The 72089-nt window shown below is 44.0% G+C and overlaps 14 non-coding genes and 4 pseudogenes across 14 annotated transcripts; all 18 read right to left on the bottom strand.

Annotated features, from left to right (window-relative positions):
• Positions 1-1188: 1188 nt before the first annotated feature.
• On the bottom strand, positions 1189-1372 carry LOC142260937 (U2 spliceosomal RNA). Its single transcript, XR_012728779.1, has one exon. It is a non-coding gene; the product is annotated as a U2 spliceosomal RNA (small nuclear RNA).
• A 6668-nt stretch (positions 1373-8040) lies between these two features.
• On the bottom strand, positions 8041-8233 carry LOC142260928 (U2 spliceosomal RNA). The gene has a single exon (XR_012728774.1). It is a non-coding gene; the product is annotated as a U2 spliceosomal RNA (small nuclear RNA).
• A 1582-nt stretch (positions 8234-9815) lies between these two features.
• Positions 9816-10006, bottom strand: LOC142260948 (U2 spliceosomal RNA). The gene has a single exon (XR_012728787.1). It is a non-coding gene; the product is annotated as a U2 spliceosomal RNA (small nuclear RNA).
• Positions 10007-11592: 1586 nt separating this feature from the next.
• On the bottom strand, positions 11593-11778 carry LOC142260959 (U2 spliceosomal RNA). The gene has a single exon (XR_012728794.1). It is a non-coding gene; the product is annotated as a U2 spliceosomal RNA (small nuclear RNA).
• A 1587-nt stretch (positions 11779-13365) lies between these two features.
• Positions 13366-13558, bottom strand: LOC142260841 (U2 spliceosomal RNA). Its single transcript, XR_012728710.1, has one exon. It is a non-coding gene; the product is annotated as a U2 spliceosomal RNA (small nuclear RNA).
• A 2211-nt stretch (positions 13559-15769) lies between these two features.
• Positions 15770-15958, bottom strand: LOC142260938 (U2 spliceosomal RNA). Its single transcript, XR_012728780.1, has one exon. It is a non-coding gene; the product is annotated as a U2 spliceosomal RNA (small nuclear RNA).
• Positions 15959-17545: 1587 nt separating this feature from the next.
• Positions 17546-17742, bottom strand: LOC142260968 (U2 spliceosomal RNA). The gene has a single exon (XR_012728801.1). It is a non-coding gene; the product is annotated as a U2 spliceosomal RNA (small nuclear RNA).
• A 1573-nt stretch (positions 17743-19315) lies between these two features.
• Positions 19316-19503, bottom strand: LOC142260961 (U2 spliceosomal RNA). The gene has a single exon (XR_012728796.1). It is a non-coding gene; the product is annotated as a U2 spliceosomal RNA (small nuclear RNA).
• Positions 19504-21094: 1591 nt separating this feature from the next.
• LOC142260834 (U2 spliceosomal RNA) lies at positions 21095-21285 on the bottom strand. Its single transcript, XR_012728704.1, has one exon. It is a non-coding gene; the product is annotated as a U2 spliceosomal RNA (small nuclear RNA).
• Positions 21286-22690: 1405 nt separating this feature from the next.
• On the bottom strand, positions 22691-22878 carry LOC142260960 (U2 spliceosomal RNA). Its single transcript, XR_012728795.1, has one exon. It is a non-coding gene; the product is annotated as a U2 spliceosomal RNA (small nuclear RNA).
• A 1594-nt stretch (positions 22879-24472) lies between these two features.
• Positions 24473-24663, bottom strand: LOC142260833 (U2 spliceosomal RNA). The gene has a single exon (XR_012728703.1). It is a non-coding gene; the product is annotated as a U2 spliceosomal RNA (small nuclear RNA).
• Positions 24664-26070: 1407 nt separating this feature from the next.
• On the bottom strand, positions 26071-26272 carry LOC142260929 (U2 spliceosomal RNA; annotated as a pseudogene).
• A 6541-nt stretch (positions 26273-32813) lies between these two features.
• LOC142260963 (U2 spliceosomal RNA) lies at positions 32814-33009 on the bottom strand. The gene has a single exon (XR_012728798.1). It is a non-coding gene; the product is annotated as a U2 spliceosomal RNA (small nuclear RNA).
• Positions 33010-34595: 1586 nt separating this feature from the next.
• LOC142260945 (U2 spliceosomal RNA) lies at positions 34596-34805 on the bottom strand (annotated as a pseudogene).
• A 6543-nt stretch (positions 34806-41348) lies between these two features.
• On the bottom strand, positions 41349-41539 carry LOC142260946 (U2 spliceosomal RNA). The gene has a single exon (XR_012728785.1). It is a non-coding gene; the product is annotated as a U2 spliceosomal RNA (small nuclear RNA).
• Positions 41540-43124: 1585 nt separating this feature from the next.
• Positions 43125-43331, bottom strand: LOC142260895 (U2 spliceosomal RNA; annotated as a pseudogene).
• Positions 43332-49874: 6543 nt separating this feature from the next.
• On the bottom strand, positions 49875-50066 carry LOC142260965 (U2 spliceosomal RNA). The gene has a single exon (XR_012728799.1). It is a non-coding gene; the product is annotated as a U2 spliceosomal RNA (small nuclear RNA).
• Positions 50067-51651: 1585 nt separating this feature from the next.
• LOC142260935 (U2 spliceosomal RNA) lies at positions 51652-51859 on the bottom strand (annotated as a pseudogene).
• Positions 51860-72089: the final 20230 nt, after the last annotated feature.

Below are 72089 nucleotides of genomic sequence, written 5' to 3'. Positions count from 1 at the left end.
GTACAAGCAACTCCCCTCCCCCTTGCAGTCTTTCCAATTCATGATACAAAAAGACGGACAGGACAGGTCGCCTGACTTCCCGTCACTGCCACCCTTTGCCATCCTTACCCGTAGAACGCCCTTTCATCATCCCCAAACCCTAATCTTTTCCCTTCCCAGCCCCAAACCCTGCCCTCTGTACCCATCTCACCACCCGCATCCCTTCTCCTATCATCCCCCTACCACCCGAGAAAAAAAAAAAAAAAAAAGCTTGCCCCCTCCTTCCACTAGCCCACCTCCCACCCAAAGAGAAACTTTTGCTGCGCAGCTAGCTTTCTAGGCAGCAGCGCTATTGTGATGTCAGCGGGGGGCATTGTGACAAGCCGCCAGTGTTCCGTCTCTTCATGTTGTGCACTGTTCAAACGGAAAATACATCAACAGGCAGACTACAGAAAAGCTTACTAACAAAGGTTAGAGAGGGGCTTTCTCAGAGGGCTTTTTACAGTTTGTCTATTCCCAATTAGCCGTTTAAGTATACTTAATGAAAGTACTAATTCTTTCATAGGCCGCCCATTCTTAATATTTGACGTTCCTTATATTGCAGTATCAGGCTTTGCAGCAGGTTGCAAAACATTCATCACCCATGACCGTCCCCAATTGGGCTCAGAAGCTAAATGTCTATCATGACCTCTCTTTTAGAATGTCCAAGAGCAAGCAAACTCTTCCTCCAGGAGGGTGAACCAACAGACCACTAAAGACATCATCATTGCTCAAAGAAAAGCCCAAAAAACAATGCATGATAGGAATAAACAGGAAACTTTATTTGGAGTGTAGGCGGAGAGATAGCACCAGATGCCAATTGTAGATCTTCTCACACCTGTGGTCACTGCAGCAGCAGCAGCAGCAATAGAATCCACTTTGTCCAAAAGGGATCTATTCCATTCAATTGCACATGATCTAGATTAGCCTGAGAACAAGATACTGCACGGGACATAGCAGAGTTGGTCAAGTTGAGTAGTGATGAGTTTGCTATTTGGATGAATAAAGCAAGTAAAAAGTGTGAAAGATAAAAAACAAAAGGAGTTTGAAGTGTGAAAAGTGAATGGGCCAAATTGAGGTGCATATGAAGTTGTATGCTTTCTTTCAATTCATTAATCGGGCTAATATGAATCAGGTGAATTGAGTTCTGCTTTTGGAAACTGGGTTAAGAAGGGGTGCACCGGTCCTGGAGGTACTGCAATACCAGGTCAATGCGTGGAGTGGACAGAGCAAGCTCTTTTTCCATCTCCCTGTTCTAAAAATCCATTTAATATATGGTCCCCAGATAGGGGACGTATCAGATATTAAACTGATAAGAACAGATCACGTTTCAAACAAGCTTTATTGAACAAATAGATAAGAAAACATCACAAAAACCATAAACTCTTTTCACATAGTAAACACATCAGAAATTCATTAAAAGACAATTCATAAGAAACAGTACATTAAAAGGACATGTAAAAACAAGGAATAAAACCAATCATAAAAACATGTATGAATTCCACATTTGGAGACACCATAGTTTCTTGGCTTCCTCCGCACCTAATATTTTACAATCTCTTAAGTAATAGGTGTACATGTCACACAACGCGATTCCTATGCAATCTTTTACAGAAATAAAATCATGATTAAAAAGCAGGATGTTTCTACATTTCCATAAAGCGTCTTTAAAGCAATTCATCATCAACCAGGCCACTTGCGCTTGGGCCATGGTTGGACATTTAATAAAACCATATAAAATCACATCACAATTAAAATCCTCTATCCCACTGACCCACTTCAGGTGGGTGCCAACAGCCTGCCATAGCTCCTGCGCGTATGGGCAGTGCCAGAACAGGTGGAACACAGTCTCTTCCCTCGCACATCTGTCTCTCGGGCATCTTGCACTAGCCACCAAGCCTCTGTGGTGCTGGAACGCTCTGGTGGGGAGGCATTGGTGAGCGATTGACCAGGCAAGATCCTTTTGCGCATTGCTCAGGGCTGGACACGAGACATTGTTCCACACCAACTGGCACCTAGAGGAAGAGAAGTTGGAGACATCCTCCATTACCTCATGACCCTTGCAGGCTGCCGTTAACTTTTTCTGGTTAGACAACACCTCCCGGTCTACGTGGGTCAGGTCATATTCAGTGATAATGGTGTTCAGAATCTCATAATGCTTTGGGGGACATAATAAAACAGGACGGTTAACCGACAAATCCACCTGCAATCTCTTAAAAACATACCCCGTACAATACCTTAAAAAACAAGCAAAAGCCCCAGCATTATTCAAACTTTTGTAACAAAACACAAAAATTTTTATTAATAAAAACAACTTTAGGTCAAGGAGTCCCTTGCCACCATTCCTTTTACTCTTACATACAGTGATTCTCCTTAATTTTTCCATTTTGGAGTTCCACAGAAAATAAAAGATGGGTTTCATTAGTCTTTTAAAGTATAGAGAATTTGGAGGAAACACCATCGCTGCGTACAAAATGATGGGGAGCAGGATCATTTTTATGATTAGAATCTTCCCCTCCATAGTGAGTTTTCTTAGCTGCCATAATGATATTTTTTGACTCAATCTTGTGAGAACCAGGTCCCAGTTCTTACACCCATCATTTTGCTCATCAAAGTGGATCCCCAAAATTTTAATCCCATCATTTTGGACCGGTATCTTTGGTGGCTCGGGCTCCCATTGACCTACAATAAAACAATCACATTTTTCTTTATTTAATTTAAAACCGGATCCAGCACTAAAAATTTCAGTGTCCAGCATTGCTCTGTTTATGGCAGCGGAGCTGGTACAATATACAGACACATCATCCATGTATGCTAACGCTTTTACCTGGGCGCCCCCACCTCCGGGAACAGGGATCCCCCTAACCACCTTGTCCTCACGTAAACGGCACAAGAGTGGTTCTATAGCACAAACAAACAGTAAGGGGGACATGGGGCAACCCTGTTTTACCCCGGATCGGAGGGCAACCTCTTTTGTTAAAAAACCATTTATTAAAATCTGCGCATACGTGTCATTGTATACAAGCTTAATTTTATCAATAAAACCAACAGGAAACCCCATCTTTTCTAAAACACTAAAAAGATAAAAGTGTGATACCCTGTCAAAAGCTTTTTTAAAATCAAGGGATAAAATGGCGATAGGCTGCTTGCGATCTTTCTGGTACCAGATCAGGTCCCGTATAAGGTTAAGATGCTCCCAGATGGACCGTCCGGGGATACCGCAGACCTGATCTGGATGGATCACACTTTTAATAACACTTTTAATACGACTACTTAAAACTTTTGCCAATATCTTATAATCAGTATTTAAAAGAGAGATAGGCCTCCAGTTTTCTAAGTTTGCCTTATCTCCTTTTTTAAAGATCAGGGTAATCACACATTTCTTCCAAGAATAGGGTATAAAATTGTCTTTAAAAACCTCATGAAAAACTCCCATAAGATCATCTTTAATAACATCCCAGAAAACATGATAAAACTCTATGGGGAGACCGTCTGACCCTGGAGCTTTACCTTTTTGAAAATCTTTTAGGGCTCCCTCCACCTCCCCCATGTTTATTTCCTCAGACAGGAGGTCCTGGTCCTTGGTGGATAAAAAAAAGGGATAAAAAATTCAAATTATCATTAAAACAAGACTGATCAATGTGTTTGAGGTTAAAAAGGTTGCTAAAAAAGTTAGAAGCCTCCTCTAGCATTCCCTTTGATGATGTCTGACCTCCCAACTCCCGTATAAAATTCTTCCTCTCCCCCACTTTTTTAAAAAAAAATCTGGAGCATGTCTCATCTTCTTCCAAATGTTTTACCCGAGAATTAAATATTATCTCTTTTCCTTTTTGGTCAAGAAAGTTCTGGATCTCAATTTTTAACTTGGCAATGTCCTCCTCCGCCCCAGGGACTCCCCACCCTTTTAACTTATGGAGAGTCTCCAATCTAACATTGAGATCCCTGAAACACCTTCTCTTTTCCCGGGCCCGCCTCCTACCCACTGTGACAAAGAAATTCCGTATGCGACATTTAACTCCATCCCACCAATTAGACATGGATTGCTCTGGACATTTCTTACTCCTCCATATTTTATATTTACCAATAAATGCAGCCCGGGTTTCTTCATCCTGTAATAACAATGTATTTAGTTTCCAGGAGCGTTTACCCACTGTCTCCTCATCTGCATATTCCAAATCTGCATATATGAGGGCGTGGTCTGAAAAAATATTCGTCATGAGCCCGGCTGATTTAGGGGTAAAGGAATCTGAGGAGGAAAGAATAAAATCAATACGGGAAGAGACAGTACCATTACTCCATGTGTACCCTGGGTCAGACGGGTGGATATTTCTCCAGGCATCCTGCAATCTAAAATCAGATAAAATATGCTTGACTTGACATGAGGTTTTGTCTGGTTTTCTAGTATTGTCACCACCTCCTCTCCCCTCTCCCAACATCACACAGTTAAAATCCCCCCCACCACCACAGGGGATGGACCTGTTAAAAACAACTGCATGTCATTAAAAAGGGAGGAGCGTTCATTTTTTTCAGGGGGAGCATAAATATTAATAAAACGACAAGTAAAACCATTAAAAACTGCATGAGTTAACAAAGCACGGCCTGGAGAAATTTCTGTGACAGATAAAATCTTAACATCTTTGTTTTTAAATAAAATCCCCACTCCAGCAGCCTTATTCATGTTAGACCCCGACCAGACAGAGGGCCCTAAGGTCCAGTCTTTTTTAATGTCAGAGTATGTAAGGTCATGGCCAATGGCGCATTCCTGTAAGAAAAAAATATCAAAATTCAAGGTCATTAGCCATGCAAACAGGGCCACTCTTCTGATCGGGCTTTTTAAGCTCCTCACATTCAGTGAGGCTATTTTGATGTCCGCCATTAAATGTTTATGTTGAGACCAGAACTTTCAGAGTCCGAGAGATGGGAACAGTCATATACAGATGGAACAGTGTTCATACTACCGGTATCATCGGAGTCAGAGTCCACATATTCTGGGTCCACATTTGACCCTATCGGGCTGTTGGCTGGAATGGAGACATGAGGACCCATCCGCCTCTTTTTCATTTCCTGGTCCCGCTCATTTCGGCCTCTTTTAGCGCTGGTGCTCAGGTCCATCTGGTCCCCCTGCCCAAGGGGTACTATGTCCAAAGTGTCCTGGTCATCCGAAGGTGGTCCCTGCACATCAGGGTGGACATCTGGCTGGACGTCTTGGATAACGTCACAGGGAACATCAGGCTTGTCCTCATGGTGGTCATCAGGGGGGATATCCGTCTGGGCACCAGATTGGTCTGCAATAACGCTGTCATCCCTCTCCGTCACGGTCCCGGACTGGGCCTCCAGCATGGATTCAGGAACTACCGAGCAGCCAGGCTGACTCGGTCTTCCCCCAGAACCGCTCCGGGGGGATCCCAACTCCCCACCAGGTGTAACCTGGCTACCTGCAGGAGTGGGTGATGACTCAGCATTACAGGGGGGAGCTGAGTCAGTAGCGCTTACCACAACCGGGTCGGGTCTCCTTCGACCAATAAGCACATCTGCAAAGCTAGCGACCAGGGACCCCGTCTTGGCCATACCCGCATGGGAAGGCACTCCTGCGGAGCTTGCCGCAGGTGTCTGGGGACCCCCGGACCGCCTAGGCCGTAACGGACAGCTACTAAATAGATGGGTACACAGACCGCATCCGCTGCAGATCTTATCACTTGTGCAATCTTTAGAGGTATGACCCCATTGACCACAGTTATGGCACTCACTGACTTTCTCGTTCTTGCACTCATGCTGCAAGTGACCAAGACCGCCACACTTCCGACATCTGCGGGGTTGCCCATTGTAGAATAGGTATCCAATGTTTTTTCCCAGCACTACCGTGGAGGGGGGGTGTACATGGCCCTCTGAACTCTCTGGGTCTGGGTTAAAGCGCACCAAAAACCGACGTTTGCCATTCCAAATCTCATTGATGGTGTGCACGTTCCCCACAAAGCGGACAGAGGTACAGAAACGCCTAAGATACAACCCAATGTCGTGCTCACTGACATACGGGTTGTACATGTACACCACCACAGGGATCTCGCCTTCACTATACAGGTAAGTGAAAACCACCCCCTCCAATAGCTGGTTATGGGTGGCACCCTTCACTCGCCCTTGGAAAGTGCTACAGGCAGTCTTGGTCCTCAACGTCAGGATGTACGTGCACTGCCCCCTCTCCTGCAGACAGTACACATCCTCTTTCCTTACACCCAAGAGGTCTCGCAACAAACGGTTGTAGAACGCCTCTCCATTTCCACAACCAAAGTGGTCTTTTGGAACCTCGATTTTCACCGAGTTTACAAGCTGGCCGGAGCCAGAAGTAAATTGCTGAATACACGGCATTGTACCAGCAATAGCTTGACAAAAAGCCTACCGTTTCTCACGGGCTCGGCCTTTCGCCGGGGGATCACCGCTCGTTGCCCGAGGACTAATCCGGCTCCCTAATAGCAGCAGGGGGGTGAAGTCCCACCGTGAGGTGAAACGATCCCCCCAGGCCAAGGAGCCGGGTACCTCGAGCACCTTCCAGCCAAAACCAGGCACAAAACCGTGAAGCTCTGCACCTGATCTTAGCCAAAAGGCCGAGAAGCGATAACCAGAATTGGTTTGGGCCTCGAGTGGCACCCTGGCCTATGCCAGACACATCTTAGGGAGAGAGAGTGAGGGGAGACAAACCCACGCCTACAGAAGACATTTTGTCACCCAAGCCAACGCTTGAAAAGGCTGCTTTGCAGAGCAAAAACAAGAAGAATGGTGCGTTTTGCAGCCGCCGCCCACTGCAATGAATCTGAATAACTCCTCCTTTTGGGTACAAGCAACTCCCCTCCCCCTTGCAGTCTTTCCAATTCATGATACAAAAAGACGGACAGGACAGGTCGCCTGACTTCCCGTCACTGCCACCCTTTGCCATCCTTACCCGTAGAACGCCCTTTCATCATCCCCAAACCCTAATCTTTTCCCTTCCCTTCCCAGCCCCAAACCCTGCCCTCTGTACCCATCTCACCACCCGCATCCCTTCTCCTATCATCCCCCTACCACCCGAGAAAAAAAAAAAAAAAAAGCTTGCCCCCTCCTTCCACTAGCCCACCTCCCACCCAAAGAGAAACTTCTGCTGCGCAGCTAGCTTTCTAGGCAGCAGCGCTATTGTGATGTCAGCGGGGGGCATTGTGACAAGCCGCCAGTGTTCCGTCTCTTCATGTTGTGCACTGTTCAAACGGAAAATACATCAACAGGCAGACTACAGAAAAGCTTACTAACAAAGGTTAGAGAGGGGCTTTCTCAGAGGGTTTTTTACAGTTTGTCTATTCCCAATTAGCCGTTTAAGTATACTTAATGAAAGTACTAATTCTTTCATAGGCCGCCCATTCTTAATATTTGACGTTCCTTATATTGCAGTATCAGGCTTTGCAGCAGGTTGCAAAACATTCATCACCCATGACCGTCCCCAATTGGGCTCAGAAGCTAAATGTCTATCATGACCTCTCTTTTAGAATGTCCAAGAGCAAGCAAACTCTTCCTCCAGGAGGGTGAGCCAACAGACCACTAAAGACATCATCATTGCTCAAAGAAAAGCCCAAAAAACAATGCATGATATGAATAAACAGGAAACTTTATTTGGAGTGTAGGCGGAGAGATAGCACCAGATGCCAATTGTAGATCTTCTCACACCTGTGGTCACTGCAGCAGCAGCAGCAGCAGCAATAGAATCCACTTTGTCCAAAAGGGATCTATTCCATTCAATTGCACATGATCTAGATTAGCCTGAGAACAAGATACTGCACGGGACATAGCAGAGTTGGTCAAGTTGAGTAGTGATGAGTTTGCTATTTGGATGAATAAAGCAAGTAAAAAGTGTGAAAGATAAAAAACAAAAGGAGTTTGAAGTGTGAAAAGTGAATGGGCCAAATTGAGGTGCATATGAAGTTGTATGCTTTCTTTCAATTCATTAAATCGGGCTAATATGAATCAGGTGAATTGAGTTCTGCTTTTGGAAACTGGGTTAAGAAGGGGTGCACCGGTCCTGGAGGTAGTGCAATACCAGGTCAATGCGTGGAGTGGACAGAGCAAGCTCTTTTTCCATCTCCCTGTTCTAAAAATCCATTTAATATATGGTCCCCAGATAGGGGACATATCAGATATTAAACTGATAAGAACAGATTTTTTTTTTTTTTTTTTGAAGGATGAGTTTGAAAATAATAAAGTGACCGCCTCTCGTTGCCCAGGTAACTGTCCGTCACAAGAGGGCTATGACATCCTACGATGCACACTCCCCCAAGGCCAGCAGTTGTGCAATACCCTGGCACCTTTCAGCACCAACCAAGGTAGTACCCTCCCAAACTACACTTGATCTTAGCCAAAAGGCCGAGAAGCGATAACCAGAATTGGTTTGGGCCTCGAGTGGCACCCTGGCCTATGCCAGACACATCTTAGGGAGAGAGAGTGAGGGGAGACAAACCCACGCCTACAGAAGACATTTTGTCACCCAAGCTAACCCTTGAAAAGGCTGCTTTGCAGAGCAAAAACAAGAAGAATGGTGCGTTTTGCAGCCGCCGCCCACTGCAATGAATCTGAATAACTCCTCCTTTTGGGTACAAGCAACTCCCCTCCCCCTTGCAGTCTTTCCAATTCATGATACAAAAAGACGGACAGGACAGGTCGCCTGACTTCCCGTCACTGCCACCCTTTGCCATCCTTACCCGTAGAACGCCCTTTCATTATCCCCACACCCTAATCTTTTCCCTTCCCTTCCCAGCCCCAAACCCTGCCCTCTGTACCCATCTCACCACCCGCATCCCTTCTCCTATCATCCCCCTACCACCCGAGAAAAAAAAAAAAAAAAAGCTTGCCCCCTCCTTCCTTTAGCCCACCTCCCACCCAAAGAGAAACTTCTGCTGCGCAGCTAGCTTTCTAGGCAGCAGCGCTATTGTGATGTCAGCGGGGGGCATTGTGACAAGCCGCCAGTGTTCCGTCTCTTCATGTTGTGCACTGTTCAAACGGAAAATACATCAACAGGCAGACTACAGAAAAGCTTACTAACAAAGGTTAGAGAGGGGCTTTCTCAGAGGGCTTTTTACAGTTTGTCTATTCCCAATTAGCCATTTAAGTATACTTAATGAAAGTACTAATTCTTTCATAGGCCGCCCATTCTTAATATTTGACGTTCCTTATATTGCAGTATCAGGCTTTGCAGCAGGTTGCAAAACATTCATCACCCATGACCGTCCCCAATTGGGCTCAGAAGCTAAATGTCTATCATGACCTCTCTTTTAGAATGTCCAAGAGCAGGCAAACTCTTCCTCCAGGAGGGTGAGCCAACAGACCACTAAAGACATCATCATTGCTCAAAGAAAAGCCCAAAAAACAATGCATGATAGGAATAAACAGGAAACTTTATTTGGAGTGGAAGCGGAGAGATAGCACCAGATGCCAATTGTAGATCTTCTCACACCTGTGGTCACTGCAGCAGCAGCAGCAGCAGCAATAGAATCCACTTTGTCCAAAAGGGATCTATTCCATTCAATTGCACATGATCTAGATTAGCCTGAGAACAAGATACTGCACGGGACATAGCAGAGTTGGTCAAGTTGAGTAGTGATGAGTTTGCTATTTGGATGAATAAAGCAAGTAAAAAGTGTGAAAGATAAAAAACAAAAGGAGTTTGAAGTGTGAAAAGTGAATGGGCCAAATTGAGGTGCATATGAAGTTGTATGCTTTCAATTCATTAATCGGGCTAATATGAATCAGGTGAATTGAGTTCTGCTTTTGGAAACTGGGTTAAGAAGGGGTGCACCGGTCCTGGAGGTACTGCAATACCAGGTCAATGCGTGGAGTGGACAGAGCAAGCTCTTTTTCCATCTCCCTGTTCTAAAAATCCATTTAATATATGGTCCCCAGATAGGGGACGTATCAGATATTAAACTGATAAGAACAGATTTTTTTTTTTTTTTTGAAGGATGAGTTTGAAAATAATAAAGTGACCGCCTCTCGGTGCCCAGGTAACTGTCCGTCACAAGAGGGCTATGACATCCTACGATGCACACTCCCCCAAGGCCAGCAGTTGTGCAATACCCTGGCACCTTTCAGCACCAACCAAGGTAGTACCCTCCCAAACTACACTTGATCTTAGCCAAAAGGCCGAGAAGCGATAACCAGAATTGGTTTGGGCCTCGAGTGGCACCCTGGCCTATGCCAGACACATCTTAGGGAGAGAGAGTGAGGGGAGACAAACCCACGCCTACAGAAGACATTTTGTCACCCAAGCCAACCCTTGAAAAGGCTGCTTTGCAGAGCAAAAACAAGAAGAATGGTGCGTTTTGCAGCCGCCGCCCACTGCAATGAATCTGAATAACTCCTCCTTTTGGGTACAAGCAACTCCCCTCCCCCTTGCAGTCTTTCCAATTCATGATACAAAAAGACGGACAGGACAGGTCGCCTGACTTCCCGTCACTGCCACCCTTTGCCATCCTTACCCGTAGAACGCCCTTTCATCATCCCCAAACCCTAATCTTTTCCCTTCCCTTCCCAGCCCCAAACCCTGCCCTCTGTACCCATCTCACCACCCGCATCCCTTCTCCTATCATCCCCCTACCACCCGAGAAAAAAAAAAAAAAAAAGCTTGCCCCCTCCTTCCACTAGCCCACCTCCCACCCAAAGAGAAACTTCTGCTGCGCAGCTAGCTTTCTAGGCAGCAGCGCTATTGTGATGTCAGCGGGGGGCATTGTGACAAGCCGCCAGTGTTCCGTCTCTTCATGTTGTGCACTGTTCAAACGGAAAATACATCAACAGGCAGACTACAGAAAAGCTTACTAACAAAGGTTAGAGAGGGGCTTTCTCAGAGGGCTTTTTACAGTTTGTCTATTCCCAATTAGCCGTTTAAGTATACTTAATGAAAGTACTAATTCTTTCATAGGCCGCCCATTCTTAATATTTGACGTTCCTTATATTGCAGTATCAGGCTTTGCAGCAGGTTGCAAAACATTCATCACCCATGACCGTCCCCAATTGGGCTCAGAAGCTAAATGTCTATCATGACCTCTCTTTTAGAATGTCCAAGAGCAAGCAAACTCTTCCTCCAGGAGGGTGAGCCAACAGACCACTAAAGACATCATCATTGCTCAAAGAAAAGTCCAAAAAACAATGCATGATAGGAATAAACAGGAAACTTTATTTGGAGTGTAGGCGGAGAGATAGCACCAGATGCCAATTGTAGATCTTCTCACACCTGTGGTCACTGCAGCAGCAGCAGCCGCAGCAATAGAATCCACTTTGTCCAAAAGGGATCTATTCCATTCAATTGCACATGATCTAGATTAGCCTGAGAACAAGATACTGCACGGGACATAGCAGAGTTGGTCAAGTTGAGTAGTGATGAGTTTGCTATTTGGATGAATAAAGCAAGTAAAAAGTGTGAAAGATAAAAAACAAAAGGAGTTTGAAGTGTGAAAAGTGAATGGGCCAAATTGAGGTGCATATGAAGTTGTATGCTTTCTTTCAATTCATTAATCGGGCTAATATGAATCAGGTGAATTGAGTTCTGCTTTTGGAAACTGGGTTAAGAAGGGGTGCACCGGTCCTGGAGGTACTGCAATACCAGGTCAATGCGTGGAGTGGACAGAGCAAGCTCTTTTTCCATCTCCCTGTTCTAAAAATCCATTTAATATATGGTCCCCAGATAGGGGACGTATCAGATATTAAACTGATAAGAACAGATTTTTTTTTTTTGAAGGATGAGTTTGAAAATAACAAAGTGACCGCCTCTCGTTGCCCAGGTAACTGTCCGTCACAAGAGGGCTATGACATCCTACGATGCACACTCCCCCAAGGCCAGCAGTTGTGCAATACCCTGGCACCTTTCAGCACCAACCAAGGTAGTACCCTCCCAAACTACACTTGATCTTAGCCAAAAGGCCGAGAAGCGATAACCAGAATTGGTTTGGGCCTCGAGTGGCACCCTGGCCTATGCCAGACACATCTTAGGGAGAGAGAGTGAGGGGAGACAAACCCACGCCTACAGAAGACATTTTGTCACCCAAGCCAACCCTTGAAAAGGCTGCTTTGCAGAGCAAAAACAAGAAGAATGGTGCGTTTTGCAGCCGCCGCCCACTGCAATGAATCTGAATAACTCCTCCTTTTGGGTACAAGCAACTCCCCTCCCCCTTGCCGTCTTTCCAATTCATGATACAAAAAGACGGACAGGACAGGTCGCCTGACTTCCCGTCACTGCCACCCTTTGCCATCCTTACCCGTAGAACGCCCTTTCATCATCCCCAAACCCTAATCTTTTCCCTTCCCTTCCCAGCCCCAAACCCTGCCCTCTGTACCCATCTCACCACCCGCATCCCTTCTCCTATCATCCCCCTACCACCCGAGAAAAAAAAAAAAAAAAAGCTTGCCCCCTCCTTCCACTAGCCCACCTCCCACCCAAAGAGAAACTTCTGCTGCGCAGCTAGCTTTCTAGGCAGCAGCGCTATTGTGATGTCAGCGGGGGGCATTGTGACAAGCCGCCAGTGTTCCGTCTCTTCATGTTGTGCACTGTTCAAACGGAAAATACATCAACAGGCAGACTACAGAAAAGCTTACTAACAAAGGTTAGAGAGGGGCTTTCTCAGAGGGCTTTTTACAGTTTGTCTATTCCCAATTAGCCGTTTAAGTATACTTAATGAAAGTACTAATTCTTTCATAGGCCGCCCATTCTTAATATTTGACGTTCCTTATATTGCAGTATCAGGCTTTGCAGCAGGTTGCAAAACATTCATCACCCATGACCGTCCCCAATTGGGCTCAGAAGCTAAATGTCTATCATGACCTCTCTTTTAGAATGTCCAAGAGCAAGCAAACTCTTCCTCCAGGAGGGTGAGCCAACAGACCACTAAAGACATCATCATTGCTCAAAGAAAAGTCCAAAAAACAATGCATGATAGGAATAAACAGGAAACTTTATTTGGAGTGTAGGCGGAGAGATAGCACCAGATGCCAATTGTAGATCTTCTCACACCTGTGGTCACTGCAGCAGCAGCAGCAGCAGCAATAGAATCCACTTTGTCCAAAAGGGATCTATTCCATTCAATTGCACATGATCTAGATTAGCCAGAGAACAAGATACTGCACGGGACATAGCAGAGTTGGTCAAGTTGAGTAGTGATGAGTTTGCTATTTGGATGAATAAAGCAAGTAAAAAGTGTGAAAGATAAAAAACAAAAGGAGTTTGAAGTGTGAAAAGTGAATGGGCCAAATTGAGGTGCATATGAAGTTGTATGCTTTCTTTCAATTCATTAATCGGGCTAATATGAATCAGGTGAATTGAGTTCTGCTTTTGGAAACTGGGTTAAGAAGGGGTGCACCGGTCCTGGAGGTACTGCAATACCAGGTCAATGCGTGGAGTGGACAGAGCAAGCTCTTTTTCCATCTCCCTGTTCTAAAAATCCATTTAATATATGGTCCCCAGATAGGGGACGTATCAGATATTAAACTGATAAGAACAGATTTTTGATTTAATGAAGCTATCCAAAGCACCACAAAAAATGCATGACCGAAGTCACACCAAAAACAGTGCAAAGGCTAGGATTCGTGTGGACCCCACCGTGAGGAGAGGGTCCCCAAAAATCAACCCCGTCCCTCCGAGCCAGAAGGCCACAGCAAGGGTCAGGGATCTTCGGTGCTCCCCCAAGCCGAAGCCTGGTTGAGCCTTGTCGTTGCTCCCAGCGTCCACCCAGGCATCTTACCCAAGTGGAGTAGAGAGCTACTAGTTGTTGGTTTCGCAGCCGAAACTGCCCGGACCGTCAACCGGTGTTGGTTTCTCAGCCCAAGGCTAACCGGACCTCCAACCGGGTGTTGGTTTCTCAGCCGAAGCTGACCCAGACCTCCAACCGGGTGTTGGTTTCTCAGCCGAAGCTGACCCGGACCTCCAACCGGGTGTTAGTTTCTTAGCCCAAAGCTGACCAGACCTCCGACCGGGATTATAAAAATTTCCCTTCCTAGCCAGAAGGCCGGGATAGGGTAATATGCTCAAAAAGTATGAAAAGGCAAGGTACGGTGTGCTACAGAGCCCAAGGCTTGCCGGGGTCCCAAGCCAGCAAGCTCAGACTCACTCCAGGGTCGTCAGTCCTGGGGCACGTTGTACCATAGCCCCCCACCCTTACTCAGTCTAATAGCCTCGATCCTGGTAGGGCCATGTTTTCCACTAGATGAATATACTATCCACCCAGAGTACTAGCAAGCGCAACCTTCCAGTGTGCATTGTATCATTGTACTAAGGTGGCCTGGAGCTTAAACCACCTCTTCGAACAACACTACACTTGATCTTAGCCAAAAGGCCGAGAAGCGATAACCAGAATTGGTTTGGGCCTCGAGTGGCACCCTGGCCTATGCCAGACACATCTTAGGGAGAGAGAGTGAGGGGAGACAAACCCACGCCTACAGAAGACATTTTGTCACCCAAGCCAACCCTTGAAAAGGCTGCTTTGCAGAGCAAAAACAAGAAGAATGGTGCGTTTTGCAGCCGCCGCCCACTGCAATGAATCTGAATAACTCCTCCTTTTGGGTACAAGCAACTCCCCTCCCCCTTGCAGTCTTTCCAATTCATGATACAAAAAGACGGACAGGACAGGTCGCCTGACTTCCCGTCACTGCCACCCTTTGCCATCCTTACCCGTAGAACGCCCTTTCATCATCCCCAAACCCTAATCTTTTCCCTTCCCTTCCCAGCCCCAAACCCTGCCCTCTGTACCCATCTCACCACCCGCATCCCTTCTCCTATCATCCCCCTACCACCCGAGGAAAAAAAAAAAAAAAGCTTGCCCCCTCCTTCCACTAGCCCACCTCCCACCCAAAGAGAAACTTCTGCTGCGCAGCTAGCTTTCTAGGCAGCAGCGCTATTGTGATGTCAGCGGGGGGCATTGTGACAAGCCGCCAGTGTTCCGTCTCTTCATGTTGTGCACTGTTCAAACGGAAAATACATCAACAGGCAGACTACAGAAAAGCTTACTAACAAAGGTTAGAGAGGGGCTTTCTCAGAGGGCTTTTTACAGTTTGTCTATTCCCAATTAGCCGTTTAAGTATACTTAATGAAAGTACTAATTCTTTCATAGGCCGCCCATTCTTAATATTTGACGTTCCTTATATTGCAGTATCAGGCTTTGCAGCAGGTTGCAAAACATTCATCACCCATGACCGTCCCCAATTGGGCTCAGAAGCTAAATGTCTATCATGACCTCTCTTTTAGAATGTCCAAGAGCAAGCAAACTCTTCCTCCAGGAGGGTGAGCCAACAGACCACTAAAGACATCATCATTGCTCAAAGAAAAGCCCAAAAAACAATGCATGATAGGAATAAACAGGAAACTTTATTTGGAGTGTAGGCGGAGAGATAGCACCAGATGCCAATTGTAGATCTTCTCACACCTGTGGTCACTGCAGCAGCAGCAGCAGCAGCAATAGAATCCACTTTGTCCAAAAGGGATCTATTCCATTCAATTGCACATGATCTAGATTAGCCTGAGAACAAGATACTGCACGGGACATAGCAGAGTTGGTCAAGTTGAGTAGTGATGAGTTTGCTATTTGGATGAATAAAGCAAGTAAAAAGTGTGAAAGATAAAAAACAAAAGGAGTTTGAAGTGTGAAAAGTGAATGGGCCAAATTGAGGTGCATATGAAGTTGTATGCTTTCTTTCAATTCATTAATCGGGCTAATATGAATCAGGTGAATTGAGTTCTGCTTTTGGAAACTGGGTTAAGAAGGGGTGCACCGGTCCTGGAGGTACTGCAATACCAGGTCAATGCGTGGAGTGGACAGAGCAAGCTCTTTTTCCATCTCCCTGTTCTAAAAATCCATTTAATATATGGTCCCCAGATAGGGGACGTATCAGATATTAAACTGATAAGAACAGATTTTTTTTTTTTTGAAGGATGAGTTTGAAAATAAAAAAGTGACCGCCTCTCGTTGCCCAGGTAACCGTCCGTCACAAGAGGGCTATGACATCCTACGATGCACACTCCCCCAAGGCCAGCAGTTGTGCAATACCCAGGCACCTTCCAGCACCAACCAAGGTAGTACCCTCCCAAACTACACTTGATCTTAGCCAAAAGGCCGAGAAGCGATAACCAGAATTGGTTTGGGCCTCGAGTGGCACCCTGGCCTATGCCAGACACATCTTAGGGAGAGAGAGTGAGGGGAGACAAACCCACGCTTACAGAAGACATTTTGTCACCCAAGCCAACTCTTTAAAAAAGGCTGCTTTGCAGAGCAAAAACAAGAAGAATGGTGCGTTTTGCAGCCGCCGCCCACTGCAATGAATCTGAATAACTCCTCCTTTTGGGTACAAGCAACTCCCCTCCCCCTTGCAGTCTTTCCAATTCATGATACAAAAAGACGGACAGGACAGGTCGCCTGACTTCCCGTCACTGCCACCCTTTGCCATCCTTACCCATAGAACGCCCTTTCATCATCCCCAAACCCTAATCTTTTCCCTTCCCTTCCCAGCCCCAAACCCTGCCCTCTGTACCCATCTCACCACCCGCATCCCTTCTCCTATCATCCCCCTACCACCCGAGAAAAAAAAAAAAAAAAAGCTTGCCCCCTCCTTCCACTAGCCCACCTCCCACCCAAAGAGAAACTTCTGCTGCGCAGCTAGCTTTCTAGGCAGCAGCGCTATTGTGATGTCAGCGGGGGGCATTGTGACAAGCCGCCAGTGTTCCGTCTCTTCATGTTGTGCACTGTTCAAACGGAAAATACATCAACAGGCAGACTACAGAAAAGCTTACTAACAAAGGTTAGAGAGGGGCTTTCTCAGAGGGCTTTTTACAGTTTGTCTATTCCCAATTAGCCGTTTAAGTATACTTAATGAAAGTACTAATTCTTTCATAGGCCGCCCATTCTTAATATTTGACGTTCCTTATATTGCAGTATCAGGCTTTGCAGCAGGTTGCAAAACATTCATCACCCATGACCGTCCCCAATTGGGCTCAGAAGCTAAATGTCTATCATGACTTCTCTTTTAGAATGTCCAAGAGCAAGCAAACTCTTCCTCCAGGAGGGTGAGCCAACAGACCACTAAAGACATCATCATTGCTCAAAGAAAAGCCCAAAAAACAATGCATGATAGGAATAAACAGGAAACTTTATTTGGAGTGTAGGCGGAGAGATAGCACCAGATGCCAATTGTAGATCTTCTCACACCTGTGGTCACTGCAGCAGCAGCAGCAGCAGCAATAGAATCCACTTTGTCCAAAAGGGATCTATTCCATTCAATTGCACATGATCTAGATTAGCCTGAGAACAAGATACTGCACGGGACATAGCAGAGTTGGTCAAGTTGAGTAGTGATGAGTTTGCTATTTGGATGAATAAAGCAAGTAAAAAGTGTGAAAGATAAAAAACAAAAGGAGTTTGAAGTGTGAAAAGTGAATGGGCCAAATTGAGGTGCATATGAAGTTGTATGCTTTCTTTCAATTCATTAATCGGGCTAATATGAATCAGGTGAATTGAGTTCTGCTTTTGGAAACTGGGTTAAGAAGGGGTGCACCGGTCCTGGAGGTACTGCAATACCAGGTCAATGCGTGGATTGGACAGAGCAAGCTCTTTTTCCATCTCCCTGTTCTAAAAATCCATTTAATATATGGTCCCCAGATAGGGGACGTATCAGATATTAAACTGATAAGAACAGATTTTTTTTTTTTTTGAAGGATGAGTTTGAAAATAAAAAAGTGACCGCCTCTCGTTGCCCAGGTAACCGTCCGTCACAAGAGGGCTATGACATCCTACGATGCACACTCCCCCAAGGCCAGCAGTTGTGCAATACCCAGGCACCTTCCAGCACCAACCAAGGTAGTACCCTCCCAAACTACACTTGATCTTAGCCAAAAGGCCGAGAAGCGATAACCAGAATTGGTTTGGGCCTCGAGTGGCACCCTGGCCTATGCCAGACACATCTTAGGGAGAGAGAGTGAGGGGAGACAAACCCACGCCTACAGAAGACATTTTGTCACCCAAGCCAACCCTTGAAAAGGCTGCTTTGCAGAGCAAAAACAAGAAGAATGGTGCGTTTTGCAGCCGCCGCCCACTGCAATGAATCTGAATAACTCCTCCTTTTGGGTACAAGCAACTCCCCTCCCCCTTGCAGTCTTTCCAATTCATGATACAAAAAGACGGACAGGACAGGTCGCCTGACTTCCCGTCACTGCCACCCTTTGCCATCCTTACCCGTAGAACGCCCTTTCATCATCCCCAAACCCTAATCTTTTCCCTTCCCAGCCCCAAACCCTGCCCTCTGTACCCATCTCACCACCCGCATCCCTTCTCCTATCATCCCCCTACCACCCGAGAAAAAAAAAAAAAAAAAGCTTGCCCCCTCCTTCCACTAGCCCACCTCCCACCCAAAGAGAAACTTCTGCTGCGCAGCTAGCTTTCTAGGCAGCAGCGCTATTGTGATGTCAGCGGGGGGCATTGTGACAAGCCGCCAGTGTTCCGTCTCTTCATGTTGTGCACTGTTCAAACGGAAAATACATCAACAGGCAGACTACAGAAAAGCTTACTAACAAAGGTTAGAGAGGGGCTTTCTCAGAGGGCTTTTTACAGTTTGTCTATTCCCAATTAGCCGTTTAAGTATACTTAATGAAAGTACTAATTCTTTCATAGGCCGCCCATTCTTAATATTTGACGTTCCTTATATTGCAGTATCAGGCTTTGCAGCAGGTTGCAAAACATTCATCACCCATGACCGTCCCCAATTGGGCTCAGAAGCTAAATGTCTATCATGACTTCTCTTTTAGAATGTCCAAGAGCAAGCAAACTCTTCCTCCAGGAGGGTGAGCCAACAGACCACTAAAGACATCATCATTGCTCAAAGAAAAGCCCAAAAAACAATGCATGATAGGAATAAACAGGAAACTTTATTTGGAGTGTAGGCGGAGAGATAGCACCAGATGCCAATTGTAGATCTTCTCACACCTGTGGTCACTGCAGCAGCAGCAGCAGCAGCAATAGAATCCACTTTGTCCAAAAGGGATCTATTCCATTCAATTGCACATGATCTAGATTAGCCTGAGAACAAGATACTGCACGGGACATAGCAGAGTTGGTCAAGTTGAGTAGTGATGAGTTTGCTATTTGGATGAATAAAGCAAGTAAAAAGTGTGAAAGATAAAAAACAAAAGGAGTTTGAAGTGTGAAAAGTGAATGGGCCAAATTGAGGTGCATATGAAGTTGTATGCTTTCTTTCAATTCATTAATCGGGCTAATATGAATCAGGTGAATTGAGTTCTGCTTTTGGAAACTGGGTTAAGAAGGGGTGCACCGGTCCTGGAGGTACTGCAATACCAGGTCAATGCGTGGAGTGGACAGAGCAAGCTCTTTTTCCATCTCCCTGTTCTAAAAATCCATTTAATATATGGTCCCCAGATAGGGGACGTATCAGATATTAAACTGATAAGAACAGATTTTTTTTTTTTTTGAAGGATGAGTTTGAAAATAAAAAAGTGACCGCCTCTCGTTGCCCAGGTAACCGTCCGTCACAAGAGGGCTATGACATCCTACGATGCACACTCCCCCAAGGCCAGCAGTTGTGCAATACCCAGGCACCTTCCAGCACCAACCAAGGTAGTACCCTCCCAAACTACACTTGATCTTAGCCAAAAGGCCGAGAAGCGATAACCAGAATTGGTTTGGGCCTCGAGTGGCACCCTGGCCTATGCCAGACACATCTTAGGGAGAGAGAGTGAGGGGAGACAAACCCACGCCTACAGAAGACATTTTGTCACCCAAGCCAACTCTTTAAAAAAGGCTGCTTTGCAGAGCAAAAACAAGAAGAATGGTGCGTTTTGCAGCCGCCGCCCACTGCAATGAATCTGAATAACTCCTCCTTTTGGGTACAAGCAACTCCCCTCCCCCTTGCAGTCTTTCCAATTCATGATACAAAAAGACGGACAGGACAGGTCGCCTGACTTCCCGTCACTGCCACCCTTTGCCATCCTTACCCATAGAACGCCCTTTCATCATCCCCAAACCCTAATCTTTTCCCTTCCCTTCCCAGCCCCAAACCCTGCCCTCTGTACCCATCTCACCACCCGCATCCCTTCTCCTATCATCCCCCTACCACCCGAGAAAAAAAAAAAAAAAAGCTTGCCCCCTCCTTCCACTAGCCCACCTCCCACCCAAAGAGAAACTTCTGCTGCGCAGCTAGCTTTCTAGGCAGCAGCGCTATTGTGATGTCAGCGGGGGGCATTGTGACAAGCCGCCAGTGTTCCGTCTCTTCATGTTGTGCACTGTTCAAACGGAAAATACATCAACAGGCAGACTACAGAAAAGCTTACTAACAAAGGTTAGAGAGGGGCTTTCTCAGAGGGCTTTTTACAGTTTGTCTATTCCCAATTAGCCGTTTAAGTATACTTAATGAAAGTACTAATTCTTTCATAGGCCGCCCATTCTTAATATTTGACGTTCCTTATATTGCAGTATCAGGCTTTGCAGCAGGTTGCAAAACATTCATCACCCATGACCGTCCCCAATTGGGCTCAGAAGCTAAATGTCTATCATGACTTCTCTTTTAGAATGTCCAAGAGCAAGCAAACTCTTCCTCCAGGAGGGTGAGCCAACAGACCACTAAAGACATCATCATTGCTCAAAGAAAAGCCCAAAAAACAATGCATGATAGGAATAAACAGGAAACTTTATTTGGAGTGTAGGCGGAGAGATAGCACCAGATGCCAATTGTAGATCTTCTCACACCTGTGGTCACTGCAGCAGCAGCAGCAGCAGCAGCAATAGAATCCACTTTGTCCAAAAGGGATCTATTCCATTCAATTGCACATGATCTAGATTAGCCTGAGAACAAGATACTGCACGGGACATAGCAGAGTTGGTCAAGTTGAGTAGTGATGAGTTTGCTATTTGGATGAATAAAGCAAGTAAAAAGTGTGAAAGATAAAAAACAAAAGGAGTTTGAAGTGTGAAAAGTGAATGGGCCAAATTGAGGTGCTTATGAAGTTGTATGCTTTCTTTCAATTCATTAATCGGGCTAATATGAATCAGGTGAATTGAGTTCTGCTTTTGGAAACTGGGTTAAGAAGGGGTGCACCGGTCCTGGAGGTACTGCAATACCAGGTCAATGCGTGGAGTGGACAGAGCAAGCTCTTTTTCCATCTCCCTGTTCTAAAAATCCATTTAATATATGGTCCCCAGATAGGGGACGTATCAGATATTAAACTGATAAGAACAGATACTACACTTGATCTTAGCCAAAAGGCTGAGAAGCGATAACCAGAATTGGTTTGGGCCTCGAGTGGCACCCTGGCCTATGCCAGACACATCTTAGGGAGAGAGAGTGAGGGGAGACAAACCCACGCCTACAGAAGACATTTTGTCACCCAAGCCAACCCTTGAAAAGGCTGCTTTGCAGAGCAAAAACAAGAAGAATGGTGCGTTTTGCAGCCGCCGCCCACTGCAATGAATCTGAATAACGCCTCCTTTTGGGTACAAGCAACTCCCCTCCCCCTTGCAGTCTTTCCAATTCATGATACAAAAAGACGGACAGGACAGGTCGCCTGACTACCCGTCACTGCCACCCTTTGCCATCCTTACCCGTAGAACGCCCTTTCATCATCCCCAAACCCTAATCTTTTCCCTTCCCAGCCCCAAACCCTGCCCTCTGTACCCATCTCACCACCCGCATCCCTTCTCCTATCATCCCCCTACCACCCGAGAAAAAAAAAAAAAAAAAGCTTGCCCCCTCCTTCCACTAGCCCACCTCCCACCCAAAGAGAAACTTCTGCTGCGCAGCTAGCTTTCTAGGCAGCAGCGCTATTGTGATGTCAGCGGGGGGCATTGTGACAAGCCGCCAGTGTTCCGTCTCTTCATGTTGTGCACTGTTCAAACGGAAAATACATCAACAGGCAGACTACAGAAAAGCTTACTAACAAAGGTTAGAGAGGGGCTTTCTCAGAGGGCTTTTTACAGTTTGTCTATTCCCAATTAGCCGTTTAAGTATACTTAATGAAAGTACTAATTCTTTCATAGGCCGCCCATTCTTAATATTTGACGTTCCTTATATTGCAGTATCAGGCTTTGCAGCAGGTTGCAAAACATTCATCACCCATGACCGTCCCCAATTGGGCTCAGAAGCTAAATGTCTATCATGACTTCTCTTTTAGAATGTCCAAGAGCAAGCAAACTCTTCCTCCAGGAGGGTGAGCCAACAGACCACTAAAGACATCATCATTGCTCAAAGAAAAGCCCAAAAAACAATGCATGATAGGAATAAACAGGAAACTTTATTTGGAGTGTAGGCGGAGAGATAGCACCAGATGCCAATTGTAGATCTTCTCACACCTGTGGTCACTGCAGCAGCAGCAGCAGCAGCAATAGAATCCACTTTGTCCAAAAGGGATCTATTCCATTCAATTGCACATGATCTAGATTAGCCTGAGAACAAGATACTGCACGGGACATAGCAGAGTTGGTCAAGTTGAGTAGTGATGAGTTTGCTATTTGGATGAATAAAGCAAGTAAAAAGTGTGAAAGATAAAAAACAAAAGGAGTTTGAAGTGTGAAAAGTGAATGGGCCAAATTGAGGTGCATATGAAGTTGTATGCTTTCTTTCAATTCATTAATCGGGCTAATATGAATCAGGTGAATTGAGTTCTGCTTTTGGAAACTGGGTTAAGAAGGGGTGCACCGGTCCTGGAGGTACTGCAATACCAGGTCAATGCGTGGAGTGGACAGAGCAAGCTCTTTTTCCATCTCCCTGTTCTAAAAATCCATTTAATATATGGTCCCCAGATAGGGGACGTATCAGATATTAAACTGATAAGAACAGATTTTTTTTTTTTTTGAAGGATGAGTTTGAAAATAAAAAAGTGACCGCCTCTCGTTGCCCAGGTAACCGTCCGTCACAAGAGGGCTATGACATCCTACGATGCACACTCCCCCAAGGCCAGCAGTTGTGCAATACCCAGGCACCTTCCAGCACCAACCAAGGTAGTACCCTCCCAAACTACACTTGATCTTAGCCAAAAGGCCGAGAAGCGATAACCAGAATTGGTTTGGGCCTCGAGTGGCACCCTGGCCTATGCCAGACACATCTTAGGGAGAGAGAGTGAGGGGAGACAAACCCACGCCTACAGAAGACATTTTGTCACCCAAGCCAACTCTTTAAAAAAGGCTGCTTTGCAGAGCAAAAACAAGAAGAATGGTGCGTTTTGCAGCCGCCGCCCACTGCAATGAATCTGAATAACTCCTCCTTTTGGGTACAAGCAACTCCCCTCCCCCTTGCAGTCTTTCCAATTCATGATACAAAAAGACGGACAGGACAGGTCGCCTGACTTCCCGTCACTGCCACCCTTTGCCATCCTTACCCATAGAACGCCCTTTCATCATCCCCAAACCCTAATCTTTTCCCTTCCCTTCCCAGCCCCAAACCCTGCCCTCTGTACCCATCTCACCACCCGCATCCCTTCTCCTATCATCCCCCTACCACCCGAGAAAAAAAAAAAAAAAAGCTTGCCCCCTCCTTCCACTAGCCCACCTCCCACCCAAAGAGAAACTTCTGCTGCGCAGCTAGCTTTCTAGGCAGCAGCGCTATTGTGATGTCAGCGGGGGGCATTGTGACAAGCCGCCAGTGTTCCGTCTCTTCATGTTGTGCACTGTTCAAACGGAAAATACATCAACAGGCAGACTACAGAAAAGCTTACTAACAAAGGTTAGAGAGGGGCTTTCTCAGAGGGCTTTTTACAGTTTGTCTATTCCCAATTAGCCGTTTAAGTATACTTAATGAAAGTACTAATTCTTTCATAGGCCGCCCATTCTTAATATTTGACGTTCCTTATATTGCAGTATCAGGCTTTGCAGCAGGTTGCAAAACATTCATCACCCATGACCGTCCCCAATTGGGCTCAGAAGCTAAATGTCTATCATGACTTCTCTTTTAGAATGTCCAAGAGCAAGCAAACTCTTCCTCCAGGAGGGTGAGCCAACAGACCACTAAAGACATCATCATTGCTCAAAGAAAAGCCCAAAAAACAATGCATGATAGGAATAAACAGGAAACTTTATTTGGAGTGTAGGCGGAGAGATAGCACCAGATGCCAATTGTAGATCTTCTCACACCTGTGGTCACTGCAGCAGCAGCAGCAGCAGCAGCAGCAATAGAATCCACTTTGTCCAAAAGGGATCTATTCCATTCAATTGCACATGATCTAGATTAGCCTGAGAACAAGATACTGCACGGGACATAGCAGAGTTGGTCAAGTTGAGTAGTGATGAGTTTGCTATTTGGATGAATAAAGCAAGTAAAAAGTGTGAAAGATAAAAAACAAAAGGAGTTTGAAGTGTGAAAAGTGAATGGGCCAAATTGAGGTGCTTATGAAGTTGTATGCTTTCTTTCAATTCATTAATCGGGCTAATATGAATCAGGTGAATTGAGTTCTGCTTTTGGAAACTGGGTTAAGAAGGGGTGCACCGGTCCTGGAGGTACTGCAATACCAGGTCAATGCGTGGAGTGGACAGAGCAAGCTCTTTTTCCATCTCCCTGTTCTAAAAATCCATTTAATATATGGTCCCCAGATAGGGGACGTATCAGATATTAAACTGATAAGAACAGATACTACACTTGATCTTAGCCAAAAGGCTGAGAAGCGATAACCAGAATTGGTTTGGGCCTCGAGTGGCACCCTGGCCTATGCCAGACACATCTTAGGGAGAGAGAGTGAGGGGAGACAAACCCACGCCTACAGAAGACATTTTGTCACCCAAGCCAACCCTTGAAAAGGCTGCTTTGCAGAGCAAAAACAAGAAGAATGGTGCGTTTTGCAGCCGCCGCCCACTGCAATGAATCTGAATAACGCCTCCTTTTGGGTACAAGCAACTCCCCTCCCCCTTGCAGTCTTTCCAATTCATGATACAAAAAGACGGACAGGACAGGTCGCCTGACTACCCGTCACTGCCACCCTTTGCCATCCTTACCCGTAGAACGCCCTTTCATCATCCCCAAACCCTAATCTTTTCCCTTCCCAGCCCCAAACCCTGCCCTCTGTACCCATCTCACCACCCGCATCCCTTCTCCTATCATCCCCCTACCACCCGAGAAAAAAAAAAAAAAAAAGCTTGCCCCCTCCTTCCACTAGCCCACCTCCCACCCAAAGAGAAACTTCTGCTGCGCAGCTAGCTTTCTAGGCAGCAGCGCTATTGTGATGTCAGCGGGGGGCATTGTGACAAGCCGCCAGTGTTCCGTCTCTTCATGTTGTGCACTGTTCAAACGGAAAATACATAAACAGGCAGACTACAGAAAAGCTTACTAACAAAGGTTAGAGAGGGGCTTTCTCAGAGGGCTTTTTACAGTTTGTCTATTCCCAATTAGCCGTTTAAGTATACTTAATGAAAGTACTAATTCTTTCATAGGCCGCCCATTCTTAATATTTGACGTTCCTTATATTGCAGTATCAGGCTTTGCAGCAGGTTGCAAAACATTCATCACCCATGACCGTCCCCAATTGGGCTCAGAAGCTAAATGTCTATCATGACCTCTCTTTTAGAATGTCCAAAGCAAGCAAACTCTTCCTCCAGGAGGGTGAGCCAACAGACCACTAAAGACATCATCATTGCTCAAAGAAAAGCCCAAAAAACAATGCATGATAGGAATAAACAGGAAACTTTATTTGGAGTGTAGGCGGAGAGATAGCACCAGATGCCAATTGTAGATCTTCTCACACCTGTGGTCACTGCAGCAGCAGCAGCAGCAGCAGCAATAGAATCCACTTTGTCCAAAAGGGATCTATTCCATTCAATTGCACATGATCTAGATTAGCCTGAGAACAAGATACTGCACGGGACATAGCAGAGTTGGTCAAGTTGAGTAGTGATGAGTTTGCTATTTGGATGAATAAAGCAAGTAAAAAGTGTGAAAGATAAAAAACAAAAGGAGTTTGAAGTGTGAAAAGTGAATGGGCCAAATTGAGGTGCATATGAAGTTGTATGCTTTCTTTCAATTCATTAATCGGGCTAATATGAATCAGGTGAATTGAGTTCTGCTTTTGGAAACTGGGTTAAGAAGGGGTGCACCGGTCCTGGAGGTACTGCAATACCAGGTCAATGCGTGGAGTGGACAGAGCAAGCTCTTTTTCCATCTCCCTGTTCTAAAAATCCATTTAATATATGGTCCCCAGATAGGGGACGTATCAGATATTAAACTGATAAGAACAGATTTTTTTTTTTTTTTTTTAAAACCATTCAGGTTAGTTAAAAACAACAATATCAAGTTTACAACTTTGCTGTTTATCCAAACTCATCACAATGGTTATATTCTTTTTTTAATTTTCTAAAAAGTATTGCAGTACATATCCAAAGAAGGTATCACAAAAAAAACCCAGAAAATACTGAAAAACAGAGAATTCACCTCTTATTGATACTTCACCAAATAATGCCACTTTAAAACCTTCCATATGCCTTCAGCGTCCAATCCACCACCACCTCTACTCTTATCCCATTGGTAAATAACATAAAGTCTGGAAAGAATTAATCTTACACAGTCGTTAATAGGAACCACCTTCCTTTTAAAAAGTCCCAAATTTCTGACATCCCATAAGCTTTCCATCACACAAGCCATGATAAGCCACAAAATCCTCTCTTTAACACTCCCACACGCACCAATGCCAAACATAGCCACCCTCCAATTAATATGGTTCACACCAGCCAGCCCCTTACACAGGCCTCCTACACATTTCCACACACTATAGGCATAATCACAGTCCCACATGACATGTCTCACGGTCTCACGTGCACCACATCCCTCCCGTGGGCACACATCCGTTCTAATCAGGTCCCTTCTCTTCTGCACATCTCTCACAGGTAATATATCATGCAATGCCAACCACACAACATCCCTCTGCTTATTAGACATACCCGGTGTACTCAGTTTCTTCCATGCATCTGACACATCATTCCCTCTCAAATCATTAATATTACATTCTACCTCATTCGCTCTCATCCTTTTCATCACTCTCTTCGCTGCTCTGAACTCACTCATAGGTACAGCCAGCAAATCATTTTTTCTAATAAACCTCTCAATTATGTCGTACCAGACTGGGCACTGGAACGACACAGGCACACACGCATCCCTTTTTACCCAACACAAGCCATACAGCATCCAGCCCGCCATATACCTCACCATGTAGGCCCCTTTATTGTTCTTTCCCATTAGGATTACTACCGTCTTAATATAATGAAGACTAAGAAAGATTTCAATATTTGGAAAGTTTAAACCCCCATAATGACAGGCCTTGTATAAATGCTCTCGTTTCAATTTTTCCATTTTGCTTCCCCAAAAAAAGGTAAAAATCAGTTTCTCTACTCTCTTTATCTTTTTATATGGGGATGGGAAGACCCCAGAGATATAAAGGAGAATCGGCAGCACCACGGCCTTAATTATCAAAACTTTACCATTCAATGTCAGATCCCGCATTCTCCAGAAATTCAGTTTCCTCTCAATCCGCAATCCACATTCTTCCCAACTCTCCGTACCTCTCAGATCATCATTAAACAACACACCCAGCACTTTGATTGGACCATCCACACTTGTCACTCCGTCCATCTTAACACTACTATCACCAAAACACTTAAAACAACATTTATTCCAGTTGACTTTAAAAGCAGACGCGCCACAGAAGAAATCCAACAACAGCTTTACTCTAGTCATAGACGCAATACTCTCACTCACTATCACTACATCATCCATATAGCCAAGCACCTTCACATTCTTACCGCCACTACCAGGTATTAACATCCCTCTTATCATTTTCTCACGCCTGATCATACATAACAAAGGCTCAATCACACTGACAAATAAAACAGGGGACATTGGACACCCCTGACGGACACCTGACTTGATCTGTACTTTCCCACTCAAACATCCATTCACTAAGAATTCACTTGTCACACCACCATACAGACATCTCACACCATCCAAGAACTTCTTAGGAAAACCCATACTATTCAAGACCTCAAACATAAAAACATGCGACACCCTATCAAACGCTTTCTCAAAATCAAGAGCCAACAACATGCACTTCTGCTTTCTAGTCTTACAGTCACCAATAACATCCCTCAACAACAAGTTATCACTGATGCTCCTTCCAGGCACAGCACACACTTGATCATCCTTTACAACCTTCCCAAGCACTTCACGCATACGATTAGCTAATAGTTTACTGAAAACCTTATAATCAGAATTCAGAAGCGTAATAGGCCTCCAATTCCCCAATTTACTCTTTTCCCCCTTCTTATGGATAAGTACCACTACCCCTTCTTTCATAGAGTCACACAGCATACCAGTTTCCCACATATACTGACATATCTCCGTCAGATCCGTGCCCATACACTCCCATGCTTTCACATATAGTTCAATTGGCAAGCCATCCTTTCCAGGAGTTTTATTCTTTTGTGCACTAAACACAACCTTTCTCACTTCATCCAGAACCACCTCATCACACAGATCCTCACACTCATCTTTGCCTAGTCTACACTCCATGCTAGCCAACACTTCAGTCATTAGACCAGAATCAATCCACTTGTCTCCATACAGTCTGCTGTAAAAGGCTTTCACCTCGTCAATCACACTTTCACCAGTCACAGGAACATCATTCTCATCCACAATCACATCCATATCTACTTTCTTCCCATTCATTTTTTTAAAGAAATATCTGGTACATTTCTCATTCTTATCCAAATGTTCAACTTTCGTCCTATAGATAATTTCCTTACCCTTTTTCTCAATCAGACATTTCAACTCATTTTTTGCCTCCACCAACGAATCACTTACATCAATCCCAGACCTACTACACTTTTGTAACCAATCAATCCGAGTATTCACATCTTTAAATTTATTACGATACATGGTAGCTTTTTTGTAGCCCCATTTCCTAAAAAAAGTTTTAATCTCCCCTTTAACCCAATCCCACCACTCTAACACACTTGCAAACCTGTTTTTGTAGTACCTCCATCTTCGGTACTCTTCTTTAAACTCTTTCATCACTTTTGCATCGTCTAGCAATCTCACATTTAACTTCCATACACCACCCCTCTTTACAAGTCCACCATCACCTCTGAACACACCCTTCAAACATTCGTGGTCCGAAAAAGGAACCGCACATTGTTCAAACCTTACACACTCAATATTTTTAGAAAAAAACATACGGTCAATCCGTGATTCTACACCTCCTCTGTCCGCCTTGTACGTAGGTGGTGGTGGATTGCCCAGCTTTACAACAGCTGCATCTGAGAAAGAAAAATCAGAAATGATATGTAACAGCTTTTTCCCGGTTACATCCATATTACCTTCCGTCGTACAATTAAAATCCCCAACAAAAATAGTAGGCATTTTTCCTGGCAAAAATAAACCAACTTTCTCTAACAGAGCTAAACGATCTTCTTTTCTTGTAGGACAATATACATTAACAATCCTAACCCGCCACCCTCTATAGTTAATAACTGCAATGATACATCTCCCCACCTCCACTACTGTATAACTATCAAAAGAAAAGTCCTTGTTACCCAACAGAATCCCCACACAATCATTTTTATTTACAGACGAACCAGACCAAATGTGTTGTCCATGAGGCCAATCTTGATCCGTAGGAGCATCAAACAGTCCGCACTCCTGCAAACAAAAGATATCTGCACCTATTTTAGAAATATATTTAAGGATAGTAGCTCTTCTTCCTCTGGATTTAATTTGTCTCACATTCAAGGATAGGACATTACATGTAGTTTTGGGAGCCATGTTTTTACCAGTTTAACCAGGTAACCGTAAGCTGGCCATCTTCGCCTCAACCTTCTCCGTCTGGAGGCTGGCAGGGAGACACAAAGCAGTGAGTGTCTGCAACCTCCCCAAAAAAATCATCAACTCCAGGTGAAAAACTAATGTCAGGGTAGACCCGATCACTCAAAGGGCTTGCACTTGCAGTACTGACAGTGCTCCACCCCTTGTCTGCAAGCTTTAATTTCTTAGCAGCCATAAACTCCCCCTCCTCCGATGACCTGACTGCAGCTGAAGCAGAAAAATCCCCCTGCCCAGCTGGACTAACATCTTTGCTCACCAGAGACTTTGTTGTACCCCATGACAGGGCAGGGGACTTGCCCAAATCCTCCTCGATTTCCCCCTCGCCACAGGCAGCAGAGTGACAAGGGAGATCAGCTTCCAGCTCGGAGACCTCCATTCCTTGATCAGGTGGACATGGAGAGACTGCAGGAGCTTTATCCAAATCCTGAGCAGTAGTAACAGGGAGAAGAACAGGGTCATTAGCAGAAACAGCAACAGGGTGACTAGCAGCTGGTGCAGCCTTAACAGGAGCTACAGGGACCTCTGCGACCACCTGAGCGTATAGCCTGGTCTTAGTGCGGCTCCTGCAGTCCCGATAGGCATGCCCGACTTCTCCACAAGCATTGCAAACAATGGGGTTGCTGCAATCCCTAGCCATGTGCCCCACCTGGTTACATTTCCTACAGGTTGCTTCATAAGGACACATCCTGAGTGTGACCAAAAACATTACATTTCCGGCAAAAAAAAGGGGCATCTGGATAAAACAGGTAACCAGAGTCTTTCCCAATATGAAAAGTAGAGGGAGGGTGGCGGAGACCCCCAGGGCCCTGAGGGTCCACCCCAAAACGCACAAAATATTTATGCTTGCCTGTCCAGAGTCCCTCCTTGTTGGTAATTTTGTGTGAGTACTGAACATAGCTGCAATGCTTCATCAGGAAGTCTGTGATTTCTGCCACATTAACAAAAGGGTTGTGCATAAACACCACTAAAGGAACATCGCCCTTAGAATAAAGCAGGGTAAAGTTAAGTCCACTCAGCAAAGAGTTAGTAGTATTCATTAACAAGGACCGATAAAGATTCTGGCAAGCGCCAATATGGGAAAGGACAAGCACATACCGTCCACTGCGTCTGAACTCCTGAAGCCAAACGATCTCATTCTTCTTCACATCCAGGATGTCATATAGAACTTTGTTCACCAAGTATTCCAGATGGAAATGCTGCAACTTTTCCTCTGCGACATCAATACGGAAACCAAAACGGACCCGGGTATCCCCGGTCCCAGCAAAACGGACTGTGACGCCCATCTCCAAAACACCTCCTGGATCACCAAGGGTTAACAGCCTCGCTCACTACCCCCAATAGCAGCATGTAGCCATTTAAGCTACAAAGCCAAGGGTAGCAATTGAGGACCTCCTGCTAAGACAAACGATCCTAGCAAAAAGGCGTCGCCTTCTCGTTTCCCGCTCACTACCCCCAATAGCAGCATGTAGCCATTTAAGCTACAAGGCCAAGGGTAGCAATTGGGAACCTTCTGGTAAGATACTTGATCTTAGCCAAAAGGCCGAGAAGCGATAACCATAATTGGTTTTTGCCTCGAGTGGCACCCTGGCCTATGCCAGACACATCTTAGGGAGAGAGAGTGAGGGGAGACAAACCCACGCCTACAGAAGACATTTTGTCACCCAAGCCAACCCTTGAAAAGGCTGCTTTGCAGAGCAAAAACAAGAAGAATGGTGCGTTTTGCAGCCGCCGCCCACTGCAATGAATCTGAATAACTCCTCCTTTTGGGTACAAGCAACTCCCCTCCCCCTTGCAGTCTTTCCAATTCATGATACAAAAAGACGGACAGGACAGGTCGCCTGACTTCCCGTCACTGCCACCCTTTGCCATCCTTACCCGTAGAACGCCCTTTCATCATCCCCAAACCCTAATCTTTTCCCTTCCCTTCCCAGCCCCAAACCCTGCCCTCTGTACCCATCTCACCACCCGCATCCCTTCTCCTATCATCCCCCTACCACCCGAGAAAAAAAAAAAAGCTTGCCCCCTCCTTCCACTAGCCCACCTCCCACCCAAAGAGAAACTTCTGCTGCGCAGCTAGCTTTCTAGGCAGCAGCGCTATTGTGATGTCAGCGGGGGGCATTGTGACAAGCCGCCAGTGTTCCGTCTCTTCATGTTGTGCACTGTTCAAACGGAAAATACATCAACAGGCAGACTACAGAAAAGCTTACTAACAAAGGTTAGAGAGGGGCTTTCTCAGAGGGCTTTTTACAGTTTGTCTATTCCCAATTAGCCGTTTAAGTATACTTAATGAAAGTACTAATTCTTTCATAGGCCGCCCATTCTTAATATTTGACGTTCCTTATATTGCAGTATCAGGCTTTGCAGCAGGTTGCAAAACATTCATCACCCATGACCGTCCCCAATTGGGCTCAGAAGCTAAATGTCTATCATGACCTCTCTTTTAGAATGTCCAAGAGCAAGCAAACTCTTCCTCCAGGAGGGTGAGCCAACAGACCACTAAAGACATCATCATTGCTCAAAGAAAAGCCCAAAAAACAATGCATGATAGGAATAAACAGGAAACTTTATTTGGAGTGTAGGCGGAGAGATAGCCCCAGATGCCAATTGTAGATCTTCTCACACCTGTGGTCACTGCAGCAGCAGCAGCAGCAGCAATAGAATCCACTTTGTCCAAAAGGGATCTATTCCATTCAATTGCACATGATCTAGATTAGCCTGAGAACAAGATACTGCACGGGACATAGCAGAGTTGGTCAAGTTGAGTAGTGATGAGTTTGCTATTTGGATGAATAAAGCAAGTAAAAAGTGTGAAAGATAAAAAACAAAAGGAGTTTGAAGTGTGAAAAGTGAATGGGCCAAATTGAGGTGCATATGAAGTTGTATGCTTTCTTTCAATTCATTAATCGGGCTAATATGAATCAGGTGAATTGAGTTCTGCTTTTGGAAACTGGGTTAAGAAGGGGTGCACCGGTCCTGGAGATACTGCAATACCAGGTCAATGCGTGGAGTGGACAGAGCAAGCTCTTTTTCCATCTCCCTGTTCTAAAAATCCATTTAATATATGGTCCCCAGATAGGGGACGTATCAGATATTAAACTGATAAGAACAGATTTTTTTTTTTTTTTTTTTTTGAAGGATGAGTTTGAAAATAATAAAGTGACCGCCTGTCGTTGCCCAGGTAACTGTCCGTCACAAGAGGGCTATGACATCCTACGATGCACACTCCCCCAAGGCCAGCAGTTGTGCAATACCCTGGCACCTTTCAGCACCAACCAAGGTAGTACCCTCCCAAACTACACTTGATCTTAGCCAAAAGGCCGAGAAGCGATAACCAGAATTGGTTTGGGCCTCGAGTGGCACCCTGGCCTATGCCAGACACATCTTAGGGAGAGAGAGTGAGGGGAGACAAACCCACGCCTACAGAAGACATTTTGTCACCCAAGCCAACCCTTGAAAAGGCTGCTTTGCAGAGCAAAAACAAGAAGAATGGTGCGTTTTGCAGCCGCCGCCCACTGCAATGAATCTGAATAACTCCTCCTTTTGGGTACAAGCAACTCCCCTCCCCCTTGCAGTCTTTCCAATTCATGATACAAAAAGACGGACAGGACAGGTCGCCTGACTTCCCGTCACTGCCACCCTTTTCCATCCTTACCCGTAGAACGCCCTTTCATCATCCCCAAACCCTAATCTTTTCCCTTCCCTTCCCAGCCCCAAACCCTGCCCTCTGTACCCATCTCACCACCCGCATCCCTTCTCCTATCATCCCCCTACCACCCGAGAAAAAAAAAAAAAAAAAGCTTGCCCCCTCCTTCCACTAGCCCACCTCCCACCCAAAGAGAAACTTCTGCTGCGCAGCTAGCTTTCTAGGCAGCAGCGCTATTGTGATGTCAGCGGGGGGCATTGTGACAAGCCGCCAGTGTTCCGTCTCTTCATGTTGTGCACTGTTCAAACGGAAAATACATCAACAGGCAGACTACAGAAAAGCTTACTAACAAAGGTTAGAGAGGGGCTTTCTCAGAGGGCTTTTTACAGTTTGTCTATTCCCAATTAGCCGTTTAAGTATACTTAATGAAAGTACTAATTCTTTCATAGGCCGCCCATTCTTAATATTTGACGTTCCTTATATTGCAGTATCAGGCTTTGCAGCAGGTTGCAAAACATTCATCACCCATGACCGTCCCCAATTGGGCTCAGAAGCTAAATGTCTATCATGACCTCTCTTTTAGAATGTCCAAGAGCAAGCAAACTCTTCCTCCAGGAGGGTGAGCCAACAGACCACTAAAGACATCATCATTGCTCAAAGAAAAGCCCAAAAAACAATGCATGATAGGAATAAACAGGAAACTTTATTAGGAGTGTAGGCGGAGAGATAGCACCAGATGCCAATTGTAGATCTTCTCACACCTGTGGTCACTGCAGCAGCAGCAGCAGCAGCAATAGAATCCACTTTGTCCAAAAGGGATCTATTCCATTCAATTGCACATGATCTAGATTAGCCTGAGAACAAGATACTGCACGGGACATAGCAGAGTTGGTCAAGTTGAGTAGTGATGAGTTTGCTATTTGGATGAATAAAGCAAGTAAAAAGTGTGAAAGATAAAAAGCAAAAGGAGTTTGAAGTGTGAAAAGTGAATGGGCCAAATTGAGGTGCATATGAAGTTGTATGCTTTCTTTCAATTCATTAATCGGGCTAATATGAATCAGGTGAATTGAGTTCTGCTTTTGGAAACTGGGTTAAGAAGGGGTGCACCGGTCCTGGAGGTACTGCAATACCAGGTCAATGCGTGGAGTGGACAGAGCAAGCTCTTTTTCCATCTCCCTGTTCTAAAAATCCATTTAATATATGGTCCCCAGATAGGGGACGTATCAGATATTAAACTGATAAGAACAGATTTTTTTTTTTTTTTTTTTTTTTTTTAAAACCATTCAGGTTAGTTAAAAACAACAATATCAAGTTTACAACTTTGCTGTTTATCCAAACTCATCACAATGGTTCTATTCTTTTTTTAATTTTCTAAAAAGTATTGCAGTACATATCCAAAGAAGGTATCACAAAAAAAACCCAGAAAATACTGAAAAACAGAGAATTCACCTCTTATTGATACTTCACCAAATAATGCCACTTTAAAACCTTCCATATGCCTTCAGCGTCCAATCCACCACCACCTCTACTCTTATCCCATTGGTAAATAACATAAAGTCTGGAAAGAATTAATCTTACACAGTCGTTAATAGGAACCACCTTCCTTTTAAAAAGTCCCAAATTTCTGACATCCCATAAGCTTTCCATCACACAAGCCATGATAAGCCACAAAATCCTCTCTTTAACACTCCCACACGCACCAATGCCAAACATAGCCACCCTCCAATTAATATGGTTCACACCAGCCAGCCCCTTACACAGGCCTCCTACACATTTCCACACACTATAGGCATAATCACAGTCCCACATGACATGTCTCACGGTCTCACGTGCACCACATCCCTCCCGTGGGCACACATCCGTTCTAATCAGGTCCCTTCTCTTCTGCACATCTCTCACAGGTAATATATCATGCAATGCCAACCACACAACATCCCTCTGCTTATTAGACATACCCGGTGTACTCAGTTTCTTCCATGCATCTGACACATCATTCCCTCTCAAATCATTAATATTACATTCTACCTCATTCGCTCTCATCCTTTTCATCACTCTCTTCGCTGCTCTGAACTCACTCATAGGTACAGCCATCAAATCATTTTTTCTAATAAACCTCTCAATTATGTCGTACCAGACTGGACACGTGAACGACACAGGCACACGCGCATCCCTTTTTACCCAACACAAGCCATACAGCATCCAGCCCGCCATATACCTCACCATGTAGGCCCCTTTATTGTTCTTTCCCATTAGGATTACTACCGTCTAAATATAATGAAGACTAAGAAAGATTTCAATATTTGGAAAGTTTAAACCCCCATAATGACAGGCCTTGTATAAATGCTCTCGTTTCAATTTTTCCATTTTGCTTCCCCAAAAAAAGGTAAAAATCAGTTTCTCTACTCTCTTTATCTTTTTATATGGGGATGGGAAGACCCCAGAGATATAAAGGAGAATCGGCAGCACCACGGCCTTAATTATCAAAACTTTACCATTCAATGTCAGATCCCGCATTCTCCAGAAATTCAGTTTCCTCTCAATCCGCAATCCACATTCTTCCCAACTCTCCGTACCTCTCAGATCATCATTAAACAACACACCCAGCACTTTGATTGGACCATCCACACTTGTCACTCCGTCCATCTTAACACTACTATCACCAAAACACTTAAAACAACATTTATTCCAGTTGACTTTAAAAGCAGACGCGCCACAGAAGAAATCCAACAACAGCTTTACTCTAGTCATAGACGCAATACTCTCACTCACTATCACTACATCATCCATATAGCCAAGCACCTTCACATTCTTACCGCCACTACCAGGTATTAACATCCCTCTTATCATTTTCTCACGCCTGATCATACATAACAAAGGCTCAATCACACTGACAAATAAAACAGGGGACATTGGACACCCCTGACGGACACCTGACTTGATCTGTACTTTCCCACTCAAACATCCATTCACTAAGAATTCACTTGTCACACCACCATACAGACATCTCACACCATCCAAGAACTTCTTAGGAAAACCCATACTATTCAAGACCTCAAACATAAAAACATGCGACACCCTATCAAACGCTTTCTCAAAATCAAGAGCCAACAACATGCACTTCTGCTTTCTAGTCTTACAGTCACCAATAACATCCCTCAACAACAACAAGTTATCACTGATGCTCCTTCCAGGCACAGCACACACTTGATCATCCTTTACAACCTTCCCAAGCACTTCACGCATACGATTAGCTAATAGTTTACTGAAAACCTTATAATCAGAATTCAGAAGCGTAATAGGCCTCCAATTCCCCAATTTACTCTTTTCCCCCTTCTTATGGATAAGTACCACTACCCCTTCTTTCATAGAGTCACACAGCATACCAGTTTCCCACATATACTGACATATCTCCGTCAGATCCGTGCCCATACACTCCCATGCTTTCACATATAGTTCAATTGGCAAGCCATCCTTTCCAGGAGTTTTATTCTTTTGTGCACTAAACACAACCTTTCTCACTTCATCCAGCACCACCTCATCACACAAATCCTCACACTCATCTTTGCCTAGTCTACACTCCATGCTAGCCAACACTTCAGTCATTAGACCAGAATCAATCCACTTCTCTCCATACAGTCTGCTGTAAAAGGCTTTCACCTCGTCAATCACACTTTCACCAGTCACAGGAACATCATTCTCATCCACAATCACATCCATATCTACTTTCTTCCCATTCATTTTTTTAAAGAAATATCTGGTACATTTCTCATTCTTATCCAAATGTTCAACTTTCGTCCTATAGATAATTTCCTTACCCTTTTTCTCAATCAGACATTTCAACTCATTTTTTGCCTCCACCAACGAATCACTTACATCAATCCCAGACCTACTACACTTTTGTAACCAATCAATCCGAGTATTCACATCTTTAAATTTATTACGATACATGGTAGCTTTTTTGTAGCCCCATTTCCTAAAAAAAGTTTTAATCTCCCCTTTAACCCAATCCCACCACTCTAACACACTTGCAAACCTGTTTTTGTAGTACCTCCATCTTCGGTACTCTTCTTTAAACTCTTTCATCACTTTTGCATCGTCTAGCAATCTCACATTTAACTTCCATACACCACCCCTCTTTACAAGTCCACCATCACCTCTGAACACACCCTTCAAACATTCGTGGTCCGAAAAAGGAACCGCACACTGTTCAAACCTTACACACTCAATATTTTTAGAAAAAAACATACGGTCAATCCGTGATTCTACACCTCCTCTGTCCGCCTTGTACGTAGGTGGTGGTGGATTGCCCAGCTTTACAACAGCTGCATCTGAGAAAGAAAAATCAGAAATGATATGTAACAGCTTTTTCCCGGTTACATCCATATTACCTTCCGTCGTACAATTAAAATCCCCAACAAAAATAGTAGGCATTTTTCCTGGCAAAAATAAACCAACTTTCTCTAACAGAGCTAAACGATCTTCTTTTCTCGTAGGACAATATACATTAACAATCCTAACCCGCCACCCTCTATAGTTAATAACTGCAATGATACGTCTCCCCACCTCCACTACTGTATAACTATCAAAAGAAAAGTCCTTGTTACCCAACAGAATCCCCACACAATCATTTTTATTTACAGACGAACCAGACCAAATGTGTTGTCCATGAGGCCAATCTTGATCCGTAGGAGCATCAAACAGTCCGCACTCCTGCAAACAAAAGATATCTGCACCTATTTTAGAAATATATTTAAGGATAGTAGCTCTTCTTCCTCTGGATTTAATTTGTCTCACATTCAAGGATAGGACATTACATGTAGTTTTGGGAGCCATGTTTTTACCAGTTTAACCAGGTAACCGTAAGCTGGCCATCTTCGCCTCAACCTTCTCCGTCTGGAGGCTGGCAGGGAGACACAAAGCAGTGAGTGTCTGCAACCTCCCCAAAAAAATCATCAACTCCAGGTGAAAAACTAATGTCAGGGTAGACCCGATCACTCAAAGGGCTTGCACTTGCAGTACTGACAGTGCTCCACCCCTTGTCTGCAAGCTTTAATTTCTTAGCAGCCATAAACTCCCCCTCCTCCGATGACCTGACTGCAGCTGAAGCAGAAAAATCCCCCTGCCCAGCTGGACTAACATCTTTGCTCACCAGAGACTTTGTTGTACCCCATGACAGGGCAGGGGACTTGCCCAAATCCTCCTCGATTTCCCCCTCGCCACAGGCAGCAGAGTGACAAGGGAGATCAGCTTCCAGCTCGGAGACCTCCATTCCTTGATCAGGTGGACATGGAGAGACTGCAGGAGCTTTATCCAAATCCTGAGCAGTAGTAACAGGGAGAAGAACAGGGTCATTAGCAGAAACAGCAACAGGGTGACTAGCAGCTGGTGCAGCCTTAACAGGAGCTACAGGGACCTCTGCGACCACCTGAGCGTATAGCCTGGTCTTAGTGCGGCTCCTGCAGTCCCGATAGGCATGCCCGACTTCTCCACAAGCATTGCAAACAATGGGGTTGCTGCAATCCCTAGCCATGTGCCCCACCTGGTTACATTTCCTACAGGTTGCTTCATAAGGACACTTATCCTGAGTGTGACCAAAAACATTACATTTCCGGCAAAAAAAAGGGGCATCTGGATAAAACAGGTAACCAGAGTCTTTCCCAATATGAAAAGTAGAGGGAGGGTGGCGGAGACCCCCAGGGCCCTGAGGGTCCACCCCAAAACGCACAAAATATTTATGCTTGCCTGTCCAGAGTCCCTCCTTGTTGGTAATTTTGTGTGAGTACTGAACATAGCTGCAATGCTTCATCAGGAAGTCTGTGATTTCTGCCACATTAACAAAAGGGTTGTGCATAAACACCACTAAAGGAACATCGCCCTTAGAATAAAGCAGGGTAAAGTTAAGTCCACTCAGCAAAGAGTTAGTAGTATTCATTAACAAGGACCGATAAAGATTCTGGCAAGCGCCAATATGGGAAAGGACAAGCACATACCGTCCACTGCGTCTGAACTCCTGAAGACAAACGATCTCATTCTTCTTCACATCCAGGATGTCATATAGAACTTTGTTCACCAAGTATTCCAGATGGAAATGCTGCAACTTTTCCTCTGCGACATCAATACGGAAACCAAAACGGACCCGGGTATCCCCGGTCCCAGCAAAACGGACTGTGACGCCCATCTCCAAAACACCTCCTGGATCACCAAGGGTTAACAGCCTCGCTCACTACCCCCAATAGCAGCATGTAGCCATTTAAGCTACAAAGCCAAGGGTAGCAATTGAGGACCTCCTGCTAAGACAAACGATCCTAGCAAAAAGGCGTCGCCTTCTCGTTTCCCGCTCACTACCCCCAATAGCAGCATGTAGCCATTTAAGCTACAAGGCCAAGGGTAGCAATTGGGAACCTTCTGGTAAGATACTTGATCTTAGCCAAAAGGCCGAGAAGCGATAACCATAATTGGTTTTTGCCTCGAGTGGCACCCTGGCCTATGCCAGACACATCTTAGGGAGAGAGAGTGAGGGGAGACAAACCCACGCCTACAGAAGACATTTTGTCACCCAAGCCAACCCTTGAAAAGGCTGCTTTGCAGAGCAAAAACAAGAAGAATGGTGCGTTTTGCAGCCGCCGCCCACTGCAATGAATCTGAATAACTCCTCCTTTTGGGTACAAGCAACTCCCCTCCCCCTTGCAGTCTTTCCAATTCATGATACAAAAAGACGGACAGGACAGGTCGCCTGACTTCCCGTCACTGCCACCCTTTGCCATCCTTACCCGTAGAACGCCCTTTCATCATCCCCAAACCCTAATCTTTTCCCTTCCCTTCCCAGCCCCAAACCCTGCCCTCTGTACCCATCTCACCACCCGCATCCCTTCTCCTATCATCCCCCTACCACCCGAGAAAAAAAAAAAAGCTTGCCCCCTCCTTCCACTAGCCCACCTCCCACCCAAAGAGAAACTTCTGCTGCGCAGCTAGCTTTCTAGGCAGCAGCGCTATTGTGATGTCAGCGGGGGGCATTGTGACAAGCCGCCAGTGTTCCGTCTCTTCATGTTGTGCACTGTTCAAACGGAAAATACATCAACAGGCAGACTACAGAAAAGCTTACTAACAAAGGTTAGAGAGGGGCTTTCTCAGAGGGCTTTTTACAGTTTGTCTATTCCCAATTAGCCGTTTAAGTATACTTAATGAAAGTACTAATTCTTTCATAGGCCGCCCATTCTTAATATTTGACGTTCCTTATATTGCAGTATCAGGCTTTGCAGCAGGTTGCAAAACATTCATCACCCATGACCGTCCCCAATTGGGCTCAGAAGCTAAATGTCTATCATGACCTCTCTTTTAGAATGTCCAAGAGCAAGCAAACTCTTCCTCCAGGAGGGTGAGCCAACAGACCACTAAAGACATCATCATTGCTCAAAGAAAAGCCCAAAAAACAATGCATGATAGGAATAAACAGGAAACTTTATTTGGAGTGTAGGCGGAGAGATAGCACCAGATGCCAATTGTAGATCTTCTCACACCTGTGGTCACTGCAGCAGCAGCAGCAGCAATAGAATCCACTTTGTCCAAAAGGGATCTATTCCATTCAATTGCACATGATCTAGATTAGCCTGAGAACAAGATACTGCACGGGACATAGCAGAGTTGGTCAAGTTGAGTAGTGATGAGTTTGCTATTTGGATGAATAAAGCAAGTAAAAAGTGTGAAAGATAAAAAACAAAAGGAGTTTGAAGTGTGAAAAGTGAATGGGCCAAATTGAGGTGCATATGAAGTTGTATGCTTTCTTTCAATTCATTAATCGGGCTAATATGAATCAGGTGAATTGAGTTCTGCTTTTGGAAACTGGGTTAAGAAGGGGTGCACCGGTCCTGGAGGTACTGCAATACCAGGTCAATGCGTGGAGTGGACAGAGCAAGCTCTTTTTCCATCTCCCTGTTCTAAAAATCCATTTAATATATGGTCCCCAGATAGGGGACGTATCAGATATTAAACTGATAAGAACAGATTTTTTTTTTTTTTTTGAAGGATGAGTTTGAAAATAATAAAGTGACCGCCTCTCGTTGCCCAGGTAACTGTCCGTCACAAGAGGGCTATGACATCCTACGATGCACACTCCCCCAAGGCCAGCAGTTGTGCAATACCCTGGCACCTTTCAGCACCAACCAAGGTAGTACCCTCCCAAACTACACTTGATCTTAGCCAAAAGGCCGAGAAGCGATAACCAGAATTGGTTTGGGCCTCGAGTGGCACCCTGGCCTATGCCAGACACATCTTAGGGAGAGAGAGTGAGGGGAGACAAACCCACGCCTACAGAAGACATTTTGTCACCCAAGCCAACCCTTGAAAAGGCTGCTTTGCAGAGCAAAAACAAGAAGAATGGTGCGTTTTGCAGCCGCCGCCCACTGCAATGAATCTGAATAACTCCTCCTTTTGGGTACAAGCAACTCCCCTCCCCCTTGCAGTCTTTCCAATTCATGATACAAAAAGACGGACAGGACAGGTCGCCTGACTTCCCGTCACTGCCACCCTTTGCCATCCTTACCCGTAGAACGCCCTTTCATCATCCCCAAACCCTAATCTTTTCCCTTCCCTTCCCAGCCCCAAACCCTGCCCTCTGTACCCATCTCACCACCCGCATCCCTTCTCCTATCATCCCCCTACCACCCGAGAAAAAAAAAAAAAAAAGCTTGCCCCCTCCTTCCACTAGCCCACCTCCCACCCAAAGAGAAACTTCTGCTGCGCAGCTAGCTTTCTAGGCAGCAGCGCTATTGTGATGTCAGCGGGGGGCATTGTGACAAGCCGCCAGTGTTCCGTCTCTTCATGTTGTGCACTGTTCAAACGGAAAATACATCAACAGGCAGACTACAGAAAAGCTTACTAACAAAGGTTAGAGAGGGGCTTTCTCAGAGGGCTTTTTACAGTTTGTCTATTCCCAATTAGCCGTTTAAGTATACTTAATGAAAGTACTAATTCTTTCATAGGCCGCCCATTCTTAATATTTGACGTTCCTTATATTGCAGTATCAGGCTTTGCAGCAGGTTGCAAAACATTCATCACCCATGACCGTCCCCAATTGGGCTCAGAAGCTAAATGTCTATCATGACCTCTCTTTTAGAATGTCCAAGAGCAAGCAAACTCTTCCTCCAGGAGGGTGAGCCAACAGACCACTAAAGACATCATCATTGCTCAAAGAAAAGCCCAAAAAACAATGCATGATAGGAATAAACAGGAAACTTTATTTGGAGTGTAGGCGGAGAGATAGCACCAGATGCCAATTGTAGATCTTCTCACACCTGTGGTCACTGCAGCAGCAGCAGCAGCAGCAATAGAATCCACTTTGTCCAAAAGGGATCTATTCCATTCAATTGCACATGATCTAGATTAGCCTGAGAACAAGATACTGCACGGGACATAGCAGAGTTGGTCAAGTTGAGTAGTGATGAGTTTGCTATTTGGATGAATAAAGCAAGTAAAAAGTGTGAAAGATAAAAAACAAAAGGAGTTTGAAGTGTGAAAAGTGAATGGGCCAAATTGAGGTGCATATGAAGTTGTATGCTTTCTTTCAATTCATTAATCGGGCTAATATGAATCAGGTGAATTGAGTTCTGCTTTTGGAAACTGGGTTAAGAAGGGGTGCACCGGTCCTGGAGGTACTGCAATACCAGGTCAATGCGTGGAGTGGACAGAGCAAGCTCTTTTTCCATCTCCCTGTTCTAAAAATCCATTTAATATATGGTCCCCAGATAGGGGACGTATCAGATATTAAACTGATAAGAACAGATTTTTTTTTTTTGATTTTTTTTTAAAACCATTCAGGTTAGTTAAAAACAACAATATCAAGTTTACAACTTTGCTGTTTATCCAAACTCATCACAATGGTTCTATTCTTTTTTTAATTTTCTAGAAAGTATTGCAGTACATATCCAAAGAAAGTATCACAAAAAAACAGAAAATACTGAAAAACAGAGAATTTACCTCTTATTGATACTGCACCAAATAATGCCACTTTAAAACCTTCCATATGCCTTCAGCGTCCAATCCACCACCACCTCTACTCTTATCCCATTGGTAAATAACATAAAGTCTGGAAAGAATTAATCTTACACAGTCGTTAATAGGAACCACCTTCCTTTTAAAAAGTCCCAAATTTCTGACATCCCATAAGCTTTCCATCACACAAGCCATGATAAGCCACAAAATCCTCTCTTTAACACTCCCACATGCACCAATGCCAAACATAGCCACCCTCCAATTAATATGGTTCACACCAGCCAGCCCCTTACACAGGCCTCCTACACATTTCCACACACTATAGGCGTAATCACAGTCCCACATGACATGTCTCACGGTCTCACGGGCACCACATCCCTCCCGTGGGCACACATCCGTTCTAATCAGGTCCCTTCTCTTCTGCACATCTCTCACAGGTAGTATATCATGCAATGCCAACCACACAACATCCCTCTGCTTATTAGACATACCCGGTGTACTCAGTTTCTTCCATGCATCTGACACATCATTCCCTCTCAAATCATTAATATTACATTCTACCTCATTCGCTCTCATCCTTTTCATCACTCTCTTCGCTGCTCTGAACTCACTCATAGGTACAGCCAGCAAATCATTTTTTCTAATAAACCTCTCAATTATGTCGTACCAGACTGGGCACTGGAACGACACAGGCACACGTGCATCCCTTTTTACCCAACACAAGCCATACAGCATCCAGCCCGCCATATACCTCACCATGTAGGCCCCTTTATTGTTCTTTCCCATTAGGATTACTACCGTCTTAATATAATGAAGACTAAGAAAGATTTCAATATTTGGAAAGTTTAAACCCCCATAATGACAGGCCTTGTATAAATGCTCTCTTTTTAATTTTTCCATTTTGCTCCCCCAAAAAAAGGTAAAAATCAGTTTCTCTACTCTCTTTATCTTTTTATATGGGGACGGGAAGACCCCAGAGATATAAAGGAGAATCGGCAGCACCACGGCCTTAATAATCAAAACTTTACCATTCAATGTCAGATCCCGCATTCTCCAGAAATTCAGTTTCCTCTCAATCCGCAATCCACATTCTTCCCAACTCTCCGTACCTCTCAGATCATCATTAAACAACACACCCAGCACTTTGATTGGACCATCCACACTTGTCACTCCGTCCATCTTAACACTACTATCACCAAAACACTTAAAACAACATTTATTCCAGTTGACTTTAAAAGCAGACGCGCCACAGAAGAAATCCAACAACAGCTTTACTCTAGTCATAGACGCAATACTCTCACTCACTATCACTACATCATCCATATAGCCAAGCACCTTCACATTCTTACCGCCACTACCAGGTATTAACATCCCTTTTATCAGTTTCTCACGCCTGATCATACATAATAAAGGCTCAATCACACTGACAAATAAAACAGGGGACATTGGACACCCCTGACGGACACCTGACTTGATCTGTACTTTCCCACTCAAACATCCATTCACTAAGAATTCACTTGTCACACCACCATACAGACATCTCACACCATCCAAGAACTTCTTAGGAAAACCCATACTATTCAAGACCTCAAACATAAAAACATGCGACACCCTATCAAACGCTTTCTCAAAATCAAGAGCCAACAACATGCACTTCTGCTTTCTAGTCTTACAGTCACCAATAACATCCCTCAACAACAACAAGTTATCACTGATGCTCCTTCCAGGCACAGCACACACTTGATCATCCTTTACAACCTTCCCAAGCACTTCACGCATACGATTAGCTAATAGTTTACTGAAAACCTTATAATCAGAATTCAGAAGCGTAATAGGCCTCCAATTCCCCAATTTACTCTTTTCCCCCTTCTTATGGATAAGTACCACTACCCCTTCTTTCATAGAGTCACACAGCATACCAGTTTCCCACATATACTGACATATCTCCGTCAGATCCGTGCCCATACACTCCCATGCTTTCACATATAGTTCAATTGGCAAGCCATCCTTTCCAGGAGTTTTATTCTTTTGTGCACTAAACACAACCTTTCTCACTTCATCCAGCACCACCTCATCACACAAATCCTCACACTCATCTTTGCCTAGTCTACACTCCATGCTAGCCAACACTTCAGTCATTAGACCAGAATCAATCCACTTCTCTCCATACAGTCTGCTGTAAAAGGCTTTCACCTCGTCAATCACACTTGCACCAGTTACAGGAACATCATTCTCATCCACAATCACATCCATATCTACTTTCTTCCCATTCATTTTTTTAAAGAAATATCTGGTACATTTCTCATTCTTATCCAAATGTTCAACTTTCGTCCTATAGATAATTTCCTTACCCTTTTTCTCAATCAGACATTTCAACTCATTTTTTGCCTCCACCAACGAATCACTTACATCAATCCCAGACCTACTACACTTTTGTAACCAATCAATCCGAGTATTCACATCTTTAAATTTATTACGATACATGGTAGCTTTTTTGTAGCCCCATTTCCTAAAAAAAGTTTTAATCTCCCCTTTAACCCAATCCCACCACTCTAACACACTTGCAAACCTGTTTTTGTAGTACCCCCATCTTCGGTACTCTTCTTTAAACTCTTTCATCACTTTTGCATCCTCTAGCAATCTCACATTTAACTTCCATACAGCACCCCTCTTTACAGGTCCACCATCCCCTCTGAACACACCCTTCAAACATTCGTGGTCCGAAAAAGGAACCGCACACTGTTCAAACCTTACACACTCAATATTTTTAGAAAAAAACATACGGTCAATCCGTGATTCTATACCTCCTCTGTCCGCCTTGTACGTAGGTGGTGGTGGATTGCCCAGCTTTACAACAGCGGCATCTGAGAAAGAAAAATCAGAAATGATATGTAACAGCTTTTTCCCGGTTACATCCATATTACCTTCCGTCATACAATTAAAATCCCCAACAAAAATAGTAGGCATTTTTCCTGGCAAAAATAAACCAACTTTTTCTAACAGAGCTAAACGATCTTCTTTTCTCGTAGGACAATATACATTAACAATCCTAACCCGCCACCCTCTATAGTTAATAACTGCAATGATACATCTCCCCACCTCCACTACTGTATAACTATCAAAAGAAAAGTCCTTGTTACCCAACAGAATCCCCACACCATCATTTTTGTTTACAGACGAACCAGACCAAATGTGTTGTCCATGAGGCCAATCTTGATCTGTAGGAGCATCAAACAGTCCGCACTCCTGCAAACAAAAGATATCTGCACCTATTGTAGAAACATATTTGAGGATAGTAGCTCTTCTTCCTCTGGATTTAATTTGTCTCACATTCAAGGATAGGACATTACATGTAGTTTTGGGAGCCATGTTCTTACCAGTTTAACCAGGTAACCGAAAGCTGGCCATCTTCGCCTCAACCTTCTCCTTCTGGAGGCTGGCAGGGAGACACAAAGCAGTGAGTGTCTGCAACCTCCCCAAAAAAATCATCAACTCCAGGTGAAAAGCTAATGTCAGGGTACACTCGATCACTCAAAGGGCTTGCACTTGCAGTGCTCCACCCCTTGTCTGCAAGCTTTAATTTCTTAGCAGCCATAAACTCCCCCTCCTCCGATGACCTGACTGCGGCTGAAGCAGAAAAATCCCCCTGCCTAGCTGGACCAACATCTTTGCTCACCAGAGACTTTGTTGTACCCCATGACAGGGCAGGGGACTTGCCCAAATCCTCCTCGATTTCCCCCTCGCCACAGGCAGCAGAGTGACAAGGGAGATCAGCTTCCAGCTCGGAGACCTCCATTCCTTGATCAGGTGGACATGGAGAGACTGCAGGAGCTTTATCCAAATCCTGAGCAGTAGTAACAGGGAGAAGAACAGGGTCATTAGCAGAAACAGCAACAGGGTTACTAGCAGCTGGTGCGGCCTTAACAGGAGCTACAGGGACCTCTGCGACCACCTGAGCGTATAGCCTGGTCTTAGTGCGGCTCCTGCAGTCCCGATAGGCATGCCCGACTTCTCCACAAGCATTGCAAACAATGGGGTTGCTGCAATCCCTAGCCATGTGCCCCACCTGGTAACATTTCCTACAGGTTGCTTCATAAGGACACTTATCCTGAGTGTGACCAAAAACATTACATTTCCGGCAAAAAAAAGGGGCATCTGGGTAAAACAGGTAACCAGAGTCTTTCCCAATATGAAAAGTAGAGGGAGGGTGGCGGAGACCCCCAGGGCCCTGAGGGTCCACCCCAAAACGCACAAAATATTTATGCTTGCCTGTCCAGAGTCCCTCCTTGTTGGTAATTTTGTGGGAGTACTGAACATAGCTGCAATGCTTCATCAGGAAGTCTGTGATTTCTGCCACATTAACAAAAGGGTTGTGCATAAACACCACTAAAGGAACATCGCCCTTAGAATAAAGCAGGGTAAAGTTAAGTCCACTCAGCAAAGAGTTAGTAGTATTCATTAACAAGGACCGATAAAGATTCTGGCAAGCGCCAATATGGGAAAGGACAAGCACATACCGTCCACTGCGTCTGAACTCCTGAAGACAAACGATCTCATTCTTCTTCACATCCAGGATGTCATATAGAACTTTGTTCACCAAGTATTCCAGGTGGAAATGCTGCAACTTTTCCTCTGCGACATCAATACGGAAACCAAAACGGACCCGGGTATCCCCGGTCCCAGCAAAACGGACGGTGACGCCCATCTTCAAAACACCTCCTGGATCACCAAGAGTTAACAGCCTCGCTCACTACCCCCAATAGCAGCATGTAGCCATTTAAGCTACAAGGCCAAAGGTAGCAATTGAGGACCTCCTGCTAAGACACACGATCCTAGCCAAAAGGCGTCGCCTTCTCGTTTCCCGCTCACTACCCCCAATAGCAGCATGTAGCCATTTAAGCTACAAGGCCAAGGGTAGCAATTGGGAACCTTCTGGTAAGATACTTGATCTTAGCCAAAAGGCCGAGAAGCAATAACCAGAATTGGTTTGGGCCTCGAGTGGCACCCTGGCCTATGCCAGACACATCTTAGGGAGAGAGAGTGAGGGGAGACAAACCCACGCCTACAGAAGACATTTTGTCACCCAAGCCAACCCTTGAAAAGGCTGCTTTGCAGAGCAAAAACAAGAAGAATGGTGCGTTTTGCAGCCGCCGCCCACTGCAATGAATCTGAATAACTCCTCCTTTTGGGTACAAGCAACTCCCCTCCCCCTTGGAGTCTTTCCAATTCATGATACAAAAAGACGGACAGGACAGGTCGCCTGACTTCCCGTCACTGCCACCCTTTGCCATCCTTACCCGTAGAACGCCCTTTCATCATCCCCAAACCCTAATCTTTTCCCTTCCCTTCCCAGCCCCAAACCCTGCCCTCTGTACCCATCTCACCACCCGCATCCCTTCTCCTATCATCCCCCTACCACCCGAGAAAAAAAAAAAAAAAAAAGCTTGCCCCCTCCTTCCACTAGCCCACCTCCCACCCAAAGAGAAACTTCTGCTGCGCAGCTAGCTTTCTAGGCAGCAGCGCTATTGTGATGTCAGCGGGGGGCATTGTGACAAGCCGCCAGTGTTCCGTCTCTTCATGTTGTGCACTGTTCAAACGGAAAATACATCAACAGGCAGACTACAGAAAAGCTTACTAACAAAGGTTAGAGAGGGGCTTTCTCAGAGGGCTTTTTACAGTTTGTCTATTCCCAATTAGCCGTTTAAGTATACTTAATGAAAGTACTAATTCTTTCATAGGCCGCCCATTCTTAATATTTGACGTTCCTTATATTGCAGTATCAGGCTTTGCAGCAGGTTGCAAAACATTCATCACCCATGACCGTCCCCAATTGGGCTCAGAAGCTAAATGTCTATCATGACCTCTCTTTTAGAATGATGTCCAAGAGCAAGCAAACTCTTCCTCCAGGAGGGTGAGCCAACAGACCACTAAAGACATCATCATTGCTCAAAGAAAAGCCCAAAAAACAATGCATGATAGGAATAAACAGGAAACTTTATTTGGAGTGTAGGCGGAGAGATAGCACCAGATGCCAATTGTAGATCTTCTCACACCTGTGGTCACTGCAGCAGCAGCAGCAGCAGCAATAGAATCCACTTTGTCCAAAAGGGATCTATTCCATTCAATTGCACATGATCTAGATTAGCCTGAGAACAAGATACTGCACGGGACATAGCAGAGTTGGTCAAGTTGAGTAGTGATGAGTTTGCTATTTGGATGAATAAAGCAAGTAAAAAGTGTGAAAGATAAAAAACAAAAGGAGTTTGAAGTGTGAAAAGTGAATGGGCCAAATTGAGGTGCATATGAAGTTGTATGCTTTCTTTCAATTCATTAATCGGGCTAATATGAATCAGGTGAATTGAGTTCTGCTTTTGGAAACTGGGTTAAGAAGGGGTGCACCGGTCCTGGAGGTACTGCAATACCAGGTCAATGCGTGGAGTGGACAGAGCAAGCTCTTTTTCCATCTCCCTGTTCTAAAAATCCATTTAATATATGGTCCCCAGATAGGGGACGTATCAGATATTAAACTGATAAGAACAGATTTTTTTTTTTTTTTTTTGAAGGATGAGTTTGAAAATAAAAAAGTGACCGCCTCTCGTTGCACAGGTAACCGTCCGTCACAAGAGGGCTATGACATCCTACGATGCACACTCCCCCAAGGCCAGCAGTTGTGCAATACCCAGGCACCTTCCAGCACCAACCAAGGTAGTACCCTTCCAAACTACACTTGATCTTAGCCAAAAGGCCGAGAAGCGATAACCAGAATTGGTTTGGGCCTCGAGTGGCACCCTGGCCTATGCCAGACACATCTTAGGGAGAGAGAGTGAGGGGAGACAAACCCACGCCTACAGAAGACATTTTGTCACCCAAGCCAACCCTTGAAAAGGCTGCTTTGCAGAGCAAAAACAAGAAGAATGGTGCGTTTTGCAGCCGCCGCCCACTGCAATGAATCTGAATAACTCCTCCTTTTGGGTACAAGCAACTCCCCTCCCCCTTGCAGTCTTTCCAATTCATGATACAAAAAGACGGACAGGACAGGTCGCCTGACTTCCCGTCACTTCCACCCTTTGCCATCCTTACCCGTAGAACGCCCTTTCATCATCCCCAAACCCTAATCTTTTCCCTTCCCTTCCCAGCCCCAAACCCTGCCCTCTGTACCCATCTCACCACCCGCATCCCTTCTCCTATCATCCCCCTACCACCCGAGAAAAAAAAAAAAAAAAAGGCTTGCCCCCTCCTTCCACTAGCCCACCTCCCACCCAAAGAGAAACTTCTGCTGCGCAGCTAGCTTTCTAGGCAGCAGCGCTATTGTGATGTCAGCGGGGGGCATTGTGACAAGCCGCCAGTGTTCCGTCTCTTCATGTTGTGCACTGTTCAAACGGAAAATACATCAACAGGCAGACTACAGAAAAGCTTACTAACAAAGGTTAGAGAGGGGCTTTCTCAGAGGGCTTTTTACAGTTTGTCTATTCCCAATTAGCCGTTTAAGTATACTTAATGAAAGTACTAATTCTTTCATAGGCCACCCATTCTTAATATTTGACGTTCCTTATATTGCAGTATCAGGCTTTGCAGCAGGTTGCAAAACATTCATCACCCATGACCGTCCCCAATTGGGCTCAGAAGCTAAATGTCTATCATGACCTCTCTTTTAGAATGTCCAAGAGCAAGCAAACTCTTCCTCCAGGAGGGTGAGCCAACAGACCACTAAAGACATCATCATTGCTCAAAGAAAAGCCCAAAAAACAATGCATGATAGGAATAAACAGGAAACTTTATTTGGAGTGTAGGCGGAGAGATAGCACCAGATGCCAATTGTAGATCTTCTCACACCTGTGGTCACTGCAGCAGCAGCAGCAGCAATAGAATCCACTTTGTCCAAAAGGGATCTATTCCATTCAATTGCACATGATCTAGATTAGCCTGAGAACAAGATACTGCACGGGACATAGCAGAGTTGGTCAAGTTGAGTAGTGATGAGTTTGCTATTTGGATGAATAAAGCAAGTAAAAAGTGTGAAAGATAAAAAACAAAAGGAGTTTGAAGTGTGAAAAGTGAATGGGCCAAATTGAGGTGCATATGAAGTTGTATGCTTTCTTTCAATTCATTAATCGGGCTAATATGAATCAGGTGAATTGAGTTCTGCTTTTGGAAACTGGGTTAAGAAGGGGTGCACCGTTCCTGGAGGTACTGCAATACCAGGTCAATGCGTGGAGTGGACAGAGCAAGCTCTTTTTCCATCTCCCTGTTCTAAAAATCCATTTAATATATGGTCCCCAGATAGGGGACGTATCAGATATTAAACTGATAAGAACAGATTTTTTTTTTTTTTTTTTTTTTTTAAAACCATTCAGGTTAGTTAAAAACAACAATATCAAGTTTACAACTTTGCTGTTTATCCAAACTCATCACAATGGTTCTATTCTTTTTTTAATTTTCTAGAAAGTATTGCAGTACATATCCAAAGAAAGTATCACAAAAAAAACAGAAAATACTGAAAAACAGAGAATTTACCTCTTATTGATACTGCACCAAATAATGCCACTTTAAAACCTTCCATATGCCTTCAGCGTCCAATCCACCACCACCTCTACTCTTATCCCATTGGTAAATAACATAAAGTCTGGAAAGAATTAATCTTACACAGTCGTTAATAGGAACAACCTTCCTTTTAAAAAGTCCCAAATTTCTGACATCCCATAAGCTTTCCATCACACAAGCCATGATAAGCCACAAAATCCTCTCTTTAACACTCCCACATGCACCAATGCCAAACATAGCCACCCTCCAATTAATATGGTTCACACCAGCCAGCCCCTTACACAGGCCTCCTACACATTTCCACACACTATAGGCGTAATCACAGTCCCACATGACATGTCTCACGGTCTCACGTGCACCACATCCCTCCCGTGGGCACACATCCGTTCTAATCAGGTCCCTTCTCTTCTGCACATCTCTCACAGGTAATATATCATGCAATGCCAACCACACAACATCCCTCTGCTTATTAGACATACCCGGTGTACTCAGTTTCTTCCATGCATCTGACACATCATTCCCTCTCAAATCATTAATATTACATTCTACCTCATTCGCTCTCATCCTTTTCATCACTCTCTTCGCTGCTCTGAACTCACTCATAGGTACAGCCATCAAATCATTTTTTCTAATAAACCTCTCAATTATGTCGTACCAGACTGGACACTTGAACGACACAGGCACGCGCGCATCCCTTTTTACCCAACACAAACCATACAGCATCCAGCCCGCCATGTACCTCACCATGTAGGCCCCTTTATTGTTCTTTCCCATTAGGATTACTACCGTCTTAATATAATGAAGACTAAGAAAGATTTCAATATTTGGAAAGTTTAAACCCCCATAATGACAGGCCTTGTATAAATGCTCTCTTTTTAATTTTTCCATTTTGCTCCCCCAAAAAAAGGTAAAAATCAGTTTCTCTACTCTTTTTATCTTTTTATATGGGGATGGGAAGACCCCAGAGATATAAAGGAGAATCGGCAGCACCACGGCCTTAATAATCAAAACTTTACCATTCAATGTCAGATCCCGCATTCTCCAGAAATTCAGTTTCCTCTCAATCCGCAATCCACATTCTTCCCAACTCTCCGTACCTCTCAGATCATCATTAAACAACACACCCAGCACTTTGATTGGACCATCCACACTTGTCACTCCGTCCATCTTAACACTACTGTCACCAAAACACTTAAAACAACATTTATTCCAGTTGACTTTAAAAGCAGACGCGCCACAGAAGAAATCCAACAACAGCTTTACTCTAGTCATAGACGCAATACTCTCACTCACTATCACTACATCATCCATATAGCCAAGCACCTTCACATTCTTACCGCCACTACCAGGTATTAACATCCCTCTTATCAGTTTCTCACGCCTGATCATACATAACAAAGGCTCAATCACACTGACAAATAAAACAGGGGACATTGGACACCCCTGACGGACACCTGACTTGATCTGTACTTTCCCACTCAAACATCCATTCACTAAGAATTCACTTGTCACACCACCATACAGACATCTCACACCATCCAAGAACTTCTTAGGAAAACCCATACTATTCAAGACCTCAAACATAAAAACATGCGACACCCTATCAAACGCTTTCTCAAAATCAAGAGCCAACAACATGCACTTCTGCTTTCTAGTCTTACAGTCACCAATAACATCCCTCAACAACAACAAGTTATCACTGATGCTCCTTCCAGGCACAGCACACACTTGATCATCCTTTACAACCTTCCCAAGCACTTCACGCATACGATTAGCTAATAGTTTACTGAAAACCTTATAATCAGAATTCAGAAGCGTAATAGGCCTCCAATTCCCCAATTTACTCTTTTCCCCCTTCTTATGGATAAGTACCACTACCCCTTCTTTCATAGAGTCACACAGCATACCAGTTTCCCACATATACTGACATATCTCCGTCAGATCCGTGCCCATAAACTCCCATGCTTTCACATATAGTTCAATTGGCAAGCCATCCTTTCCAGGAGTTTTATTCTTTTGTGCACTAAACACAACCTTTCTCACTTCATCCAGCACCACCTCATCACACAAATCCTCACACTCATCTTTGCCTAGTCTACACTCCATGCTAGCCAACACTTCAGTCATTAGACCAGAATCAATCCACTTCTCTCCATACAGTCTGCTGTAAAAGGCTTTTACCTCGTCAATCACACTTGCACCAGTTACAGGAACATCATTCTCATCCACAATCACATCCATATCTACTTTCTTCCCATTCATTTTTTTAAAGAAATATCTGGTACATTTCTCATTCTTATCCAAATGTTCAACTTTTGTCCTATAGATAATTTCCTTACCCTTTTTCTCAATCAGACATTTCAACTCATTTTTTGCCTCCACCAACGAATCACTTACATCAATCCCAGACCTACTACACTTTTGTAACCAATCAATCCGAGTATTCACATCTTTAAATTTATTACGATACATGGTAGCTTTTATGTAGCCCCATTTCCTAAAAAAAGTTTTAATCTCCCCTTTAACCCAATCCCACCACTCTAACACACTTGCAAACCTGTTTTTGTAGTACCCCCATCTTCGGTACTCTTCTTTAAACTCTTTCATCACTTTTGCATCCTCTAGCAATCTCACATTTAACTTCCATACAGCACCCCTCTTTACAGGTCCACCATCCCCTCTGAACACACCCTTCAAACATTCGTGGTCCGAAAAAGGAACCGCACACTGTTCAAACCTTACACACTCAATATTTTTAGAAAAAAACATACGGTCAATCCGTGATTCTATACCTCCTCTGTCCGCCTTGTACGTAGGTGGTGGTGGATTGCCCAGCTTTACAACAGCGGCATCTGAGAAAGAAAAATCAGAAATGATATGTAACAGCTTTTTCCCGGTTACATCCATATTACCTTCCGTTGTACAATTAAAATCCCCAACAAAAATAGTAGGCATTTTTCCTGGCAAAAATAAACCAACTTTCTCTAACAGAGCTAAACGATCTTCTTTTCTCGTAGGACAATATACATTAACAATCCTAACCCGCCACCCTCTATAGTTAATAACTGCAATGATACATCTCCCCACCTCCACTACTGTATAACTATCAAAAGAAAAGTCCTTGTTACCCAACAGAATCCCCACACCATCATTTTTGTTTACAGACGAACCAGACCAAATGTGTTGTCCATGAGGCCAATCTTGATCCGTAGGAGCATCAAACAGTCCGCACTCCTGCAAACAAAAGATATTTGCACCTATTGTAGAAACATATTTGAGGATAGTAGCTCTTCTTCCTCTGGATTTAATTTGTCTCACATTCAAGGATAGGACATTACATGTAGTTTTGGGAGCCATGTTCTTACCAGTTTAACCAGGTAACCGAAAGCTGGCCATCTTCGCCTCAACCTTCTCCTTCTGGAGGCTGGCAGGGAGACACAAAGCAGTGAGTGTCTGCAACCTCCCCAAAAAAATCATCAACTCCAGGTGAAAAGCTAATGTCAGGGTACACTCGATCACTCAAAGGGCTTGCACTTGCAGTGCTCCACCCCTTGTCTGCAAGCTTTAATTTCTTAGCAGCCATAAACTCCCCCTCCTCCGATGACCTGACTGCGGCTGAAGCAGAAAAATCCCCCTGCCTAGCTGGACCAACATCTTTGCTCACCAGAGACTTTGTTGTACCCCATGACAGGGCAGGGGACTTGCCCAAATCCTCCTCGATTTCCCCCTCGCCACAGGCAGCAGAGTGACAAGGGAGATCAGCTTCCAGCTCGGAGACCTCCATTCCTTGATCAGGTGGACATGGAGAGACTGCAGGAGCTTTATCCAAATCCTGAGCAGTAGTAACAGGGAGAAGAACAGGGTCATTAGCAGAAACAGCAACAGGGTTACAAGCAGCTGGTGCGGCCTTAACAGGAGCTACAGGGACCTCTGCGACCACCTGAGCGTATAGCCTGGTCTTAGTGCGGCTCCTGCAGTCCTGATAGGCATGCCCGACTTCCCTACAAGCATTGCAAACAATGGGGTTGCTGCAATCCCTAGCCATGTGCCCCACCTGGTTACATTTCCTACAGGTTGCTTCATAAGGACACTTATCCTGAGTGTGACCAAAAACATTACATTTCCGGCAAAAAAAAAGGGGCATCTGGGTAAAACAGGTAACCAGAGTCTTTCCCAATATGAAAAGTAGAGGGAGGGTGGCGGAGACCCCCAGGGCCCTGAGGGTCCACCCCAAAACGCACAAAATATTTATGCTTGCCTGTCCAGAGTCCCTCCTTGTTGGTAATTTTGTGGGAGTACTGAACATAGCTGCAATGCTTCATCAGGAAGTCTGTGATTTCTGCCACATTAACAAAAGGGTTGTGCATAAACACCACTAAAGGAACATCGCCCTTAGAATAAAGCAGGGTAAAGTTAAGTCCACTCAGCAAAGAGTTAGTAGTATTCATTAACAAGGACCGATAAAGATTCTGGCAAGCGCCAATATGGGAAAGGACAAGCACATACCGTCCACTGCGTCTGAACTCCTGAAGACAAACGATCTCATTCTTCTTCACATCCAGGATGTCATATAGAACTTTGTTCACCAAGTATTCCAGGTGGAAATGCTGCAACTTTTCCTCTGCGACATCAATACGGAAACCAAAACGGACCCGGGTATCCCCGGTCCCAGCAAAACGGACGGTGACGCCCATCTTCAAAACACCTCCTGGATCACCAAGAGTTAACAGCCTCGCTCACTACCCCCAATAGCAGCATGTAGCCATTTAAGCTACAAGGCCAAGGGTAGCAATTGAGGACCTCCTGCTAAGACACACGATCCTAGCCAAAAGGCGTCGCCTTCTCGTTTCCCGCTCACTACCCCCAATAGCAGCATGTAGCCATTTAAGCTACAAGGCCAAGGGTAGCAATTGGGAACCTTCTGGTAAGATACTTGATCTTAGCCAAAAGGCCGAGAAGCGATAACCAGAATTGGTTTGGGCCTCGAGTGGCACCCTGGCCTATGCCAGACACATCTTAGGGAGAGAGAGTGAGGGGAGACAAACCCACGCCTACAGAAGACATTTTGTCACCCAAGCCAACCCTTGAAAAGGCTGCTTTGCAGAGCAAAAACAAGAAGAATGGTGCGTTTTGCAGCCGCCGCCCACTGCAATGAATCTGAATAACTCCTCCTTTTGGGTACAAGCAACTCCCCTCCCCCTTGCAGTCTTTCCAATTCATGATACAAAAAGACGGACAGGACAGGTCGCCTGACTTCCCGTCACTGCCACCCTTTGCCATCCTTACCCGTAGAACGCCCTTTCATCATCCCCAAACCCTAATCTTTTCCCTTCCCTTCCCAGCCCCAAACCCTGCCCTCTGTACCCATCTCACCACCCGCATCCCTTCTCCTATCATCCCCCTACCACCCGAGAAAAAAAAAAAAAAAAGCTTGCCCCCTCCTTCCACTAGCCCACCTCCCACCCAAAGAGAAACTTCTGCTGCGCAGCTAGCTTTCTAGGCAGCAGCGCTATTGTGATGTCAGCGGGGGGCATTGTGACAAGCCGCCAGTGTTCCGTCTCTTCATGTTGTGCACTGTTCAAACGGAAAATACATCAACAGGCAGACTACAGAAAAGCTTACTAACAAAGGTTAGAGAGGGGCTTTCTCAGAGGGCTTTTTACAGTTTGTCTATTCCCAATTAGCCGTTTAAGTATACTTAATGAAAGTACTAATTCTTTCATAGGCCTTTCCTGGAGGTACTGTTACCTGAGCATTATAGGTGTGGAATGATCATGAAATATCTGTAGATAATAGGAGAATGAACACATATGGCATATAACCAGGTGTATATTACGTTACCTGAGCATTATAGGTGTGGAATGATCATGAAATATCTGTAGATAATACGAAAATGAACGCATATGGCATATAACCAGGTGTATATTATGTTACCTGAGCATTATAGGTGTGGAATGATCATGAAATACCTATAGATAATAGGAGAATGAATGCATATGGCATATAACCAGGTGTATATTATGTTATCTGAGCATTATAGGTGTGGAATGATCAGGAAATATCTGTAGATAATAGGAAAATGAACGCATATGGCATATAACCAGGTGTATATTACGTTACCTGAGCATTATAGGTGTGGAATGATCAGGAAATATCTGTAGATAATAGGAAAATGAACACATATGGCATATAACCAGGTGTATATTACGTTACCTGAGCATTACAGGTGTGGAATGATCATGAAATATATGTAGATAATAGGAGAATGAACGCATATGGCATATAACCAGGTGTATATTACGTTACCTGAGCATTATAGGTGTGGAATGATCATGAAATATCTGTAGATAATAGGAGAATGAACGCATATGGCATATAACCAGGTGTATATTCTGTTACCTGAGCATTATAGGTGTGGAATGATCATGAAATATCTGTAGATAATAGGAGAATGAACGCATATGGCATATAACCAGGTGTATATTACGTTACCTGAGCATTATAGGTGTGGAATGATCAGGAAATATCTGTAGATAATAGGAGAATGAACGCATATGACATATAAGCAGGTGTATATTATGTTACCTGGGCATTATAGGTGTGGAATGATCATGAAATATCTGTAGATAAAAGGAAAATGAACGCATATGGCATATAACCAGGTGTATATTACGTTACCTGAGCATTATAGGTGTGGAATGATTATGAAATATCTGTAGATAATAGGAAAATGAACGCATATGGCATATAACCAGGTGTATATTATGTTACCTGAGCATTATAGGTGTGGAATGATCATGAAATATCTGTAGATAATAGGAGAATGAACGCATATGGCATATAACCAGGTGTATATTACGTTACCTGAGCATTATAGGTGTGGAATGATCATGAAATATCTGTAGATTACAGGAGAATGAATGCATATGGCATATAACCAGGTGTATATTACGTTACCTGAGCATTATAGGTGTGGAATGATCATGAAATATCTGTAGATAATATGAAAATGAACGCATATGGCATATAACCAGGTGTATATTATGTTACCTGAGCATTATAGGTGTGGAATGATCATGAAATACCTATAGATAATAGGAGAATGAATGCATATGGCATATAACCAGGTGTATATTATGTTATCTGAGCATTATAGGTGTGGAATGATCAGGAAATATCTGTAGATAATAGGAAAATGAACGCATATGGCATATAACCAGGTGTATATTACGTTACCTCAGCATTATAGGTGTGGAATGATCATGAAATATCTGTAGATAATAGGAGAATGAACACATATGGCATATAACCAGGTGTATATTACGTTACCTGAGCATTATAGGTGTGGAATGATCAGGAAATATCTGTAGATTACAGGAGAATGAACGCATATGGCATATAACCAGGTGTATATTATGTTACCTGAGCATTATAGGTGTGGAATGATCATGAAATATCTGTAGATAATAGGAAAGTGAACGCATATGGCATATAACCAGGTGTGTATTATGTTACCTGAGCATTATAGGTGTGGAATTATCATGAAATATCTATTAACAAGATCAAAGACAAAGGGAAAAATTGCAATATCATAGTAGTAATTTCATATACTTCCCTTATGTATGGATAAATAAATGGAATAACTCCATCAACAGACTACAAATGATATGTGAGTCCCAAAAAGAACCACATACACATAGGAGTATAAATTTCCAAAAAACATCGATTTTTATTAAACATATGAATGGACACAAATATAAAATCACATGATTCATTTATCAAAAGGTATAAGGAGGACCTCTACCAAATATCCACGCCCCACAAAAGTAGATCTGTGTGTCTAGCTAGCGTAGAAATAAAGGACAAATAACATAATGAGTCCCATATCCTAGTTACAGCTACCAAAAATGTTCGCTGTCACCAGACATAATGCAGCTCCCAGCTAATCCAGGGAAAATGCCATCTAAAAAGATCATAGAGTTGGTATAAGGCTAAATTCAAGGCTTACCCATAAATTGGACAATAGTAGGAGCTCCAAACACACAGCAGTGGGGGGAAGGAATGCAGCTCCCAGTCCCGGACGCGTGTCGCTTAATGCTTCTTCAGCAGGATGGAGGCAGGGGCGGAAGTGCGCTCATTCCCCAGATGTCCGTACTAAATACCCATGTGTCGTTTAATTAAACACCAGGTGATATGTGCGTGCCAGCGTGGCGCACGCGCAGTGAACAGCCTCAAGTGTTCATGTGAAACAAGCCACAGCATTCCAACTCCAACGCGCAGACTCAGGGAGAATTCTCCCACTGACGTCACCGAGCATGCGCATTGGATCAACGGAGGCCGTGAAGTGTCTTATCTCCAGAGGACTGTCAGAGAGCGCGCGCCCAGAGACGCACACATCACCAGGAGGTAACCAAGGGCTAATGCAACCAAGATCACATCGTACCTATGTCCCAGATCGCCCAATATGTACTAATCAGCAAATTTTGAAACATAAACATAGCATAAAGAATGCGCAATATACTAAAGTCATACCACATTCCCACTGTGACGGAACCGCATCAACCAGATAGAAATAATATCACTAGGTCATAATTAAGTCCCTACAATACAGTTCAATCCTTCAATAGTCCCAGATATAACTATCATAGAAAAACAGCCCAGCATAATATGTACAATATTTCACTATCATAATTGCCAGGAGGTTTCAAAAAGTCTCAATTAACGACCATAAATTTTATTTTAGTCTTTCACCAGGGTTTAGAAATACAAGAAGATTAAAGAACAACTCTGCATTCCCTATATATATATATATATATATATATATATATATATAAAAAAAAAACCCGGGCAATTATTCTCTTATTAACCGTCAATACACAGCTATAGCAGTAATTCCATGAGAGCTAGTCTCAAGACTCTTCCAAATCCTGAAACAGTTTTCCATATGGTAGACTTTATATCAATGGTCAGATGGTATGCTTGAGGTCAAGGTTCACGACGAGCCGCAGAAAACCACCGATCACGAAGAAACACATGGGTACAGATTCATAAGATGAATAAATCACTATTAAAACAAGGAGAACAAACAAACACAATTAAAAAAGAATAAAAAAACACAATAAAAAACACCATAATAACACAAAGGGAATGAGATTAGATACTGCCTGAAAAGACACTGGGCGATTCTTAAGACAGATAAGATCTTGTCCCAGAATATCTCTGAGAATCCCTTGATGATACCTCGGCGAGGGAAAAATCTCAGGGACATTCTGTTTGACAGCCATTATGTGGCACCTGTGTCTAATCCATTCCTTGTAAATGAAAACACTAACAAAGTCCCTCATCACCAATATATTAACCCCGACAAAGCCCTCCATGTCCGGCGTAATCCACGGACCTCCAGCGTCGCATCCAGCTCTGCTGCATGAAGGTGACAGGAGCAGCAGAAGACACCGCCGCTCCTGTCACCTCCACGCAGCTAATGAAGGCAATAGCGCGATCAGCTGAGCTGTCACTGAGGTTACCTGGATCCAGCGGTGGATGCAGCGGTGGCCGCGGGTAACCTCAGTGACAGCTCAGCTGATCGCGCTACTCACCGCCGCTCCTGTCAGCTCCACGCAGCAACTGAGATGAGTAGCGCGATCAGCTGAGCTGTCATTGAGGTTACCCGTGGCCACCGCTGGATCCAGCGGTGGCCGCGAGTTACCTGACTGACAGCAGCTGATCGCGCTACTCACCTCATTTGTTGCGTGGAGCTGACAGGAGCGGCGGTGTATTCTGCAGCTCCTGTCACCTGCATGTAGCAGAGCTGGAAGCGACGCTGGAGGTCCGTGGATTACGCCGGACATGGAGGGCTTTGTCGGGGTTAATAAATTGGTGATGAGGGACTTTGTTAGTGTTTTTTATTTCTAATAAATTATTTTTTCGGGTGTGTGTGTTTTTTAAATGTCACTTACAGATTAATCATGGAAGGAATCTCCGGGAGACGCCTGATATGATTAATCTAGGACTTATTGGCAGCTATGGGCTGCCAATAACTCCTTATTACCCCGATTTGCCAACGCACCAGGGCAAATCGGGAAGAGCCGGGTACAGTCCCAGAACTGTCGCATATAATGTATGCGGCAATTCTGGGCGGCTGCTGACTGATATTGTTAGGCTGGGGGGCTCCCCATAACGTGGAGCTCCCCATCCTGAGAATACCACCCTTCAGCCGTATGGCTTTATCTGGCTGGTATTAAAATGGGGGGGACCGCACGCCGGTTTTTTTAATTATTTATTTATTTATTTTACTGCACAGTATAGACACGCCCACTGGCTGCTGTGATTGGGTGCAGTGAGACAGCTGTCACTCAGCGTGGTGGGCGTGTGTGACTGCAACCAATCACAGGCGCCGGTGGGCGGGGAAAGCAGGGAATACGAGATTGATTAATAGGCGGCCGGCTTTTTCAAAATAGTAAAAGCCGCCGAAGTTTTTATAACAGCAGTGCAGCGCCGCGCCGGAGATCGGGGAACGGTAAGTATGAGAGAGGGGGGGGGAACTGACCGACAGACAGCTAGAGGGACAGATAAGACAGAGAGACCGACCGACAGACATAGAGACCGACCGACGGACTGAGGGAGAGAACGAAACAGAAAAAGAAAAAAGACCGACATCACATGAAAAAAGCACAAAACGTACAGGGAGCAAACAGAGATGCGTCCGTGTCACTCGGACGTGCGCACAGACCCATTGACTTTCATTGGGTCCGTGCTGCGTGTTGCGTGCAGAAAACGGACATGCTGCCGTGCAAAACGCACACAGGTACGGACCACGAACACGGACAAACGGACATGCATCAAAAACGCAGGTGGACCTTTTATCATACAATAACATTGGTGCACGTTTGGCCGTGTCTCCAGTATACACGGAAACGGACCAAACACGCACTTGTTTCACGGATGTGTGTTTCAGGCCTCACATAACATGCATTTAGCATGGTATACCAGGCATTCTCCAGCTGAGTGACTGAGAAGTTGTCATGACTGGTCATCATGGCAGCGGTCGCATCCACCTAAATGCCGAGAATGCTATTTATTACAGCATTTAGGGGGTTATTCCCCTCACCCCCTGGCGATTTTTGCTTTGAATTTTTGTTTTTCGGTCACCTTCTTCAATGATTTTTTTATTTTTTATGTCAATATAGATATATAAGGCTTCTTTTTTTGTGGGATAAGTTGTACTTTTGAATGAAATGATTCATTTTACCATATACTATACAGGAAAATGGGGTAGAAAATCCAAGTGCAATGAAATTGCAAACACAAGTGCAATTTCACAATTGACTTTGGGTGTTTTATTAAAGATGTTCACTACATGGTAAAACTGACATGGCAGTATGATGCCTCAGGTAAGAACCAGTTTTTAGATAACAAACATGTATACTTTTATTTAAGCAGTGTAAAACAAGAGAATTGGACTCTTTTCGCCATTTGTCGCATCCCGTAGCCAGGGCTGGGACTCACCCGGTTCCCCTCAGTTCGATGGAGCCGGTTGTTAAAACAGCAGCCTGCTCCCGCAACTGGGAAGATCAAGAGCTGCAAACTGTCAGCCTTAGGCCCTGTGCGCACTGGAAAACTTAATTTTTTTAAGAAAATTCCACAGGGTCTGAAAGATTACCGCACCCGCTGTAAAAAACCTATAATGCTCAGGTAACGTAATATACACCTGGTTATATGCCATATGTGTTCATTCTCCTGTAATCTACAGATATTTCATGATCATTCCACACCTATAATGCTCAGGTAACATAACATATACCTGGTTATATGCCATATGCATTCATTCTCCTATTATCTACAGATATTTCATGATCATTCCACACCTATAATGCTCAGGTAACGTAACATTCACCTGGTTATATGCCATATGTGTTCATTCTCCTGTAATCTACAGATATTTCATGATCATTCCACACCTATAATGCTCAGGTAACATAATATACACCTGGTTATATGCCATATACATTCATTCTCCTATTATCTACAGATATTTCATGATCATTCCACACCTATAATGCTCAGGTAACATAATATTCACCTGGTTATATGCCATATGCGTTCATTCTCCTATTATCTACAGATATTTCATAATCATTCCACACCTATAATGCTCAGGTAACATAATATACACCTGCTTATATGGCATATGAGTTCATTCTCCTATTATCTACAGATATTTCATGATCATTCCACACCTATAATGCTCAGGTAACATAATATACACCTGGTTATATGCCATATGCGTTCATTCTCCTATTATCTACAGCTATTTCATGATCATTCCACACCTATAATGCTCAGGTAACGTAATATACACCTGGTTATATGCCATATGCGTTCATTCTCCTATTATCTACAGATATTTCATGATCATTCCACACCTATAATGCTCAGGTAACATAATATACACCTGGTTATATGCCATATGCATTCATTCTCCTATTATCTACAGATATTTCCTGATCATTCCACACCTATAATGCTCAGGTAACATAATACACACCTGGTTATATGCCATATGTGTTCATTCTCCTATTATCTACAGATATTTCATGATCATTCCACACCTATAATGCTCAGGTAACGTAATATACACCTGGTTATATGCCATATACGTTCATTCTCCTATTATCTACAGATATTTCATGATCATTCCACACCTATAATGCTCAGGTAACATAATATACACCTGGTTATATGCCATATGCGTTCATTTTCCTATTATCTACAGATATTTCATGATCATTCCACACCTATAATGCTCAGGTAACGTAATATACACCTGGTTATATGCCATATGTGTTCATTCTCCTATTATCTACAGATATTTCATGATCATTCCACACCTATAATGCTCAGGTAACATAATATACACCTGGTTATATGCCATATGCGTTCATTCTCCTATTATCTACAGATATTTCATGATCATTCCACACCTATAATGCTCAGGTAACGTAATATACACCTGGTTATATGCCATATACGTTCATTCTCCTATTATCTACAGATATTTCATGATCATTCCACACCTATAATGCTCAGGTAACATAATATACACCTGGTTATATGCCATATGCGTTCATTTTCCTATTATCTACAGATATTTCATGATCATTCCACACCTATAATGCTCAGGTAACGTAATATACACCTGGTTATATGCCATATGTGTTCATTCTCCTATTATCTACAGATATTTCATGATCATTCCACACCTATAATGCTCAGGTAACATAATATACACCTGGTTATATGCCATATGCGTTCATTCTCCTATTATCTACAGATATTTCATGATCATTCCACACCTATAATGCTCAGGTAACGTAATATACACCTGGTTATATGCCATATACGTTCATTCTCCTATTATCTACAGATATTTCATGATCATTCCACACCTATAATGCTCAGGTAACGTAATATACACCTGGTTATATGCCATATACGTTCATTCTCCTATTATCTACAGATATTTCATGATCATTCCACACCTATAATGCTCAGGTAACATAATATACACCTGGTTATATGCCATATGCGTTCATTTTCCTATTATCTACAGATATTTCATGATCATTCCACACCTATAATGCTCAGGTAACATAATATACACCAGGTAATATGCCATATGCGTTCATTCTCCTATTATCTACAGATATTTCATGATCATTCCACACCTATAATGCTCAGGTAACATAATATACACCTGGTTATATGCCATATGCGTTCATTCTCCTATTATCTACAGATATTTCATGATCATTCCACACCTATAATGCTCAGGTAACGTAATATACACCTGGTTATATGCCATATGCGTTCATTCTCCTATTATCTACAGATATTTCATGATCATTCCACACCTATAATGCTCAGGTAACGTGATATACACCTGGTTATATGCCATATGCGTTCATTTTCCTATTATCTACAGATATTTCATGATCATTCCACACCTATAATGCTCAGGTAACATAATATACACCAGGTAATATGCCATATGCGTTCATTCTCCTATTATCTACAGATATTTCATGATCATTCCACACCTATAATGCTCAGGTAACATAATATACACCTGGTTATATGCCATATGCGTTCATTCTCCTATTATCTACAGATATTTCATGATCATTCCACACCTATAATGCTCAGGTAACATAATATACACCTGGTTATATGCCATATGCTTTCATTTTCCTATTATCTACAGATATTTCATGATCATTCCACACCTATAATGCTCAGGTAACGTAATATACACCTGGTTATATGCCATATACGTTCATTCTCCTATTATCTACAGATATTTCATGATCATTCCACACCTATAATGCTCAGGTAACATAATATACACCTGGTTATATGCCATATGCGTTCATTCTCCTATTATCTACAGATATTTCATGATCATTCCACACCTATAATGCTCAGGTAACGTAATATACACCTGGTTATATGCCATATGCGTTCATTCTCCTATTATCTACAGATATTTCATGATCATTCCACACCTATAATGCTCAGGTAACGTGATATACACCTGGTTATATGCCATATGCATTCATTCTCCTATTATCTACAGATATTTCCTGATCATTCCACACCTATAATGCTCAGGTAACGTAATATACACCTGGTTATATGCCATATGCGTTCATTTTCCTATTATCTACAGATATTTCATGATCATTCCACACCTATAATGCTCAGGTAACGTAATATACACCTGGTTATATGCCATATGCGTTCATTTTCCTATTATCTACAGATATTTCATGATCATTCCACACCTATAATGCCCAGGTAACATAATATACACCTGGTTATATGCCATATGCATTCATTCTCCTATTATCTACAGATATTTCATGATCATTCCACACCTATAATGCTCAGGTAACATAATATACACCTGGTTATATGCCATATGCGTTCATTCTCCTATTATCTACAGATATTTCATGATCATTCCACACCTATAATGCTCAGGTAACATAATATACACCTGGTTATATGGCATATGTGTTCATTCTCCTATTATCTACAGATATTTCATGATCATTCCACACCTATAACGCTCAGGTAACGTAATATACACCTGGTTATATGCCATATGCGTTCATTCTCCTATTATCTACAGATATTTCATGATCATTCCACACCTATAATGCTCAGGTAACATAATATACACCTGGTTATATGCCATATGCGTTCATTCTCCTATTATCTACAGATATTTCATAATCATTCCACACCTATAATGCTCAGGTAACGTAATATACACCTGGTTATATGCCATATGCATTCGTTCTCCTATTATCTACAGATATTTCATGATCATTCCATGTCTAACTTGCCCAAGAAACCTTTTATACATCTACATAATATACACCTAATAAGTTATTATCTTCATTCTTTTTATTTATTCCTTTTCATCATTCTTTTTAGTATGTCCCGCAGAAAGGGGCCGAGGACCGAGGGCAGAAAGGGGCCGAGGACCGAGGGCAGAAAGGGGCCTAGGACCGAGGGCAGAAAGGGGCCGAGGACTGAGGGCAGAAAGGGGCCTAGGACTGAGGGCAGACGGGTTTCCTCACTTCCGGCCTCTCATAGTTGGGGCGTTTGTATCTCTCAGAGGAAAAGGAACAAAAACCTCACGATTCATAGAAATCAGTGAGAGAAAAACACCAAGAAAGTCTCAGAGCTGAAGGGGTTAATGCCGCCTGCCCCAGTAATGGGGAATCTCCACACACCTCCACCTGCAGAGCCACACACTAGATATATGGCTGCTCTGTGCTTACAGGACCTGTGATGATGTCACATGGAGGGGAGGAGTCAGGGGGGTCACATGATCAGCTCCTCAGTGTAGTCCTATATTGGTGTGCACACACTGGATGAGGCGCGGTGTCAGTGGACAGTTATAGTAAACTCCTGTTGCGTATGTATGTGACCCCTGTTGCGTATGTATGTGACCCCTGTTGCGTATGTATGTGACCCCTTCACACTCTTATTTCAATCTTTGCTTTATTGAATTATTTATTGATAAGTTCAGGTAAGGAGAAGATTTGTTGATCGACTTTAAAATTAAGACGTTTGGACCTGATCGGTCTTGAACACAAGTCGCTGAAAATGTGTGTACAACGTATATGGAGCAGAGCCGCATGTGTGCGATGTCTACGGAACAGTGCCATGTGTGTATGATATCTACGTAGCGGAGCCGTGTATGTAGCGGAGCCGTGTATGTAGCGGAGCCGTGTATGTAGCGGAGCCGTGTGTGCATGACGTGTATGTAGTGGAGCCGTGTGTGCATGACGTGTATGTTATGGAGCCATGTGTGCATGATGTGTATGTAGCAGATACCCTCTTTTACCACTTTATTAATCCCCAAAACACCTGTGCAGGTCCAACATAATCTACACGAGGTCCCACGACAATTCAAGCTCTGCTACATGTAAAGTCACAGCGTGATCATGGCATATGACTATCCGCTATGAGGTTCAGGCAGAGACTGATCAGCGATCAGTGGTGTCGTCACTCAGGTTAGCCGCGGCCACAGCTGGAGGTTCCCATGGTCCACCACTTGTGACTGCAGGTAACTTGATCTCAGGTGACTTCAGTGACCTCACCTGAGTTCATTCACTCATGAGCGAGTCATCATGCGACTCACTCAGTCTCTGCCTGAACATCACAGTAACAATGGTAGATTTGAAGAATTTAAAACTATCAATTTTATTAATGAAATTTTTTTAAAAGATTTTTTTTACATATAATAAGAGCATAGGACATGCAGCAATTTATGCATACAGAACACTGAACAAAAGGACATACAGGACTGACAATATCCAGAGATAGTACAAAAAATGTGGTAGTCAAAGAAATATCACCAATACACATAGGCTGCAAAATTGCATATGATAGAAATAAAGTCACAATACATGGCATGGACCAAAAGGTTGCGTCAAAGTCAAAGACTAAATACTTGTAAAGGTGAAGTCAGTTTAAAGGCCATATAGTATAGAAAAACAGCAGTCTTTGACAAAGCGAGCACTTAGACACGTGAAACGCGCGTTGGGTGGCCTACGGCAGTCACCCCCTGCAGGGATACTTACTTGTACCGGTTTGTATGATTTATATACTCTTGAACTTAATTGTACTTTTTTACCAGTATTTATACTTAAATGTGCACTTTTACCTTAACCCTGCAGGGGGCAGACTGCTGTTTTTCTATACTATATGGCCTTTGAACTGACTTCACCTTTACAAGTATTTAGTCTTTGACTTTGACGCAACCTTTTGGTCCATGCCATGTATTGTGACTTTATTTCTATCATATGCAATTTTGCAGCCTATGTGTATTGGTGATATTTCTTTGACTACCACATTTTTTGTACTATCTCTGGATATTGTCAGTCCTGTATGTCCTTTTGTTCAGTGTTCTGTGTGCATAAATTGCTGCATGTCCTATGCTCTTATTATATGTAAAAAAATCTTTTAAAAAAATTTCATTAATAAAATTGATAGTTTTAAATTCTTCAAATCTACCATTGTTTCTCCTATTTTTCATATGTTTATATGGTGGATATTTGCATCCTATATGGATTCATCGTCTAATACTATATGATGGGATTGATGAAATTATTAATTCTGAACATCACAGTGTAGGTAGGAAATACTGTGGATAGAAGCGCAGAATAGGGTCTTACCAGGTAACAGATAAGCCAAGGTAATTTAAACCCAGAACTGCTGGTTTTGAATCCAGTAATTTGCATGATTTCACGCCAAATTTCATTACCACATACAGTAATGACAGTGTTTTTATTAGAAAAGTTTTGGAAAAACATTGAAACATGTTATTAAATGATCTTATTTTAAAGGATGTTATGCCTACTCATCCAGGTATCACTTTTAGAAGGGCCCTTACCCTGAAAAATATTGTAGCCCCCAGCAGGTTGAGAAGTTCCATGGGTATGACGCGCCCATGGGGTATTGGGGATTACTCGTCACTGGGCCGGGATTGGTTTGGGATGTCACAGCGGCTGGGCCCAGTTCCGAGATCCCGGCGGTGTCAATAATAGTGGGGATGGGGTGTGGAGTTTGTATTCATGACGCCACCTGTGGTGTGTGGCCAAGTATTAGCCACCGCTGCGGGAGGTCTTCTCTGGGGCGGATGATCACGCAGCTCAGATGGTACAGCTCTCCACAGGCAGAGCTCAGTCCGCAGGGAGGATGTTGGGAGTATTAATCGCCTATGGCACAGGGGCGCGATGATGGGAGCGCCGGCAGTGATGGGACGGCTCAGAGGTTGCAGTCAAAGTTCTTTACTCACTGAGATTATACCGCCTTTGCAGTGCCGTGCTCTGTTGTTATGGTCTCAAGCCAATCCAGGATAGTTAGGAAGTCGAGGCGGGTGTTTCCTTCTGTGTGTCCTTTCCAGTGGTCTTCCCTCCACCCCAACTTATGGGCTGTGGAACGGGTCACGGGTGGTTGCTGCACTCTTCGTGAACCCTGGGATTCCCCTTCTACCTAAGAACCCGGGTCGAGCATCCAGCTCCAGACCATGGGCCCCTTTCTATTCTGTCTTCTTTTCCTGACGTCTCTGTCTGATGCCTTCTCGACCCCCTTCCTGGGTGTCAACCTGGCACTAACTGAATTTTGTGTGAGATGGATCCTAACTTCACCTGAAGGTGCGCCGCCTCCTGGGTTGCTGAACTAGTGGGCAGGAGGTCCCATACCTGTGATGGCCACCCCCGGCACCTACCCTGGCCCAGTCCCAGTGAAAGAGCTCCCGTGTTATGTGTTAGAGTGGTTTACCGGTGATGACCTCCTCAGTATCCAAGAGGAATACTGCACCCCAGATGAGGGCCGTCTCAGATGTCAGTCTTATTTTATTGTATACCTGATAGAATGCGAGTGTAATAAACAGTATGTGGGCAGGACGTCTCAGACATTCCACAACAGACTTCATTCCCACAGGCGGAATATTAAAACTGTTTTTTACTACACGGACTCTCTAGGCATTGTACGATAGTTCATAATAAAAATATGGCTTTAAGGGTGACCCCATCGAACAGATCCCTCCTAATACCCCTAAGAGAGTGGAGGTATTAAGTACAAAAGAAACATTCTGGATATACAAATTAAATACTTTGAAGCCTATAGGTTTAACAGATCTGTGTTATTTTATCAATATATTTTTATTCAATTTAATAGATTTCTTGGTTTTATATTATTTATTTATATTATGATAATTTTATATTATCTTAATTCAGGTCCCGACTTTTAAATATGTTTCATTTTAATAATGTTTATATTTATACATTTATATAACTATAAATTGTATATGATTGATGTTAATGATTCATGTTTCTAATTGAGGGAAGGGGTGCGTGATTATGGGGTCCTGTGTGTGGTTATTCCGGCACTCTCCTTCGCACTGTAGTCATGCGGGAGGGCTTCTCGTTTGAAGCTTGTGAACTTTCCATAATCTGCGCAGACGTAGTGAGGTAATTCCCATGGTCTGAACTGTTTTAACCCCCACACATGTGTGGCGCCCTGGACAAGCCAGGGGACACAGGTAACAACACCAACACACCCTACACCCCGGTCAGGTACACCTAACCCAGACACAAAACCCTTGTTGCCTTCCTCCAGGGGCTGATGTCCACACCAGGGGGTGGAGCCAGGCGGTTGGTCTCCGCCCACCGAGGAGTTCACAGTCCTGGAGGCGGGAAAACAGAGCAGATCAGTTCAGGAGTTGAGAGTGAGTGGAAGTAAAGTAGCAAGAGAGCACTCTGAAGTCGGTCCGGGTGTGTGGCCCGGACGGAGCAGCAAGGTTGGCAGACGGTGGTGACCGTCTGCAGGAGAGGCCTATTGGAGTTTGCCGTAAGGACCGTGGACGGGCGGTGGCCCGGCGGTACCGGACCGGTACGCAAAGAGAAGCCAGCACCATCAGGCAGGGGCTTACGGTCACCGACAAGGCTTGTAGTCGCCGTGAATCTGTCAAATCCGTTAGCGA

The sequence above is a fragment of the Anomaloglossus baeobatrachus genome, unplaced genomic scaffold (assembly GCF_048569485.1).
Source record: "Anomaloglossus baeobatrachus isolate aAnoBae1 unplaced genomic scaffold, aAnoBae1.hap1 Scaffold_201, whole genome shotgun sequence".
Lineage (NCBI taxonomy): Eukaryota > Metazoa > Chordata > Amphibia > Anura > Aromobatidae > Anomaloglossus > Anomaloglossus baeobatrachus.
The sequence above is the reverse complement of the archived record's forward strand: the minus strand, read 5'-3'. Positions and strand labels throughout refer to the sequence as shown.